The 72,089-nt window shown below is 44.0% G+C and overlaps 1 protein-coding gene across 2 annotated transcripts; it reads left to right on the top strand.

The window, feature by feature from the left end:
- Positions 1-50,401: 50,401 nt before the first annotated feature.
- LOC125531749 (protein FAR1-RELATED SEQUENCE 5-like) lies at positions 50,402-56,013 on the top strand. Of its 2 annotated transcripts, none has more exons than XM_048696032.2 (6): positions 50,402-50,752; positions 50,930-51,151; positions 52,405-52,724; positions 52,818-55,230; positions 55,307-55,363; positions 55,559-56,013. In XM_048696032.2, the coding sequence occupies exons 3-5, from the start codon at positions 52,506-52,508 to the stop codon at positions 55,357-55,359; spliced, it is 2,685 nt and encodes an 894-aa protein (XP_048551989.1). In that variant the 5' UTR covers positions 50,402-50,752; positions 50,930-51,151; positions 52,405-52,505; the 3' UTR covers positions 55,360-55,363; positions 55,559-56,013. The 2 variants fall into 2 exon arrangements, with proteins under 2 accessions (XP_048551989.1, XP_048551987.1); XM_048696030.2 differs by having other exon boundaries at positions 50,930-51,244.
- Positions 56,014-72,089: the final 16,076 nt, after the last annotated feature.

Here is a 72,089-nt window from a genome sequence, read left to right as displayed (position 1 = left end):
CGGTCTAAACTATGGGCGAACTCGTGCCTTGAAGGCAAAAGCTGTCTCCTCATCTGAAGAAGAATCTGACAGCAGTTCTGATGACCCTGAAGACATTGGAAGGGAACTTGCTATGCTTGTCAAGAAGTTCCAAAAATTCACCAAGAAGAAAGGCTTCAGAAAGTCTTCCCGATCAAGTTCAAGGAATGATGAAGCTCCTGCTCATGACTACAAGAAGAAAACATGTCACAAGTGCAAGAAACTTGGCCACTTCATCTCTGAGTGTCCACAGTGGGACAATGAGAACAAAAAGAAGAACAAGAGCAAGGAATATGACTCTGACGTCAAGAAGAAGAAGAAGAAGAAATACTCAAAGTCTTCTTCCAAGTCTTCCTCAAAGTCTTCATCACACAAGAAGAGCTCATCTGCAAGGCACGTGCGTTTGTTGGCAAGGAAATGGATTCAGAGGAGGAGTCTGCTTCTGAGGAGGCGGAGGTGGAGTCTGAGGAGGAATCCGACTCAGGCGTCGCAAGTCTGGCTACAGCATACGTTGCCAAGTACATCTTCAACACTGAAGACAATGACTTCATCACCGACACCGATGCAAATGACAAGGACTACTCCGCTTCTACCTACTGCTTCATGGAACGCGGTGCCAAGATAAACACACGCACTACTCACTATCAAACATCTAGTGACGATGACTCTGATTGTGGTTCAAAACCTAGCTACAAAACACTTGCTAAAATTGCAACTGAACAACAGAAAGCTATGGAACATATTCAAAAACTGTTAGACAGAAGCGATGATCTGTTAGGTGCTGAAATGACTCGATCTGAATCCTTAATTGAAGACATAAAAAATCTTCATGTTAAGTATCAGGAACTTGAAAGTCGTCATGAAACTCTCTCAACAACTCACGAAAAGCTTTCCTATGATTATCTTCAAAGGAAGCAAGATCTTGAGAAATTGAGAGCGGTTCATGAAGATCTTCAAACGGAAAACGAGTCACTTCGCGCCAAACAGATCAGTCCCACTCAGGAAGGATTTAAACCACCATGTCTTAAATGCATTGAGCGTGATAATGCTACTTCTGTTGCTGAATGTTCTACTGCTAATGCTGTTGCAATATCTTCAACTGTTGATGCGGTAACTAACCCCTCTGCTGAGGATACCACCGCTATTGCTGATGAGAATGCTAGGTTGAAGACATTGCTTGAAACAGGGATGTACAAAAGTCTTAAAGGGCATCAGACGCTATGTGATGTCCTGAAAAAGCAGATTCTGAACCGAAACCCTAGGAAAGAGGGTGTAGGGTTCGTAAGGAAAATGAATGCAGATGGCTCTTACTGGAAACCTGAGCAGTACCCCAAAACCATGTGGGTTGCTGCAAAGGAACCTTCAGCAAATCCATCCAATCTATCTGGCTTCACTTGTGCTAACCCCATTATCATTGATGAATCCTTTGATGCAAACTATATACTGTTTAAGAATCAGAATGGTGAAGTGTTTGCCAGGTACATTGGTACTAACTGCAGGAATGGACCGCCTATGAAGAAGATCTGGGTTCCGAACAGGTGTCTGGAGAGTCTTCCTGTGAATGTCATCATGACACCTCACGTGAAGAAGACAAACCTCAGACTAAAGGCTTCATACGGTCCAAAGGATTCATACAGACAGAGGACTCTCCTGAGTCGCACTAACGCAAATGTTTTGCAGGAAAATCATACTCAGGCATATGAATATGAGAGCGGTTCATCAAACCGCCATGTTCATAAGAATAAAAACTATTCTGCTTATTCTTATGAGTACTATCGTCCGCCTGCAAGACTGTTTGCTAAGGCTTCAAAGCCAAAATTCTCAGATGCTGCACTTAGACTTATTGCTTCTAAGCCACCCTTGAAGATGTGGGTGGTTAAGAAGGCTTAACTCTCTTTTGTAGGGAAAGGTCTCCAGCAGAAAACCAAAATCGTCTGACGCTATTGCTGGGGACCTTAAACATCTTGTAGGGCGCAAGATCAAATGCCCAAATGGTCTTACTATGTACTTCGTACCTGAATCGCTTGCTACTCTCCCTATTAGTCCTAACCTGGATCTAAGCTTTCATAACCCACTGGTTCGTCAAATGTTTTTGCTTCACAATGCTCTTGGTGAAGCCTATCCCCCTAACTGCACTGTAGGGTACGACACCAGCGTCTTCAGAATGGATTATTGACAGTGGGTGTACAAATCACATGACTGGCAAAAGAAGTCTTCTTATGGACTCAACCTTACGTCCATCCGACAAGAGCCACATCACATTTGCTGACACTGGTAAAAGTAAGGTATTGGGTCTAGGTAGAGTTGCAATCTCAAGGGATCAACACATGGATAAAGTCATGCTTGTTGAATCCCTTGGCTTCAACTTAATGTCTGTCTCAATGCTTTGCGATTTGAACATGATCGTAATGATTGGAAAATATCGTTGCCTTGTACTAATGGAATCTGACAAGTCTCTAGTGTTTGAAGGGTATCGAAAAGATGATTTGTACGTGGTAGATTTCTCAGCAGGGCCACAGCTTGCAGTATGTCTTCTAGCAAAGGCTTCAGAATGCTGGCTCTGGCATCGGAGGCTTGGACATGCTGGCATGAGGAACCTCCACACCCTTGCGAAGAAGAAGCATGTCATAGGCATCGAGGGCGTCAAGTTCAAGAAAGACCACTTATGCGGTGCCTGTGAAGCAGGGAAGATGACGAGGGCCAAACATCCCTCGAAGACAATCATGACTACTACTCAACCCTTCGAACTGCTTCACATGGATCTTTTCGGTCCCACTCATTACTCAACTCTAACTACTATTGCTTGCCTCTATGGCTTCGTTATTGTTGATGATTATTCTAGATATACTTGGGTGCACATAATCCTTTACAATACTGAAGTGCAGGATGTCTTCAGACGCTTCGCCAATCGAGCTATGAACAATTTTTGCGCCAAGATAAAGCACATTAGGAGTGACAATGGCACTGAATTCAAGAACACTGGCCTTGATACATATCTTGATACCTTGGGCATCACACATGAATTCTCAGCCCCGTACACGCCACAGCAGAATGGCGTCGTCGAACGCAAGAACAGAACACTAATTGAGATGGCCAGAACGATGCTAGATGAATACAAGACCCCAAGAAAATTCTGGCCCGAAGCCATTGATACTGCATGCCATACAATCAATCGTGTTTATCTTCACAAGCTACTGAACAAGACATCTTATGAGCTCCTTACTGGCAAAAAGCCAAATGTTAGTTACTTCAGAGTATTTTGCGCAAGGTGCTGGATCAAGGACCCACATCACACCTCAAAATTTGCACCAAAAGCACATGAAGGTTTTATGCTTGGATATGGAAAGGATTTGCACTCCTACAGATTCTTCAATCTCTTTCATTACAAAGTGGTTGAAACAGTGGATGTGCGGTTTGATGAGACCAACGGCTCACAAAGAGAGCAGCTGCCAAGTGTGCTAGATGAAGTTCCATCCAATGAATCAATCAAGCTAATGGGAACTGGAGAAATTATACCTTTTGAAGCTCATCCTAAAGAAGAACTTATCATTTCAGCACCTGATCAACATGAGGACAATGCTCAGCCTGAAGACATTCCTTCCAACAACGACAATGAACAGCAAGAGCAAAGTCTTCGTCCTGTACATCCTCGCGTTGCCAATGAAGTGCAGATTGAAAGAATACTTGATAGCATCAATGCACCTGGTCCACTCACTCGTTCAAGGGCAACTCAGCTAGCAAATTTCTGTGGGCACTTCGCATTCGTCTCAATATCAGAACCCAAGAAAGTTGAAGAAGCCTTCATGGAACCTGAATGGATTCAAGCTATTGAAGAAGAGCTTCAACAGTTTGAGCTGAATAATGTATGGGAACTGGTTAAGCGTCCTGATCCACGGAAGCACAATATAATAGGCACCAAATGGATATAACGCAACAAGCAAGATGAGCATGGTCAAGTTGTCAAAAACAAAGCTCGTCTCGTTGCTCAAGGATATACCCAAGTGGAAGGCATTGACTTCGATGAAACATTTGCTCCTGTGGCTAGACTTGAAGCCATACGCATACTGCTGGCCTATGCAAATCATCATAACATACTTCTATATCAAATGGATGTGAAGAGTGCCTTTCTCAATGGCAAGATTGAAGAAGAAGTGTATGTTGCACAACCGCCTGGCTTTGAAAATCCAAAACATCCTGACATGGTATACAAGCTCAACAAGGCACTGTATGGCCTCAAACAAGCCCCTAGGGCCTAGTATGACACACTCAAATACTTCCTGAAGAGCAAAGGCTTCATACCTGGTTCCCTAGATCCCACTCTTTTCACGAAGACATATGATGATGAACTGTTTGTGTGCCAAATATATGTGGATGACATTATCTTCGGCTGCACCAATCAGAAGTACAGTGAAGAGTTTGGATATATGATGCAAGAGCAATATCAGATGTCCATGATGGGGGAGATGAAGTTCTTCCTTGGTCTTCAAATACAACAACAACGCAATGGCATCTTCATATCTCAAGAGAAGTATCTCAAAGATTGCCTGAAGAAGTTCGGTATGCAAGACTGCAAAGGCTTCACAACACCAATGCCAGCCAAACAGCATCTGGGTCCTGACGACAATGGTAAAGAGTTCGATCAAAAGGTATACCGCTCCATGATTGGTTCTTTACTTTATCTATGTGCATCTAGGCCAGATATTATGCTTAGTGTTTGCATGTGTGCTCGATTTCAAGCGGCACCAAAGGAGTCGCATCACTTAGCTGTGAAGCGAATTCTTCGATATTTGGCTCACACCCCAACTCTAGGATTATGGTATCCAAAGGGCTCAGAGTTTGATCTGGTTGGATTCTCGGATGCTGATTATGCTGGTGACAAAGTTGATCGCAAGTCTACATCAGGCACATGTCACTTTCTGGGACGATCACTTGTATGTTGGTCTTCAAAGAAGCAGAACTGTGTATCTCTCTCCACTGCTGAATCTGAATACATTGCTGTTGGATCTTGCTACGCTCAGCTTCTGTGGATGAAGCAAACACTCAAGGACTATGGCATTCATCTGAAGCAAGTGCCACTTTACTGCGACAATGAAAGCGCCATCAAGATTGCCAACAACCCAGTTCAGCACTCGAAGACAAAGCACATTGAAATTCGTCATCACTTTCTCAGAGATCATGTTGTGAAGGAAGACATTGATATCATACACGTCAACACTGAAGAGCAATTGGCAAATATCTTCACCAAGCCCTTGGATGAGAAGAGGTTTTGCAAGTTACGGTGTGAGCTAAATATCCTGGAATCCTCAAATGTCCTGTGATCAGGCACACATCCTAACCCATATGCATATTGATGACTTAGATGTGCAACACACGAAGTGAAGTATATCTTCAATCAATGAAGACATACATTCTAAGTGTGAATACATTAATGTGGAATTTGACTTCGGAGCGCCACGATAATTGTGCGCCGTGTCTGGGTCTAATACTTCCTATACGGTGGGTAACGCCACCACCAAACGTTCTATTTTGAAGTGTTTCACTCATTGCATTACCTTTCAATGTCTTCACATTTGGTTTGGCTTCGAACTCAACATATTTTCATGATTATCTTCACTATGTTGATTATATATATATATGCTAGTGTTCTGTCCTCTACAGCATTCACTTATAGCTATGTCTTCGTGTTGAATCTTTTGAACTAAGTGAACGTGATCGGACCCCACTTCTCTATGCTTTCTATCTCAAACTCTATCTCTCCAAGTCATATGCATTCTATTGAAACTGTCGGATGTCTTCTCTGCGTCCTTGTCAGCAGAAGATACAGAGACAACCATTAAGTCCGTTTTCAATGCTCATTCATCCACATGAAATCCGGAGAAGTAGGAACGACCACCCGACAATCCAGGCGTGCGTGGGACGTGGAACAACCCCAAAATTCCGCATACTAGCCACGTGTTCCTCAGATGCGAATCGCCAGGGGCACCTGTGTAATAGCACAGTGCCGCCCCTGTGCCTATAAATACACACTCACAGCGGTCATTATCTCTTCTTCCACCCTCGCACGAACCCTAGCGCCACCGCTAGCTCTCAACGACGCCGGCGACGAAGCGCTTCGCTGCCGCAACCTCTCCGACGCCGTCTTCACGCTGACCGCGGACATCGTCCTCTCCGCCGTCGCCGTAGGTGTCCTCCGTCGCCAAGTTAGGGCACAGAAGAGTGAACTGCTCGGCCTCATCTCCCACTCCGTCTAGCAGTTCTCAGTGTGGTAAATAAAACTCCCTTTTTACAGCACCGTTGATCCTATTGATCTGTCACTTTCTACCACAAGCAGTTTCTGTTCACACAAGCTAGATCTCTCTCATACTGCATCTCATAACATTCCTAGTATATTCACTTGTGCTTCACAAAGTAGTTAGATTCCTCACTTGTACTGATCTGTGGATTCGTACAAATCTGGAACCAACTTCTTATCTATGAGTGAATGTCTTCGCACAATGAGGTCAATGTCTTCTAAACTGATTTATCTTCAAAATCTTCTGAGAATGCATATGACCTCTTCCCCTTCCCTCGCACCTTAATGCTGTCACAGGTACATGTCCGTGGGAGAATCCTTTGGTTCTCATAGTCTGCATTCATTTGCAGAATTCTTACAGCATCACATAAATTCTCCCGAAGCCAGTTCCTGTTGGTCCAGCAAACGAAAACCTTTGAAGCCTTTGAACGTCTTGAAGCCTTTCAAGTTAAAGTTTATGGCTTCAGAAAAGGCAGCAAGGAAGGATGGCAGAAAGCGTCGTGGTGAGACCTCCAGAGATCTACCAGATGAACTCTCAGAAATGTACAAGACAAATCCTGAAGAGGATTAAAGTCAGCGCAAGACCCGAATCCAATGTATTCGAAGATATTGGGCAGAACAATGGTTCAAATACAGATTTGTGACCCAGGAGTATGCTGAGAAAAACACCATCAAGAGATCGTGGGGAGACATCCTATTCAAGAATCTTCTACCCAGGTCCAGAGATGAAGCCATTGCTCAAGGCTTCTATCCATGCATGGTCCGTGGACCACAGCCTGCTGATGCACACTCGTCGTCACTTCTATGGTGTCGTGACGACAATCTGTTCAAGCGCAACTTCCAGTTTGCTCAAAACTCTGCGAAGCAGAACAAGAAGACTTTTGGGTTAGACTTCAACCCTGGTCCCTCATCTCCAAGGGCAGATGGGACATGACATGCAGAACCCAATGTCATCGGTCCTTTCGCCAACCTTGAAGGCCTCATCACCTACATCTTGGTTCAAGGGACTGCAGTGAATGAGCCTGCGGCTGACACTGAGTCTGATGACGCGCCTGTAGTGCCGAAGCCAAAGCAGTTGAAGAAGCCAAAAGCTTCAAAGCCAGCCCCTTCACCAAAAATCTCAAGGGCGAAGCCATTGGCAACTGCACCTCCTGAAGACAGTGTGCAGTCTGAAGATTTATCACGCGTCTCCAAGCCCTAGAAGGCCAAGATGCCTCTGTCTCACACTGGCAAAGAGCTAACAGCTGCTGCCATCTTGCGCAATGACGACATTGATCTGTCAAGTGATGAAGATCTTGCAGATGACGCTCTTGAGCAACCATCAGCTTTGAAGATCTGCAGCTACCTATTGGCCTTAGTGTCGCCTTCCAAGGCGCCATTGCTTCAGAACTTGCTATTGCCCAGCGCATTGTTGAACTGAAGCAGAAGATTGACTATGAAAAGGCTCAGTTCAAGAAGCATATGGCCAAGCTCAGCGTGCAAGAAGTGAAGAAATTCAAGACAATGATGCACGAGCTCAAGGAAGCCTTTGTGAAGAAGCATGCAGAAACTCAGGGTTCGCGTGAGCGCATGAAGACTCTGGCTGACAGATGTGTGCAAGCCTATAATGAGGCTAAGAAGCGCAAAGCACTTGGGCGTCCTGGCATCAACCCCAGGATGGCCGCAAAGAAGAAGAAGAAGCCTGCTACGGCTGAATCTGATGCACCAAAGCAAGAAGCAGTTCCGATTGTCTTCCCAACAAGAATGACTGGCTCGAAGCCAAAGAGCCGGTCAAAAGCTTCAGAGCTCAAGAAGACAAGAACTGCTGAGGCTGAAGCCAGGAAGAGGAAACACTCTGAAGCCTCTCCTACTGCCCCCACCAAGAAAAAGAGAAAGACCAAGAAAGCTCGGGCTGCTCCCACAGAGCCCTTGATAGTTGAACCCATTTCTATGGTTCATCCTGACGCAGAACGTCAACTGACAGTTCATGAGCCTGCTTCCACAGAGGCTCCTGAAGCTGAAGACATTCCAGTAGCTGATCCCATCGCTGCTGAAGACATTGGTCATCATGACAATGTAGAAGATGATGCAGTCCTTCCTCAGTTTGAAAACAGCGAACTCATCAGCATTGGTCGTCCACTGACGCCAATTGCACAGGATGCTTCATGGGCGGATCGCCCACAAGAGGAAGAAGACTATGAGGCCTAGCCCACTCCAACTCCACAAGCGTCGTCTGTGTTCTGCAGGCTTCGCAAAGGTCCAAGGCCTCAAGTCTCTGCTGAAGACATTCCGGCTGCATCAGCCACAGAAGAAGAAGTACCACAAGATCCCACTACCTTGTTCCACCAAGAAGCAGTTCTCCAGGAGAACGTGCCTGTGACCGACCCTCCAGCTAGTCAAGTGGAGGATGAAAATCTTGAGGCTGCCACAACCACCAATGAAGCTAATGTGGAGCCCTCCCCAGCAAAAGCTTCAGAAGACAGCGAAGCCACTGATCCCGCCACTTTTGTTCATGAGTCTGCTGCCGGTCCCCAATTCAACTATCATGTTGAGCATAGGCCTCAGGTCCAGAAGCCAATCCCAAGACTGCCAAGGTTTCCAGGTCCTGCATCAGCACCTGGCTCCTTCAACATCAATGGCTTCGGGGCAGACAACACGTTCTTCAATAGCTCCAGGAACCCCTACTCAAGGGAAAGGATATCATCTGATCGGTTCTGGAGCTATCCTCAGCGAAGCTATTACTCTTGCATTCTTTACAACCAAGGTCGCATCTTCCCACACAAGCGCCTTGATGTTGAAGCTATAGCTGGTCTGCCCTGTCTAGAAGAAGCGTTGGATTGCTTCAAGCAAGTGGGTCTGCTGCAGTTTGTTACTGATGAAGAGCATTGGAATGAAGAGCTACTGCTACAATTCTATGCCACACTTCACATCAAAGGGTATAGTAGAGTTTCGAAGACTTGGGTCCTGGAGTGGATAACTGACAACGTTCATCACGAAGCCAATGCATTTGACATCATTGAGCTCACTGGCTTGCCCACTCCTGGCGATCTCTTCGAGCAAGGCTGTCAGCTGCATGCTGAAGCTATTGAGAGCATCTTTCAGCGGCCAGAACCTGATATGAGTCAAATGCTCAGCATGATGAAGCCATTGCCCCAAGATGCTGCTTATCCCACAGAGTTCTTCGTTGAAGACCTTGAGTACCTGCCCAGAACCATCTATCACATCATCAGGCGAACTCTCTGGCCTATCAAAGGGCACTCTCCAAATGCCAAGCTTCAGGGTGTAATGAAGACTTTGGTCTTCTATATACTTCATGGCAAATGCTTCAATGCACAGGACTTCTTCATACGCCAACTTGCTACATCAGGCATTGATCTGTTTGGTTTGAAGTTCTACGCCCCTTGGGTAATGCGGCTGATCAAGCTACACTCTGCCATCTCGTATCAGCCCTCAGCCCGCAACCATCGGATCTTCTTGCCTGACGTGGACATGTCTACTGAAGCCATATATTCTGAGCCTGCCAAGTAACCTCTAAGTCTTCAGAATGCAGAACATCAGAGTTTTACTCAGAACGTTAAAGGTGTTGAAACAGTTTCTCGGGTGTATCGTTTGGCTGGAACTACACGTGCACCACACCCTGCTTCAACTGAAGCCACTGACAGTGCCACTGCTCCAAGACCCAAGAAGCGCACTCGTGTTCTCAACGACCGAGAGCTTCTTGTGGCTCTACATCAGAAACAGGATAGGCATCATGACTGGCTGAAGCGTCAGATGAAAAGCCTCTTGGTGGATGTTAATCGCACTCGAAATCTTGCCACCAAGAATGCTTTTGTTGCCCATGAAACCTGTCGCCGCACATGGAAAGGGCTCTCGATGATGTGTTCTGAAGCTGATCTTCAAGAGGATGGCTTCACTGAGAGATTCAAGTTTGACTTCACACCTCCTCGAAGGGCTGTGCTGCTAGGAACTCCATCCCTTGAAGACTCTGAGTTCTCTTCCTCTGCTGCCATAGTGACTGCTAGAATTATTGAGGAAGAAGACGATGCTACTTCATCACCACCTCCTTCAGCACCTCCAAGCTCTTCTGCACCGCCAAACAACACCAACAACCCTGCTACTTCACCTACTCCTCATGGGAACGAGTAGAGGCTCTATGTCTTCAAACCTTTTTGGTCATTACTGCCAAAAGGGGGAGAAGCATATGAGATTGATAGTCTTCAAGCGGGTCCATATGGGCGGGTGCTTTATATTTTGCTTCGTGCTTACAACTCTCGTTTTTGCTACATTTGGTTCTTATGAGTTGTAACACTTAAACTAGATGGTCGTCTGCTACTTATTTGCCACCTTGTTTTGCGAAGATAAATTCCGATGTGCGATGATAAATTCCGCACTTAGCTCATTCTGTAGACGTCCATTTTCCATTATGCATGTCATTATCTTCATATACTTTCACATGCATAGTGGATTGTCATCATAAGTTGAAGTGGATCTCCACAAGTACAACCTTCCATGTGCATTTGCATTCCAAAAGCAAATTAACTCATATGCACATCTTCAGGGGGAGCCCTTGCAACTTATGAAGACAATTCCTTATTCTTTACAATTTCACAGATTATATTCCCCGTTGAAAACTTCAACTAGTTTGTCATCAATCACCAAAAAGGGGGAGATTGTAAGTGCATCTAGTGCCACCCCTAGTTGGTTTTGGAGTATTGACGACAAACCTAGTTGAGGGACTAATGTGTTTGTGAGAATTGCAGGATAACACAGGTAGAAGTCCCTCATTGATTCGGTTTTACTACCAGAGATGACCCCTAAAACTTTATGAAGACATTGAAGTCAAAGGTGGTATATGAAGATATTCACATTGAAGACTATGACAAGAGAAGACACGATATGAAGCCTATGGAGCTCGAAGACTTAGATCTTTCGTAGTTCTTTTTATTTTGTGTTGAGTCATAGGAACCACCGTACTGTTAAGTGGGGTCCAAGAGAACCAGTCAGAATGACTGAAGTGATGCCTAAACCAAAAACCTATGTCTTCGAGTGAAGACTATGAGAGCGAATCTTGTCCAGAGTCGAACAAGTCAGCTTTGCTTGTAGCCCAAGTAAAGTTGCCGTGTGAGTTTGAAATCTGGCCGTTGGGACACGTGTCAGTTTCTTAGTGACCCATGGTCATTTCGGACAAATCAGGTCGGGTTGCCAAGTGGCTATAAATAGCCCACCCCCTACAACCATAAATGGTTGGCTGCTCAGATTGAAAGTACGACTTTTGTCGTTTGAGAGCAACCCACCTCGAAGCCTTTGAGAGAGAATTCCCTGCAAGGATAAAGCCCTAACCACCAGAGCCAGAGAGAATTGGGCATCACTTAAGTCTTCTTGTCTGTGTGATCTGAAGACTTATTACACTTGAGGACTGTGCATCCTCCAGCCGGTTAGGTGTCGCGTTCTGAGCATCCAAGAGACATTGTGGATTGCCGGTGAACGAAGTCTGTGAAGGTTTGGGAGTCTACCTTGAAGACTTACCAGAGTAATTGGGCGAGGTATATGTGACCTTTGCTCAAGGAGAATACGGTGAGGACTGGGTGTCCTGAGCTGCGTGTTCAGGACTGGGTGTCCGGGACTGTGTGTCCTAAGGTTTAAATACCTAGCCGCTCCAACCAGACGTACAGTTGTCACAGCAACTGGAACTGGTCCAACAAATCATTGTCTTCAACGAGTCACTGGTTTCATCTTCACTTCACTTTACTTACTGTTACTCCTTGTGAAGTCATTGTATGTTTGCTCTATCATTTGTCTTCACTGAGTGACTGCGTGTTCTGTTTGGCTTCACAATATCTTCCTACCTGATCCTTACTACCTAGCTGCTATTAGTCTTTGTGCTTTCACTTCATTGAATACTTGACTATGGTTTGCCTAGTGTAGCCTACCTTCCGCTGCATGGTAATAGGTTTAATTTTATCGTTTGTCTTCAAAACTCCCATGTTCTGAAGACTTTCATAAAAATCGCCTATTCACCCCCCTCTAGTCGATATAACGCACTTTCAATTGGTATCAGAGCAAGGTGCTCCCTTGTTCTGTGTGATTCGGTTTAACCACCTGGAGTTTTAGCTATGTCGACTGCAGGGATAATTAAAGTCTCCGCTGCGTGCCCCGTCTTTGATGGAACTGAATATCCCTACTGGAAGAATAAGATGCATATGCATCTTGAAGCCATTGACGTCGACCTATGGTATGTTGTCGAGAACGGCGTTCCCAAGGCTGGAGAAGGTGTCACTGCTGCTGATGTTAAGAAATTCGTTCAACTGGACTCTACTGCCAAGAATATCATCTGTGGTCATCTGACCAAAGGACAGTATGGCCGTGTGAGTGCTTTGAAGACATCCAAGCTGGTCTGGGACTGGCTCTCCAAGGTCAATGAAGGCATCTCAACCCAGAGAGATCAGAGAATCAGTGTCCTTCGCAACCTCTTCAACCGCTTCAAGCGAAATGACAATGAGAATGTCCAGCACACATTTAACCGACTCACTGACATAAAAAATGAGCTTCAAGCCCTCGGCGCCACTGAGATTACCAAACACGAAGTCGTCAAGACGCTGCTGAGATCACTTGATAGTTCGTTTGACATCCTGGCCCTGATGATTCAAGAACGTCCTGATTTCAAGACACTCGATCCGTCTGACATACTTGAGAGGCTCAACACACATGAGTTTCAGCTTTCGGAGAAAAGAGAGATCTACGGTCTAAACTATGGGCGAACTCGTGCCTTGAAGGCAAAAGCTGTCTCCTCATCTGAAGAAGAATCTGACAGCAGTTCTGATGACCCTGAAGACATTGGAAGGGAACTTGCTATGCTTGTCAAGAAGTTCCAAAAATTCACCAAGAAGAAAGGCTTCAGAAAGTCTTCCCGATCAAGTTCAAGGAATGATGAAGCTCCTGCTCATGACTACAAGAAGAAAACATGTCACAAGTGCAAGAAACTTGGCCACTTCATCTCTGAGTGTCCACAGTGGGACAATGAGAACAAAAAGAAGAACAAGAGCAAGGAATATGACTCTGACGTCAAGAAGAAGAAGAAGAAGAAATACTCAAAGTCTTCTTCCAAGTCTTCCTCAAAGTCTTCATCACACAAGAAGAGCTCATCTGGCAAGGCACGTGCGTTTGTTGGCAAGGAAATGGATTCAGAGGAGGAGTCTGCTTCTGAGGAGGCGGAGGTGGAGTCTGAGGAGGAATCCGACTCAGGCGTCGCAAGTCTGGCTACAGCATACGTTGCCAAGTACATCTTCAACACTGAAGACAATGACTTCATCACCGACACCGATGCAAATGACAAGGACTACTCCGCTTCTACCTACTGCTTCATGGAACGCGGTGCCAAGATAAACACACGCACTACTCACTATCAAACATCTAGTGACGATGACTCTGATTGTGGTTCAAAACCTAGCTACAAAACACTTGCTAAAATTGCAACTGAACAACAGAAAGCTATGGAACATATTCAAAAACTGTTAGACAGAAGCGATGATCTGTTAGGTGCTGAAATGACTCGATCTGAATCCTTAATTGAAGACATAAAAAATCTTCATGTTAAGTATCAGGAACTTGAAAGTCGTCATGAAACTCTCTCAACAACTCACGAAAAGCTTTCCTATGATTATCTTCAAAGGAAGCAAGATCTTGAGAAATTGAGAGCGGTTCATGAAGATCTTCAAACGGAAAACGAGTCACTTCGCGCCAAACAGATCAGTCCCACTCAGGAAGGATTTGAACCACCATGTCTTAAATGCATTGAGCGTGATAATGCTACTTCTGTTGCTGAATGTTCTACTGCTAATGCTGTTGCAATATCTTCAACTATTGATGCGGTAACTAACCCCTCTGCTGAGGATACCACCGCTATTGCTGATGAGAATGCTAGGTTGAAGACATTGCTTGAAACAGGGATGTACAAAAGTCTTAAAGGGCATCAGACGCTATGTGATGTCCTGAAAAAGCAGATTCTGAACCGAAACCCTAGGAAAGAGGGTGTAGGGTTCGTAAGGAAAATGAATGCAGATGGCTCTTACTGGAAACCTGAGCAGTACCCCAAAACCATGTGGGTTGCTGCAAAGGAACCTTCAGCAAATCCATCCAATCTATCTGGCTTCACTTGTGCTAACCCCATTATCATTGATGAATCCTTTGATGCAAACTATATACTGTTTAAGAATCAGAATGGTGAAGTGTTTGCCAGGTACATTGGTACTAACTGCAGGAATGGACCGCCTATGAAGAAGATCTGGGTTCCGAACAGGTGTCTGGAGAGTCTTCCTGTGAATGTCATCATGACACCTCACGTGAAGAAGACAAACCTCAGACTAAAGGCTTCATACGGTCCAAAGGATTCATACAGACAGAGGACTCTCCTGAGTCGCACTAACGCAAATGTTTTGCAGGAAAATCATACTCAGGCATATGAATATGAGAGCGGTTCATCAAACCGCCATGTTCATAAGACCAAGAACTATTCTGCTTATTCTTATGAGTACTATTGTCCGCCTGCAAGACTGTTTGCTAAGGCTTCAAAGCCAAAATTCTCAGATGCTGCACTTAGACTTATTGCTTCTAAGCCACCCTTGAAGATGTGGGTGGTTAAGAAGGCTTAACTCTCTTTTGCAGGGAAAGGTCTCCAGCAGAAAACCAAAATCGTCTGACGCTATTGCTGGGGACCTTAAACATCTTGTAGGGCGCAAGATCAAATGCCAAAATGGTCTTACTATGTACTTCGTACCTGAATCGCTTGCTACTCTCCCTATTAGTCCTAACCTGGATCTAAGCTTTCATAACCCACTGGTTCGTCAAATGTTTTTGCTTCACAATGCTCTTGGTGAAGCCTATCCCCCTAACTGCACTGTAGGGTACGACACCAGCGTCTTCAGAATGGATTATTGACAGTGGGTGTACAAATCACATGACTGGCAAAAGAAGTCTTCTTATGGACTCAACCTTACGTCCATCCGACAAGAGCCACATCACATTTGCTGACACTGGTAAAAGTAAGGTATTGGGTCTAGGTAGAGTTGCAATCTCAAGGGATCAACACATGGATAAAGTCATGCTTGTTGGATCCCTTGGCTTCAACTTAATGTCTGTCTCAATGCTTTGCGATTTGAACATGATCATAATGTTTGGAAAATATCGTTGCCTTGTACTAATGGAATCTGACAAGTCTCTAGTGTTTGAAGGGTATTGAAAAGATGATTTGTACGTGGTAGATTTCTCAGCAGGGCCACAGCTTGCAGTATGTCTTCTAGCAAAGGCTTCAGAATGCTGGCTCTGGCATCGGAGGCTTGGACATGCTGGCATGAGGAACCTCCACACCCTTGCGAAGAAGAAGCATGTCATAGGCATCGAGGGCGTCAAGTTCAAGAAAGACCACTTATGCGGTGCCTGTGAAGCAGGGAAGATGACGAGGGCCAAACATCCCTCGAAGACAATCATGACTACTACTCAACCCTTCGAACTGCTTCACATGGATCTTTTCGGTCCCACTCATTACTCAACTCTAACTACTATTGCTTGCCTCTATGGCTTCGTTATTGTTGATGATTATTCTAGATATACTTGGGTGCACATAATCCTTTACAAGACTGAAGTGCAGGATGTCTTCAGACGCTTCGCCAATCGAGCTATGAACAATTTTGGCGCCAAGATAAAGCACATCAGAAGTGACAATGGCACTGAATTCAAGAACACTGGCCTTGATACATATCTTGATACCTTGGGCATCACACATGAATTCTCAGCCCCGTACACACCACAGCAGAATGGCGTCGTCGAACGCAAGAACAGAACACTAATTGAGATGGCCAGAACGACGCTAGATGAGTACAAGACCCCAAGAAAATTCTGGCCCGAAGCCATTGATACTGCATGCCATACAATCAATCGTGTTTATCTTCACAAGCTACTGAACAAGACATCTTATGAGCTCCTTACTGGCAAAAAGCCAAATGTCAGTTACTTCAGAGTATTTGGCGCAAGGTGCTGGATCAAGGACCCACATCACACCTCAAAATTTGCACCAAAAGCACATGAAGGTTTTATGCTTGGATATGGAAAGGACTCGCACTCCTACAGAGTCTTTAATCTCTTTCATTACAAAGTGGTTGAAATAGTGGATGTGCGGTTCGATGAGACCAACGGCTCACAAAGAGAGCAGCTGCCAAGTGTGCTAGATGAAGTTCCATCCAGTGAATCAATCAAGCTAATGGGAACTGGAGAAATTATACCTTTTGAAGCTCATCCTAAAGAAGAACTTATCATTTCAGCACCTGATCAACATGAAGACAATGCTCAGCCTGAAGACATTCCTTCCAACAACGACAATGAACAGCAAGAGCAAAGTCTTCGCCCTGTACATCCTCGCGTTGCCAATGAAGTGCAGATTGAAAGAATACTTGATAGCATCAATGCACCTGGTCCACTCACTCATTCAAGGGCAACTCAGCTAGCAAATTTCTGTGGGCACTTCGCATTCGTCTCAATATCAGAACCCAAGAAAGTTGAAGAAGCCTTCATGGAACCTGAATGGATTCAAGCTATGCAAGAAGAGCTTCAACAGTTTGAGCTGAATAATGTATGGGAACTGGTTAAGCGTCCTGATCCACGGAAGCACAATATAATAGGCACCAAATGGATATACCGCAACAAGCAAGATGAGCATGGTCAAGTTGTCAGAAACAAAGCTCGTCTCGTTGCTCAAGGATATACTCAAGTGGAAGGCATTGACTTCGATGAAACATTTGCTCCTGTGGCTAGACTTGAAGCCATACGCATACTGCTGGCCTATGCAAATCATCATAACATACTTCTATATCAAATGGATGTGAAGAGTGTCTTTCTCAATGGCAAGATTGAAGAAGAAGTGTATGTTGCACAACCGCCTGGCTTTGAAAATCCAAAACATCCTGACATGGTATACAAGCTCAACAAGGCACTGTATGGCCTCAAACAAGCCCCTAGGGCCTAGTATGACACACTCAAATACTTCCTGAAGAGCAAAGGCTTCATACCTGGTTCCCTAGATCCCACTCTTTTCACGAAGACATATGATGATGAACTGTTTGTGTGCCAAATATATGTGGATGACATTATCTTCGGCTGCACCAATCAGAAGTACAGTGAAGAGTTTGGATATATGATGCAAGAGCAATATCAGATGTCCATGATGGGGGAGCTGAAGTTCTTCCTTGGTCTTCAAATACGACAACAACGCAATGGCATCTTCATATCTCAAGAGAAGTATCTCAAAGATTGCCTGAAGAAGTTTGGTATGCAAGACTGCAAAGGCTTCACAACACCAATGCCAGCCAAACATCATTTGGGTCCTGACGACAATGGTAAAGAGTTTGATCAAAAGGTATACCGCTCCATGATTGGTTCTTTACTTTATCTATGTGCATCTAGGCCAGATATTATGCTTAGTGTTTGCATGCGTGCTCGATTTCAAGCGGCACCAAAGGAGTCGCATCTCTTAGCTGTGAAGCGAATTCTTCGATATTTGGCTCACACCCCAACTCTAGGATTATGGTATCCAAAGGGCTCAGAGTTTGATCTGGTTGGATTCTCGGATGCTGATTATGCTGGTGACAAAGTTGATCGCAAGTCTACATCAGGCACATGTCACTTTCTGGGACGATCACTTGTATGTTGGTCTTCAAAGAAGCAGAACTATGTATCTCTCTCCACTGCTAAATCTGAATACATTGCTGCTGGATCTTGCTGCGCTCAGCTTCTGTGGATGAAGCAAACACTCAAGGACTATGGCATTCATCTGAAGCAAGTGCCACTTTATTGCGACAATGAAAGCGCCATCAAGATTGCCAACAACCCAGTTTAGCACTCGAAGACAAAGCACATTGAAATTCGTCATCACTTTCTCAGAGATCATGTTGTTAAGGAAGACATTGATATCATACACGTCAACACTGAAGAGCAATTGGCAGATATCTTCACCAAGCCCTTGGATGAGAAGAGGTTTTGCAAGTTACGGTGTGAGCTAAATATCCTGGAATCCTCAAATGTCCTGTGATCAGGCACACATCCTAACCCATATGCATATTGATGACTTAGATGTGCAACACACGAAGTGAAGTATATCTTCAATCAATGAAGACATACATTCTAAGTGTGAATACATTAATGTGGAATTTGACTTTGGAGCGCCACGATAATTGTGCGTCGTGTCTGGGTCTAATACTTCCTATACGGTGGGTAACGCCACCACCAAACGTTCTATTTTGAAGTGTTTCACTCATGGCATTACCTTGCAATGTCTTCACATTTGGTTTGGCTTCGAACTCAACATATTTTCATGATTATCTTCACTATGTTGATTATATATATATATATGCTAGTGTTCTGTCCTCTACAACATTCACTTATAGCTATGTCTTCGTGTTGAATCTTTTGAACTAAGTGAATGTGATCAGACCCCACTTCTCTATGCTTTCTATCTCAAACTCTATCTCTCCAAGTCATATGCATTCTATTGAAACTGTTGAATGTCTTCTCTGCGTCCTTGTCAGCAGAAGATACAGAGACAACCATTAAGTCCGTTTTCAATGCTCATTCCTCCACATGAAATCCGGAGAAGTAGGAACGACCACCCGACAATCCAGGCGTGCGTGGGACATGGAACAAACCCCAAAATTCCGCATACTGGCCACGTGTTCCTCAGATGCGAATCGCCAGGGGCACCTGTGTAATAGCACAGTGCCGCCCCTATGCCTATAAATACACACTCACAGCGGTCATTATCTCTTCTTCCACCCTCGCACGAACCCTAGCGCCACCGCTAGCTCTCAACGACGCCGGCAACGAAGCGCTTCGCTGCCGCAACCTCTCCGACGCCGTCTTCACGCTGACCGCGGACATCGTCCTCTCCGCCGTCGCCGTAGGTGTCCTCCGTCGCCAAGTTAGGGCACGGAAGAGTGAACTGCTCGGCCTCATCTCCCACTCCGTCTAGCAGTTCTCAGTGTGGTAAATAAAACTCCCTTTTTACAGCACCGTTGATCCTATTGATCTGTCACTTTCTACCACAAGCAGTTTCTGTTCACACAAGCTAGATCTCTCTCATACTGCATCTCATAACATTCCTAGTATATTCACTTGTGCTTCACAAAGTAGTTAGATTCCTCACTTGTACTGATCTATGGATTCGTACAAATCTGGAACCAACTTATTATCTATGAGTGAATGTCTTCGCACGATGAGGTCAATGTCTTTTAAACTGATTTATCTTCAAAATCTTCTGAGAATGCATATGACCTCTTCCCCTTCCCTCGCACCTTAATGCTGTCACAGCTACATGTCCGTGGGAGAATCCTTTGGTTCTCATAGTCTGCATTCATTTGCAGAATTCTTACAGCATCACATAAATTCTCCCGAAGCCAGTTCCTGTTGGTCCAGCAAACGAAAACCTTTGAAGCCTTTGAACGTCTTGAAGCCTTTCAAGTTAAAGTTTATGGCTTCAGAAAAGGCAGCAAGGAAGGGTGGCAGAAAGCGTCGTGGTGAGACCTCCAGAGATCTACCAGATGAACTCTCAGAAATGTACAAGACAGATCCTGAAGAGGATTACAGTCAGCGCAAGACCCGAATCCAATGGATTCAAAGATATTGGGCAGAACAATGGTTCAAATACAGATTTGTGACCCAGGAGTATGCTGAGAAAAACACCATCAAGAGACCGTGGGGAGACATCCTATTCAAGAATCTTCTACCCAGGTCCAAAGATGAAGCCATTGCTCAAGGCTTCTATCCATGCATGGTCCGTGGACCACAGCCTGCTGATGCACACTCGTCGTCACTTCTATGGTGTCGTGACGACAATCTGTTCAAGCGCAACTTCCAGTTTGCTCAAAACTCTGCGAAGCAGAACAAGAAGACTTTTGGGTTAGACTTCAACCCTGGTCCCTCATCTTCAAGGGCAGATGGCACACGACATGCAGAACCCAATGTCATCGGTCCTTTCGCCAACCTTGAAGGCCTCATCACCTACATCTTGGTTCAAGGGACTGCAGTGAATGAGCCTGCGGCTAACACTGAGTCTGATGACGCGCCTGTAGTGCCGAAGCCAAAGCAGTTGAAGAAGCCAAAAGCTTCAAAGCCAACCCCTTCACCAAAAATCTCAAGGGCGAAGCCATTGGCAACTGCACCTCCTGAAGACAGTGTGCAGTCTGAAGATTTATCACGCGTCTCCAAGCCCCAGAAGGCCAAGATGCCTCTGTCTCACACTGGCAAAGAGCTAACAGCTGCTGCCATCCTGCGCAATGACGACATTGATCTGTCAAGTGATGAAGATCTTGCAGATGACGCTCTTGAGCAACTCATCAAGAGCAAAGAAGAAGCAGAAATCTTCAATGATCTGCCTCTCTTTGATGTCACCATCATCCACAACTTCATTGACGAGTGGTTTGACACGCCAAACATCAGCTTTGAAGATCTGCAGCTACCTATTGGCCTTATTGTCGCCTTCCAAGGCGCCATTGCTTCAGAACTTGCTATTGCCCAGCGCATTGTTGAACTGAAGCAGAAGATTGACTATGAAAAGGCTCGGTTCAAGAAGCATATGGCCAAGCTCAGCGTGCAAGAAGTGAAGAACTTCAAGGCAATGATGCACGAGCTCAAGGAAGCCTTTGTGAAGAAGCGTGCAGAAGCTCAGGGTTCGCGTGAGCGCATGAAGACTCTGACTGACAGATGTGTGCAAGCCTATAATGAGGCTAAGAAGCGCAAAGCACTTGGGCGTCCTAGCATCGACCCCAGGATGGCCGCAAAGAAGAAGAAGAAGCCTGCTACGGCTGAATATTATGCACCAAGGCAAGAAGCAGTTCCGATAGTCTTCCCAACAAGAATGACTGGCTCGAAGCCAAAGAGCCGGTCAAAAGCTTCAGAGCTCAAGAAGACAAGAACTGCTGAGGCTGAAGCCAGGAAGAGAAAACACTCTGAAGCCTCTCCTACTGCCCCCACCAAGAAAAAGAGAAAGACCAAGAAAGCTCGGGCTGCTCCCACAGAGCCCTTGATAGTTGAACCCATTTCTATGGTTCATCCTGACGCAGAACGTCAACTGACAGTTCATGAGCCTGCTTCCACAGAGGCTCCTGAAGCTGAAGACATTCCAGTAGCTGATCCCATCGCTGCTGAAGACATTGGTCATCATGACAATGTAGAAGATGATGCAGTCCTTCCTCAGTTTGAAAACAGCGAACTCATCAGCATTGGTCGTCCACTGACGCCAATTGCACAGGATGCTTCATGGGCGGATCGCCCACAAGAGGAAGAAGACTATGAGGCCTAGCCCACTCCAACTCCACAAGCGTCGTCTGTATTCTGCAGGCTTCGCAAAGGTCCAAGGCCTCAAGTCACTGCCGAAGACATTCTGGCTGCATCAGCCACAGAAGAAGAAGTACCACAAGATCCCACTACCTTGTGCCACCAAGAAGCAGTTCTCCAGGAGAACGTGCCTGTGACCGACCCTCCAGCTAGTCAAGTGGAGGATGAAAATCTTGAGGCTGCCACAACCACCAATGAAGCTAATGTGGAGCCCTCCCCAGCAAAAGCTTCAGAAGACAGCGAAGCCACTGATCCCGCCACTTCTGTTCATGAGTCTGCTGCCGGTCCCCAATTCAACTATCATGTTGAGCATAGGCCTCAGATCCAGAAGCCAATCCCAAGACTGCCAAGGTTTCCAGGTCCTGCATCAGCACCTGGCTCCTTCAACATCAATGGCTTCAGGGCAAACAACACGTTCTTCAATAGCTCCAGGAACCCCTACTCAAGGGAAAGGATATCATCTGATCGGTTCTGGAGCTATCCTCAGCGAAGCTATTACTCTTGCATTCTTTACAACCAAGGTCGCATCTTCCCACACAAGCGCCTTGATGTTGAATCTATAGCTGGTCTGCCCTGTCTAGAAGAAGCGTTGGATTGCTTCAAGCAAGTGGGTCTGCTGCAGTTTGTTACTGATGAAGAGCATTGGAATGAAGAGCTGCTGCTACAATTCTTTGCCACACTTCACATCAAAGGGTATAGCAGAGATTCGAAGACTTGGGTCCTGGAGTGGATGACTGACAACGTTCATCACGAAGCCAATGCATTTGACATCATTGAGCTCACTGGCTTGCCCACTCCTGGCGATCTCTTCGAGCAAGGCTGTCAGCTGCATGCTGAAGCTATTGAGAGCATCTTTCAGCGGCCAGAACCTGATATGAGTCAAATGCTCAGCATGATGAAGCCATTGCCCCAAGATGCTGCTTATCCCACAGAGTTCTTCGTTGAAGACCTTGAGTACCTGCCCAGAACCATCTATCACATCATCAGGCGAACTCTCTGGCCTATCAAAGGGCACTCTCCAAATGCCAAGCTTCAGGGTGTAATGAAGACTTTGGTCTTCTATATACTTCATGGAAAATGCTTCAATGCACAGGACTTCTTCATACGCCAACTTGCTACATCAGGCATTGATCTGTTTGGTTTGAAGTTCTACGCCCCTTGGGTAATGCGGCTGATCAAGCTACACTCTGCCATCTCGTATCAGCCCTCAGCCCGCAACCATCGGATCTTCTTGCCTGACGTGGACATGTCTACTGAAGCCATATATTCTGAGCCTGCCAAGTAACCTCTAAGTCTTCAGAATGCAGAACATCAGAGTTTTACTCAGAACGTTGAAGGTGTTGAAACAGTTTCTCGGGTGTATCGTTTGGCTGGAACTACACGTGCACCACACCCTGCTTCAACTGAAGCCACTGACAGTGCCACTGCTCCAAGACCCAAGAAGCGCACTCGTGTTCTCAACGACCGAGAGCTTCTTGTGGCTCTACATCAGAAACAGGATAGGCATCATGACTGGCTGAAGCGTCAGATGAAAAGCCTCTTGGTGGATGTTAATCGCACTCGAAATCTTGCCACCAAGAATGCTTTCATTGCCCATGAAACCTGTCGCCGCACATGGAAAGGGCTCTCGATGATGTGTTCTGAAGCTGATCTTCAAGAGGATGGCTTCACTAAGAGATTCAAGTTTGACTCCACACCTCCTCGAAGGGCTATGCTGCTAGGAACTCCATCCCTTGAAGACTCTGAGTTCTCTTCCTCTGCTGCCATAGTGACTGCTAGAATTATTGAGGAAGAAGACGATGCTACTTCATCACCACCTCCTTCAGCACCTCCAAGCTCTTCTACACCGCCAAACAACACCAACAACCCTGCTACTTCACCTACTCCTCATGGGAACGAGTAGAGGCTCTATGTCTTCAAACCTTTTTGGTCATTACTGCCAAAAGGGGGAGAAGCATATGAGATTGATAGTCTTCAAGCGGGTCCATATGGGCGGGTGCTTTATATTTTGCTTCGTGCTTACAACTCTCGTTTTTGCTACATTTGGTTCTTATGAGTTGTAACACTTAAACTAGATGGTCGTCTGCTACTTATTTGCCACCTTGTTTTGCGAAGATAAATTCCGATGTGCGATGATAAATTCCGCACTTAGCTCATTCTGTAGACGTCCATTTTCCATTATGCATGTCATTATCTTCATATACTTTCACATGCATAGTGGATTGTCATCATAAGTTGAAGTGGATCTCCACAAGTACAACCTTCCATGTGCATTTGCATTCCAAAAGCAAATTAACTCATATGCACATCTTCAGGGGGAGCCCTTGCAACTTATGAAGACAATTCCTTATTCTTTACAATTTCACAGATTATATTCCCCGTTGAAAACTTCAACTAGTTTGTCATCAATCACCAAAAAGGGGGAGATTGTAAGTGCATCTAGTGCCACCCCTAGTTGGTTTTGGAGTATTGACGACAAACCTAGTTGAGGGACTAATGTGTTTGTGAGAATTGCAGGATAACACAGGTAGAAGTCCCTCATTGATTCGGTTTTACTACCAGAGATGACCCCTAAAACTTTATGAAGACATTGAAGTCAAAGGTGGTATATGAAGATATTCACATTGAAGACTATGACAAGAGAAGACACGATATGAAGCCTATGGAGCTCGAAGACTTAGATCTTTCGTAGTTCTTTTTCTTTTGTGTTGAGTCATAGGAACCACCGTACTGTTAAGTGGGGTCCAAGAGAACCAGTCAGAATGACTAAAGTGATGCCTAAACCAAAAACCTATGTCTTCGAGTGAAGACTATGAGAGCGAATCTTGTCCAGAGTCGGACAAGTCAGCTTTGCTTGTAGCCCAAGTAAAGTTGCTGTGTGAGTTTGAAATCTGACCATTGGGACACGTGTCAGTTTCTTAGTGACCCAGGGTCATTTCGGACAAATCAGACCGGGTTGCCAAGTGGCTATAAATAGCCCACCCTCTACAACCATAAACGGTTGGCTGCTTAGATTGAAAGTACGGCTTTTGTCGTTTGAGAGCAACCCACCTCGAAGCCTTTGAGAGAGAATTCCCTGCGAGGATAAAGCCCTAACCACCAGAGCCAGAGAGAATTGGGCATCACTTAAGTCTTCTTGTCTGTGTGATCTGAAGACTTATTACACTTGAGGACTGTGCATCCTCCAGCCGGTTAGGCGTAGCGTTCTGAGCATCCAAGAGACATTGTGGATTGCCGGTGAACGAAGTCTGTGAAGGTTTGGGAGTCTACCTTGAAGACTTACCAGAGTGATTGGGCGAGGTCTATGTGACCTTTGCTCAAGGAGAATACGGTGAGGACTGGGTGTCCTGAGCTGCGTGTTCAGGACTGGGTGTCCGGGACTGTGTGTCCTAAGGTTTAAATACCTAGCCGCTCCAACCAGACGTACAGTTGTCACAGCAACTGGAACTGGTCCAACAAATCATTGTCTTCAACGAGTCACTGGTTTCATCTTCACTTCACTTTACTTACTGTTACTCCTTGTGAAGTCATTGTATGTTTGCTCTATCATTTGTCTTCACTGAGTGACTGCGTGTTCTGTTTGGCTTCACAATATCTTCCTACCTGATCCTTACTACCTAGCTGCTATTAGTCTTTGTGCTTTCACTTCATTGAATACTTGACTATGGTTTGCCTAGTGTAGCCTACCTTCCGCTGCATGGTAATAGGTTTAATTTTATCGTTTGTCTTCAAAACTCCCATGTTCTGAAGACTTTCATAAAAATCGCCTTTTCACCCCCCCTCTAGTCGATATAACGCACTTTCAGATGCACTAACCACATGACTGGTGATCGAAGTCATCTTATGGATTCAACCCTATGTCCATCTGACAAGAGTCACATCACATTTTCTGACACTGGTAAAAGCAAGGTATTGGGCCTAGGTAGAGTTGCAATCTCAAGGGATCAACACATGGACAAATTCATGCTTGTTGAATACCTTGGTTTCAACTTAATGTCTGTCTCAATGCTTTGTGACCTAAACATGATTGTGATATTTGGAAAATATCGTTGCCTTGTGCTTATGGAATCTGACAAATCTCTAGTCTTAGAAGGATATTGAAAGGATGATCTGTATATGGTAGATTTCTCCATAGGACCACAGCTGGCCGTGTGTCTTCTAGCAAAAGCTTCAGAGTGCTGGCTCTGGCATCAGAGGTTAGGGCATGCTGGCATGAGGAACTTGCACACTCTCGCGAAGAAGAAGCATGTCATAGGCATCAAGGGTGTCAAGTTCAAGAAGGATCATCTATGTGGTGCCTGTGAAGCTGGAAAGATGACTAGGGCGAAGCATCCCTTGAAGACAATCATGACGACTGTCGTGGGTTTGTCACGACAGATGTCCTTGTGAAAGGACTTAGTCGTGGAGCCATCGCAACGGGTTAGCTTAAAGGGGTTAAACCGGACAAGGGGACACGTGGAGTTTATACTAGTTCGGCCCCTTCGATGATGGTAAAAGCCTGCGTCTAGTTATGATTGGTATTGCTAGGGTTTCGAAGGCCAGGGAGCAAATCCGCTTTGTCTGGCTTTCGAGTTGTTGTCTGTCGTCCCTAAACCGCTGTCAGGTTGTCCCTTTATATACATAGGTTGACGCCCACCGGCTTACAGAGTCCCGAAGCCGGATCATAAACGTGTCCGGTTCGGTCTCTATCCTTCCTATCTTACAATGCAAGTTACATAACAAGGTCGGTTTACATCTATAGGCTTTAACTCGCCTCTGGGCCTTGGGCCTTCATAAAGCGCTATCATTCTTACATCTTCACGGGCTTCTAATCTTCATAAGGTTAATCCGGCTACCCCTGGCCGGTTTACGTCCAGTAGTAATATCCCCAACATTAGGCCCCAGATTGGTTTGAACTTGTTCATGTCAATCTTCAATACTTAGAAAAATTCCTCCCTTGCATCTTCACCTTGATCTTGTAAACTGTCGTGATGTCATACTTCAGGATCATGATAAACCGCCCTGACGTCATCTATCCGTTGAAGTTGAAGATTACCTTCATTAATGCATATCCAGTCATCGAGGCGACACCATTATTAACTATCCATTTTTGAGCTCCTCGATTCCCGTACTTGTCGCTTTATCGCTTCGCCTTATAAATAGGGCCACGAGCCCTTATTATTTTTCTCCTTCGTCTCCTTCGCTTCTTCCTCCTCGCGACCCCTCTGCCCCTGAGCGCCGCCGCCGTCACCGAGCTTCTCCTCTGCTTCGACAAAGGCCGCTGCATCAACCTGACCATTACCAGACAACTGCGGCATTCCTCCGTTGCTTCAACAATCATTGTAAGTCTTTTTCTTTCCCCCCTTGTAGATCTGTCTAGGGTTTCCTTGTTCTTCGCAGTTCTATGGAGTTCATCAGTGCTTCGGTGATGTTCTTCCCTGTTCCTCCTTAGTCTATAGATGGACACTTCACGCTTGACGTATCCCTTGCCGTGGCTAATCTTCTGTTACCACCACAAACCCTTATGCGCAAAAACTGATCTAGTCCTTCATAAACAGTTTCGGGTCCTACCCTTTTTAGGTCAAAATATTTTTGCCTTTCTGTCTTCGGTAGATCCAAAATTCCCATGTGATCCTGTGAAACTTGTTTTACCTTACCTAGTCGTTTTTTCCTTAGATATGTACCCTCTTATCACTTCGGCGATTTACCTTTGTATAAGCAATCTATACCATTAGCCCTCTGGTAAACCGGAGGAGCCTTTTACCTCCATTGTTATACCCCGGTTTAATAGTATCTGTATACCCTTGTTCCGATATTGCCTTGTTATCCATTATTGCATTAGTCTCCGGTTTATGCAATTTCACCTATCGGTATATCTTTTATTCCACTGCATCTTGCATGTCATCATGAATGATTTGTAAACCAGCATTTCTTTTCCAGCTTTTTGTTTCACAATGGCCAAGCAATTTGCCGCTTGCAATTGGGCTCGTTCCCGGGTCACCGAGGAATAGTTGAACGGAATGGTCAGCATCGGCACCTTGCCTAAGAAAACTGAAATTAAATGGCGAGTTCCAGGAGCAGAAAATCCTCCGACCTCGAGGCAGGGTGAGGTTGTGGTCTGTGTCGACCACATAGGCCGTGGTTTCAAACCGCCAGGGTCAAAGTTTTATGGAGATGTGCTTGCCAGTTTCCAACTTCATCCTCAAGACATCGGACCCAACTTGGTATCCAATCTATGCAACTTCCAGGTCTTCTGTGAAGTGTACTTACAAGAAGAACCGACTGCTGAGCTGTTCCGGGACTTCTTTCATCTGAACCGGCGTACAGAATTTGTAAATGGCCCCAATACTGAACTTGGTGGTGTCTCAATCCAGAAGCGGAAGGAAGTTGAATTTCCTCATGCCAAACTGCACAGCCACCCTAAGGAATGGAACCAGACTTGGTTTTACTGCAGAGATACTTCTCCTGAAGATGAAAATCCCCTCCCAGGCTATCATGATCACCGGCTTTCCAACACCCATCCAATTCTGCAACGCTTAAGTTCTACAGAACGGGCCAAATATGCCCCTCAACTCGCCAAGCTCCGGGCTTTTATGGCCAACGGTTTAACAGGCGTTGATTTCGTGCGTTGTTGGATATCTTGGAGCGTCTTGCCGCTAAGCCGCCGCTCCGGTTTAATGTGTGAGTACACCGGTGATGTTGAAGACCCTCAACGCCATTGCAACATTCAGGTGACCGATGAAGAGGTCACTGAAAGCGTAAAGAAAATTTTGAATGAATCGGAATCAGTCTGTAGTCAAACCGGCTTGAACCCCTTCTATACTAAGAACAAAACGCCTGCTGTAAGCACTATACTTCCTTTTCATCTTTGATATCTTTAATTTGTTCAACTTGTAATCATTCTTCTGTGTATGTATGTATAGGGTGATGATCCCTTCTGGAAACGGAAATCCGTAGATAAAGCGGTAAAGCCAACCGGGGATAAAGCGGTCAAACCATCTCGTCCCAAAACCAAAGCCGTCAAGCGAACCTCAAAGCAGAAAATGGCTGACTGGATCAACATGGAACTTGATGAAGATGTTGATGATCTAGAAGTTGAGGTAGAACTTGACTCACTTGGCTCCCTTTTCATGCACCTCATTAACAATGATCTTTATCAGGAGGACGTACAAGGCAGCCAAGTTGATGATGTGGAGGCAATTACCCTTTCCTCCGGTTCAGACTCTATGCCAACACAAAAAACCCGTCAAGCAGTCCGGAAAGTAAGCTTTTCTCATCCTCTTGCTTACTTGGACCCAACATTTATTTTGTAGACGCAGCAGCATGAAGCTCGCCGGACAACCCGGCACAGTGGCCAACAGGTCACTTCGGCCGGTTTACCTGATACCCCGGTTCGGAAGCACCGGTCTGAGGTCTCTTCCACTTCTGACCATTCTTATCCCAAGGCAGGTTATTTCAGACAACCTCTTAATCCATCCGATTCAAATTATCAGGTGACACCTCCCTCATCCTCCGGCGAGCCGACAGCAACCCAACTCCCTCCTTTAAAAACTGTGGCTGGGTAAGCTTTCAAACCCTTTCTTCCAATGTGTTGCAATTCTTGAATAAGATGCTAAACCTCTTTTACTTTTGTTTGCAGAGCCAAAGCCAGACCCAGCAAGAAATCTCGGGTCAATAATCCGTCAGAAGATCAGGCTGTTGTTGAAGAAGAGAAAATAGGTGAACCGGACCAAACTCGTGAACCGGAAGGCCCTCCTCCCGAAGCCACCTCTGATGAACCGCCCCTTCTCGACCGGAATACTGATGAACCAGCAGAAGCTGATCCTGCCATTCCTGATATTGAACCGGCAGCTCCAAACCGGGCTAGTCTGGTGAGAGGTACTGAGACTCCATCAGCACCAAAAAAAACCACTGAAGACCACAGCTCTCCTGGTCATCCCGTAATCTTGGCCCAACATAGTGCCAAAGAAGAGTGTGCTTCTAGGGAGAAGGGCAAATGGAGTACTGACTTATCAAGTTATGCCCATCTTAACACTGAAGAGCTTCACTCCGGTTTCTTAAACCGTATGCACTCAAACCGCGACTATGAAGCCGGTTTGGTGAATTTGATGAAAGAACGCTATGAGGTGTTTTCATCTCCCTTTACTTCTTGATTCCAAAGTTGAAATGTCATCCCAAGTAGCCCCCAAGGGTTGTTTTATGATGTTAATAATGAACCGGATCTTTGTAATACTTTAAGTCTCTCCCACTGATCCTCAAAATGTTAAGTCCTTAGTGAAAACTAAGGCCGATACTTTACCAATGTAATGATATAGCTTTCCTCAGCGTAGCCCCGAAATGCCGGTTTAGCTTTGCAAGGTAATCCGGGTTTTAATTCATGCGTCCATTTTGAATAGATGTACATTAGCCCCCAAGTGTCAAGGATAATGCTTGCATTGTTCTGGAGACTTTATAAAAGATGTAGTGAATCAGAGCAAATAGGCATTAGCCCCCAAGTATGAAGTGCATAACTTGTTTATACGCTTTGTACTTTAGAAAATATATCCTGTTGTTTGACATTTCTTCATTGTTGTAGGCCGAACTAAGCAATAGAGATGCCCGGACTGCTGATTTGCAAGAGAATGTGAAGTCCCAACAAGCAGAAGCTGCGAAAGCTAAAGAGGAGCTGACCAAGGCCCTGGCAGCGATGGAAAAGCTGAAAGAGTCTTTTAACAAAGATCGTGCTGACTGAGAAACCGAGAAATCCGGTTTAACCAAAAGAGCCGAAGATGCTAAAGCGGCCCTGAAACCAGTTGTGGATGAACTAACTGGGTTGAAACGGCAAATAAATGCCATGACTTCCGCAATCTTTGGTAAGTATCTCTTTATGCAGTTTGTCCAATTCATGAAAGCTTATCATTGACCAGAACGCTGATTTTAAACCGTAACAGGCACTCGTATTGCTTATCTGGGCACAGTTATGTGGATGAAGCTTAAAGCAGCTTATACCCTTATTGAACAGTTGTACTCTGGGTCCCAGCATGCGATTTGTACTGCGGCTTACAATAAACCGGCGCCATCACTGATAAAGGAAACTCTTGAGAAGCTGGCCATGTTACCAGCCCGGATTACTGAACTGAAGAAGGCAGCTGCAAGAGCAGGCGCATTAACCGCACTAATCAGAGCCAAGGCATGGATCCCTGATCTTGAAGCAGAGGACATTATTAAAGGATACCCAGGTGTAAAGGAGGACGGTTCAAACTTCGACAATGATGACCTCTGAAGGCTGACCAAAGAAATGCGGCCAATAGCCAGCAAACTGGCAGAGGACACAGACTTGTCTCATTTCCAACCGGCTTATGACGCTGAAGGAAAAAGACTGCCTGCCGAAATCCATGAAGTCGAAGAACTTGTGCCTCCAATCCGTAAGCATACCTTTGCCCCTGATATTAACCCCTCCAGCCTTATCCATGAAGAAGCCGTGTTTCAAGCTTTAACTGGAATCGATTGGTCAACGGTTGATTCCAGCGTCTGGGGAGGGATGAAGAAGAAGTGATCGCACCAACTGACCCTCAACCGTCAAACCGTCCAGATGAAGCATCTTAAACCGGATATTGTGTGCCAATGTTTAAAAACAACTATTCAACTGAAGCCGTTTGGAAGCTTCATGTAATAGGATAGCAAAAACTCCTTTATCTGTCATGCCATCGAGCATGTTTTGTGACGCTTTGATAATGTGAAAACTTGCTCTACCTTTTGGGATCGATTTATGCTTAACCTAGAAGGAGCTGTGTTCCTGGATACAAGAACTTGGAAAGTGTCCTAGCGGTTTACCGCTGGACGGGTTATGATGCTCAACAAATATACAATACTTAGATGAATGATCAAAGTTTTTGTATTAAAAGTAATATGTGCAACATACCTCGTTGGTTGACCAACTGCTTGTATGGTAAAGGTGTTAACACCAATCCAGAGTGTTGATAACTCCGTCCTTATTTTGCCGGATTATGATAATAAACCGTACCGGGATACAGGAATCACCGGGTTTTCTTTATAGCACTGGTGATTTAGTCGAACCAGACCGGGGCAAAGAACACCAGCTTGTAACTGATCATTTACTGACAACATGTAGTTGAAAGTCAAGCCGGGCCAAAGACACCGGTTTACCAGAACATATTATGAACCTCAATAAAGGCAGAAAACTTAGCAACTAAGACTCCAACAAAAGAAACATGCAAGGCTTTTTACGAGCTGCCAGGCTCCAAATCGAGGCTTTTCATGGGCTGCCAGGCCTCTGAGTTAAACCATTTAACAAAGCCTTTTAAGATGGGCCTCCAATTAACCAATCGTCGTTTTAACTTTGACAAGTTCAGGGTCTGTAAAAGATTGACTTGTCAAACGTTCGGCGGGTCATACCAGGATTACCTGGACAGGAGTGGCTTACTTGATGAAGGCAGGTTAACCCGGGGTTTTAGGTGAATACACCAGGCTTCCAAGCCGTGGCTTGATAGCCAATTACAAGGGTCCTTTCAAACTCTTTGTTGCTTTGCACAAAGAGCCCCCAAGTAACTTTGTGAGCTGTGCTCAGTGGGTGCCCATGTTTGAGTTTGTGCTTTGTGCAACACTCTCTTTGGCCCCACATAATTTCCTTTGTGGCTAAATGCCTATCAAGAGGTGTAGCCATGGTGTGATAACAACCAAGCCCCCTAGTGATATCCAATTGTGGTTTCAAACCGATCAAGAGGTGAAGCTATGGTTCAGATATGACCAAGCCCCCTAGTGATTTTCTTTATATTCGTGCGGCTGCAGAGACCGGTTTAACAAAAAGCCCCGCTTTGTCAATAGAAACTCTTGTAAGCACACACATGATGTAAAAAGAACAGAGACCCCACTTTAATGGAGGCTCCAGTTTATTATATAAATATACATCGTCATAAATATGTACATATGAAGAGCCTATGGCTCAAGTATAGTAAGGCCGAAGAAGAGCTATGTTCCATGGCCACTTGGTCTCCTCCTCCGATTTACATGAGTCTTGGTGCTCTCGAACATCACTGAGGTAGTATGACCCGTTGTGCAGATTCTTGCTGACCACAAAAGGTCCTTCCCAAGGTGGGGATAATTTGTGCATATCAGTTTGATCCTGGATGAGCCAGAGCACCAAATCACCCTCTTGAAAGGTTCTGGTCTTAACCCGGCGGCTGTGATAACGTTGGAGATCTTGTTGATAAATCGCCGAACGTGCTGCTACAAGATCACGCTCCTCATCTAACAGGTCCAGAGAATCCTGACGAGCTGTTTCGTTATCCGCTTCAACGTAAGCTGCCACATGGGGCGAGTCGTGACGGATGTCACTAGGGAGAACCGCCTCCGCTCCATAAACCATGAAGAAAGGTGTGTAACCCGTCGATCTGTTAGGCCTGGTGTTGATACTCCATAACACAGAAGGTAATTCCTCCACCCAACAACCCGGTGTCCGCTTCAAAGGAACCATAAGCCGGGGTTTAATACCTCTCCAAATTTCTTGATTCGCCCTCTCTGCTTAACCATTAGATTAAGGGTGAGCCACCGATGCTATATCAAGCCGGATGTGCTCACGTTGGCAGAACTCCTCCATCTCTCCCTTTGACAGATTAGTACCATTATCAGTTATAATACTGTGTGGAAAGCCAAACCGGAATATCACCTTTTTGATGAATTGAACCGCCATGGCTGCATCACACTTACTGACTGGCTCTGCTTCCACCCATTTGGTGAATTTATCCACTGCCACTAACAAGTGGGTCTTTTTATCCTTGGATCGCTTGAAGGATCCAACCATATCAAGCCCCCAAGTTGCAAACGGCCAAGTTATTGGAATCATCCTCAACTCCTGAGCCGGAATGTGAGCACGGCGTGCGAATTTTTGACAACCGTCACATCTCTTGACTAAATCCTCCGCATCAGCATGCGCTGTTAACCAGTAAAAGCCGTGGCGAAAAGCTTTAGCCACCAAGGACTTTGAACCGGCGTGGTGACCACAATCCCCTTCATGGATTTCTCGAAAAATCGCACAACCATCCTGAGGAGAAACACAACGCTGAATTGCCCCTGAAACGTTGTAACAATGCAATTCTTCGTTGAGTATAGTCATCGATTTGGAACGCTGGATTATCTGCCGAGCCGAGGTTTCATCCTCTGGTAACTCGCCCCGGTTCATGTAAGCCAGGTATGGGATTGTCCAATCCGGTATAACATGCAAAGCTGCCACCAATTGAGCCTCCGGGTCAGGAATAGCTAACTCCTCCTCTGTTGGTACTTTAATCGACGGATTATGCAGCATGTCAAGAAAGACATTTGGTGGGACCGGTTTACGCTGAGAACCAAGGCGGCTTAAAGCGTCCGCCGCTTCATTCTTTCGCCGGTCTATATGGTCCACCTGATAACCCTTGAAGTGACCAGCCACTGTGTCCACCTCTCGTCGATATGCAACCATGAGTGGGTCTTTAGAATCCCAAGTGCCAGACACCTGTTGGGCCACCAGATCTGAATCCCCAAAGCACTTAACCCGACTTAAGTTCATCTCCTTAGCCATCCGAAGACCGTGGAGCAAGGCCTCATATTCAGCTGCATTGTTAGTACAAGGGAACATTAAACGGAGGACATAACAAAACTTGTCACCTCGTGGGGAAGTTAGTATGACTCCAGCCCCCGAGCCCTCCAACTGTTTGGATCCATCAAAGTGAATAGTCCAATACGTGTTATCTGGCTTCTTCTCTGGTGCCTGTAACTCCGTCCAATCATTGATGAAGTCCACAAGTGCTTGGGACTTAATTGCTGTACGAGGTATGTATTTGAGCCCGTGAGGTCCAAGCTCAATAGCCCATTTGGCAATCCGGCCCGTTGCTTCTATGTTTTGAATGATATCTCCCAGAGGGGCCAAACTGACCACTGTGATAGGATGGCCCTGAAAATAGTGTTTAAGCTTCCGGCTTGCCATAAACACTCCATACACCAGCTTCTGCCAATGCGGATACCTCTGCTTTGACTCAATGAGCACCTCACTGATATAATAAACCGGCCGTTGAACCGGATATTCCTTGCGAGCTTCCTTGCGCTCCACCACAATAGCCATGCTAACAGCTTGGGCATTAGCAGCCACATATAGCAATAACGGTTCCTTATCGATCGGTGCTGCAAGCACAGGCGGTTCAGCTAACTGCCTCTTCAGATCCTCAAACGCTTTATCAGCTGCCTCGCTTACAGAGGGAAGAATGGATTTGCAGAGGTGTCAGAGCTCATTGCTTAAAATAGAGATGAATACATTTTGAGTGGTGTGCTTTTCCTGCCAATGTCACAACTAAGGTATTCAATATCTTCCATGCTAAACACATTATTGGCGGTTCCCATGCGGTAATGAAAAGTTTACTCCCCCTCAACCATACAATCATAAGCCATGGCTAGCCGAATCCACACGTGCCCTCCAAAAAATCAACTTTCTAGGGGGTATTTTATTATATTTTTGATTGCTGGGATTGGGCGTCCCTTATACCAGCCTCTCTCGTGCAAGGACAAGTAAATAAACACCCATCATGAGAATAACCCGCTTAGCATGGAAGATACTGGCCACCCCATTGCTCCATGAGTGGTACGGGCACACAAAACAGATGTTTATTTGAAGGTTTTAGAGGTGGCACATGCAAATTTACTTGGAACGACAGGGTAATACCGTATCTAGGTAGATATGGTGTACACTCATGGCAAAAACTTGGATCAAGGATTTTGGATGCACAAGTAGTATTCCTGCTTAGTACAGAAATTTTGGCTAGCAAAAGATTCTAAACAGGCACCACATGTTGGAGGATTCATAACAATATAACTTCTATACAAATATACATAAGCATAACTCATTACGTTGTCTTCCTTGTCCAACTTCAACTAATTTTCTCAAGTTTGAAAATAATTAATGGGTATTCACAATCATAAAAAATGTCCAAGATAATATATTTGTATGTGAAATTTCTCTTCCATATACTAATCATTCATGAATTGCTTGTATGACCAATATTGTGATTATCAAACTTCAATAAATTTTACTTTCTAAACCAAATGTGAAACTACTACTAAGCATGATACAAGTATATGAAGCACATATAATTTCAACTTTATGATATTCCATGCATTCAACAAATTACTCTTAGGATATAAGTGAAGCACAAGAGTAAATGAAAAACTACTCAAAAAAGATATAATTGAAGATCAAGTTAGTAGCTAAATAATTAAGTAGCTATGTTAGGACTCTCTCTCTCTCATTAAAAACTTTCAGATTTAAGTATTTTATTCAAACAACAAACAACTATAAAAGGGCACTCCAAGAATAGCACATATCATGTGAACAAATAAAAACTTAGGCTCAATGATATGTCTCCGTTGTATCTATAATTTTTTATTGTTCCATGCCAATATTATACAAATTTCACATACTTTTGGCAACAATTTATATGATTTATTGGACTAACATATTGATCCACTGCCCAGTGCCAGTTCATGTTTGTTGCATGTTTTTTGCTTCACAGAATATCCATATCAAATGAAGTCCAAACCTGATAAAATATTATGGAAATTTATTTTGGTATATATGTGAATTTATGGAAGAAGAATCAACGCAAGACGGTGCTCGAGGGGCCCACTACCTATCAGCGTGCGCCTAGGGGGCAGGCGCGCCCAGGCGGGTAGTGGGCACCTCGTAAGGCGGTTGCTGCCCTTATTTCGCCACAAGAAAGATAATTTATGGATAAAAATCCCCTCAAAATATCAGCCCAATCGGATTTACAGATCTTCAGGAATTTAAGAAACGGTTTTCGGCCAGAAAACAGAAATGCGAAACAAAAGAGAACAGAGGTAGAGAGATCCAATCTAGGAGGGGCTCCTGCCCCTCCGCCGCCATGGTGGCCATGGACCTGAGGGGAAACTTCCCTCCCATCTAGGGGGAGGCCAAGGAAGAATAAGATGGAGGGGAACTCTATTCCCCTCTCTTCCGGTGGAGTCGGAACGCCACCGGGGCAATCATCATGGCGACGATCTACACCAACAACTTTGCCGTCGTCATCATCAACTCTCTCCCCCTCTAAGCATCGGCGTCCCCACTGTAATCTTTACTTAAATATGGTGCTTAATGCTATATGTTATTATCCAATGATGTATGTCCATCCTATGATGTTTGAGTAGATATATTTTGTCCTATGGGTTGATTGATGATCGTGATTGGTGCGAGTTGTATGTTTTTTTGGTGTTGTCTTATGGTGCCCAAAGCGTGAGGGATTCCCACTGTAGGGTGTTGCAATACGTTCATGATTCACTTATGGTGGGTGACGAGAGTGACAGAAGCTTATACCCGAGTAAAGGGGTTGTTGCGTATGGGATAAAGAGGACTTGATACTTAATGCTATGGTTGGGTTTTACCTTAATGATCTTTGATAGTTGCGGATGCTTGCTAGAGTTCCAATCATAACTGCATATGATACAAGTATGGAAAGTATGTTAGCGCATGCCTCTCCCTCATATAAAATTGCAATAATGATTACCGGTCTAGTTATTGATTGCCTATGGACAAAATACTTCTCTTGTGCTATAAAAATCTTTCTACTAAACAACTAACTATTATTATCTCGCAAAGTACTCCTAATTTTATTCTTGCAAGGTAGTTCTAGCACCACACCTACAAAATAGTTTCATATTTGTTCTAGGTAAAGAGAATGTTAAGTGTGCATAGAGTTGTATCAGTGGTCGATAAAACTTGAAGGGAATATAAATCCTACCTTTAGCTCCTCGTTGGGTTCGACACTCTTATTTATTGAAAAAGCTACAATTGATCCCCTATACTTGTGGGTTATCAAGACCTTTTTCTGGTGCCGTTGCCAGGGAGCAATAGTATGGGGTGAATATTCTTGTGTGTTGCTTGTTTGCTTTATCACTAAGTAGATTTTATTTTATATTCTAAATTGTTCACTATCTTAGTTATGGATATGGAACATGAAATACCAAAAAAATTGTTGTACTTGCTACTCATGGAGATGGGGAACCTCCTAAAACCCTCGATGCTCGTTATGTGAAAAATATTAAACACTACTTTGACAATTCTGAAAAAACCCCATTCAACTTGATAAATGGGAGACACGTTGGATCAACGTGAATACTTTAGGGATTATCGCTTGACTCAAAAAGGAAAACACTTATGGGATAAAATTGATTATTTGCAATGGTATGCTTGGGATTTATGCTTGAGATGTGATTACACTTATTGCTCTAGGATGAAGGCTCCATATCTTCCCTTGTTATGTGAATTTAATGATAATGAAACCTTGGCTTCTTATGCTAATGGTAGATATGATTACTATGATGTGGAACCAATAGAAGAATTTGTTGCTTTTAAGGGTGCTTATGAAATTGGATCTCTGTTTGAAAAGTATGAAGATTATGATGATGTTGTTTAGACCTAAAATTTTTGCTATACTTAAATATTGCTATGAGAATTATATATACAATGCCAATATTGATGAATTTATTGAGAAAGTATCCGCTGTCGAAGAAGAGATAATATTTTATAGGAATCTATGGAAGAGGAAATTGATAAAACTGTGAGATCATTGGATGAAAAAGATGACGAGGAGAGCGAAGAACAAAAGGAGGAAGAGTGGATTAGCTACCCATGCCCACCTTCTAATGAGAGTAACTCTTCAACTCATACATTGTTTATTCTCTTCGTGCTTACCGAAGAATGAATGCTACGATCCCTTGGATTCTTTTGAAATATCCCATTTTGATGAAACTAGAGGATACCCCGCGCGTTGCGGCGGAAAATTCAGCAATGATTTAAAGAGATATGAAAAAATGGAAATTGGTAATGTGTGATATTTGTCCGCGTGCCTCTTACATCAAAGCCTTGACCCGAGGCTCCTCCTCCTCCAAGAAAAAAGCTAGGGTTTCTGCCTCTCGCTGGCGCCGCCGCAGGTCCGCCTCGTCTCCGGTGGCCCTAGGGCCATGGGGGCGCGATGGATCCTGCCAAGGGCCGGCGGGAGGGCTCCGTTTTCAGTCATTTTTCCTGTCTTGTTAGGGTTTGTGTCATGCTCAGGAAGGCGAGACGGCGGCGGCTCCCTGAAGATGGGATAAAGGTCTCCCCGCCTAGCCCCCGTTCCGGCGGTGCATCTAGCATCGTTGGTGGGCGTGTGGAGGTGTGTCTCGGGCGGATCTATCTTTGGTGGATTTGCTCGGATCCCGTCGTTGTTTGTCTACGTTCGTGTGTCTTCGGGTTGAATCCTTCCAACCTACGTTATTCTTCATCGGTAACGGTTGTTGTTCTGGTGCGCTGGTCCTATGGGGCCTTAGCATGACGACTTCCCGACTGTCTACTACAACAAGTTGTGCCCGACTCCGACGATGGAGGGGTGATGACGGTGGCGCGCCTTCGACTCGCTTCAGTGCTTGTAGTCGTCGCTAGGTGGTCTACGGATCTGGATATAATTTTTATTTCTGGTGTTCGTTGTACTGCCATGATTGAAGATGAATAGATTGGAAGTTTTTTGAAAAAAGGTAATGTATGATATTTATTACATATTTCAGTGCAGAAAAGTAAACAATCATCCCTTCTCAATTCCAAGATCATCAATAGTGAAACTATAGGGTACAACCATAGCTTATTCAGATGCTTTGACCTATATGTCATCATGGCTTACCGTGAGGAGGGTAATAAGTAGAACAACATGTTGGGGAATGTAGTAATTTCAAAAAATTTCCTACGCACACGCAAGATCATGGTGATGCATAGAAACGAGAGGCGAGAGTGTTGTCGACGTACCCTCGTAGACCGGCAACGGAAGCGTTGACACAACATAGAGGAAGTAGTCGTACGTCTTCCCGATCCAAGTACCAAACGTACGGCACCTCCGAGATCTGCGCACGTTCAACTCGGTGACGTCCCTCGAGCTCCGATCCAGCCGAGTGTTGAGGGAGAGTTTCGTCAGCACGCCGGCGTGATGACAGTGATGATGTTCTACCGACGCAGGGCTTCGCCTAAGCACCGCTACGATATGAACGAGGTGGAATATGGTGGAAGGGGGCACCGCACACGGCTAAGGAACGATCACGAAGATCAACTTGTGTGTCATGGGGTGCCCCCTTGCCCCCATATATAAAGGAGGGAGGGGGAGGTGCGGCCGGCCCCTAGGGGTGCGCCTGGAGGAGTCCTACTCCCACCGGGAGTAGGACTCCCCCCTCTTGCCTTGTTGGAGAAGGAAAGGGGAAGGGGAAAAGAGGAAAGCCCCCCCCCCCCTTCCTTGTCCTATTCGGACTAGGGGGGAGGGGGCACGCGGACTGCCCTGGCTGGCCCTCCTCTTCTCCCTTTAGGGCCCATGTAGGCCCATTAACCCCCGGGGGGTTCCGGTAACCCCGCGGTACTCCGGTAAAATCCCGATTTCACCCGGAACGATTCCGATATCCAAATATAGGCTTCCAATATATCAATCTTTATGTATCGACCATTTCGAGACTCCTCGTCATGTCCGTGATCACATCCGGGACTCCGAACAACCTTCGGTACATCAAAACACAAAAACCCTAATTACGATCGTCACCGAACTTTAAGCGTGCGGACCCTACGGGTTCTAGAATTATGTAGACATGACCGAGACACGTCTCCGGTCAATAACCAATAGCGGAGCCTGGATGCTCATATTGGCTCCTACATATTCTACGAAGATCTTTATCGGCCAGACCGCATAACAACATACGTTGTTCCCTTTGTCATCGGTATGTTACTTGCCCGAGATTCGATCGTCGGTATTCCAATACCTAGTTCAATCTCGTTACCGGCAAGTCGCTTTACTCGTTCCGTAATACATCATCCGGCAACTAACTTATTAGTTGCAATGCTTGCAAGGCTTGAGTGATGTGCATTACCGAGAGGGCCCAGAGATACCTCGCCGACAATCGGAGTGACAAATCCTAATCTCGAAATACGCCAACCCAACAAGTACCTTTGGAGACACCTGTAGAGCACCTTTATAATCACCCAGTTACGTTGTGACGTTTGGTAGCACACAAAGTGTTCCTCCGGTAAACGGGAGTTGCATAATCTCATAGTCATAGGAGCATGTATAAGTTATGAAGAAAGCAATAGCAACAAACTAAACGATCAAGTGCTAAGCTAACGGAATGGGTCAAGTCAATCACATCATTCTCCTAATGATGTGATCCCGTTAATCAAATGACAACTCATGTCTATGGTTAGGAAACATAACCATCTTCGATCAACGAGCTAGTCAAGTAGAGGCATACTAGTGACACTCTGTTTGTCTATGTATTCACACATGTATTATGTTTCGGGTTAATACAATTCTAGCATGAATAATAAACATTTATCATGATATAAGGAAATAAATAATAACTTTATTATTGCCTCTAGGGCATATTTCCTTCAGTCTCCCACTTGCACTAGAGTCAATAATCTAGATTACATAGTAATGATCCTAACACCCATGGAGCCTTGGTGCTGATCATGTTTTGCTCGTGGAAGAGGCTTAGTCAGTGGGTTTGCAACATTCAGATCCGTATGTATCTTGAAAGTTTCTATGTCTCCCACTTGGACTAAATCCCGAATGGAATTGAAGCGTCTCTTGATGTGCTTGGTTCTCTTGTGAAATCTGGATTCCTTCGCCAAGGCAATTGCACCAGTATTGTCACAAAAGATTTTCATTGGACCCGATGCACTAGGTATGACACCTAGATCGGATATGAACTCCTTCATCCAGACTCCTTCATTTGCTGCTTCCGAAGCAGCTATGTACTCCGCTTCACATGTAGATCCCGCCACGATGCTTTGTTTAGAACTGCACCAACTAACAGCTCCACCGTTCAGTATAAACACGTATCCGGTTTGCGATTTAGAATCGTCTGGATCAGTGTCAAAGCTTGCATCAACGTAACCATTTACGATGAGATCTTTGTCACCTCCATATACGAGAAACATATCCTTAGTCCTTTTTAGGTATTTCAGGATGTTCTTGACCGTTGTCCAGTGATCCACTCCTGGATTACTTTGGTACCTCCCTGCTAGCAAGGCACACATCAGGTCTGGTACACAGCATTGCATACATGATAGAGCCTATGGCTGAAGCATAGGGAACATCTTTCATTTTCTCTCTATCTTCTGCGGTGGTCGGACATTGAGTCTTACTCAACTTCACACCTTGTAGCACAGGAAAGAACCCTTTCTTTGCTTGATCCATTTTGAACTTCTTCAAAACTTCGTCAAGGTATGTGCTTTGTGAAAGTCCAATTAAGCGTCTGATCTATCTCTATAGATCTTAATGCCCAATATGTAAGCAGCTTCACCGAGGTCTTTCATTGAAAAACTCTTATTGAAGTATCCCTTTATGCTATCCAGAAATTCTATATCATTTCCAATCAGTAATATGTCATCCACATATAATATCAGAAATGCTACAGAGCTCCCATTCACTTTCTTGTAAATACAGGCTTCTCCAAAAGTCTGTACAAAACCAAATGCTTTGATCACACTATCAAAGCGTTTATTCCAACTCCGAGAGGCTTGCACCAGTCCATAAATGGATCGCTGGAGCTTGCACACTTTGTTAGCTCCCTTTGGATCGACAAAACTTCTGGTTGCATCATATACAACTCTTTCAGGAATGCAGTTTTGACATCCATCTGCCAAATTTCATAATCATAAAATGCGGCAATCGCTAACATGATTCGGACTGACTTAAGCATCGCTACGGGTGAGAAGGTCTCATCATAGTCAATCCCTTGAACTTGTCGAAAACCTTGCGCAACAAGTCGAGCTTTGTAGACAGTAACATTACCGTCAACGTTAGTCTTCTTCTTGAAGATCCATTTATTCTCAATTGCTTGCCGATCAACGGGCAAGTCAACCAAAGTCCAGACTTTGTTCTCATACATGGATCCCATATCAGATTTCATGGCTTCTAGCCATTTTGTGGAATCTGGGCTCACCGTCGCTTCTTCATAGTTCGTAGGTTCATCATGATCTAGTAGCATGACTTCCAGAACAGGATTACCGTACCACTCTGGTGCGGATCTTACTCTTGTTGATCTACGAGGTTCGGTAGTAACTTGATCTGAAGTTTCATGATCATTATCATTAGCTTCCTCACTAATTGGTATAGGTGTCACAGAAACCGGTTTCTGTGATGTACTATTTTACAATAAGGGAGCAGGTACAGTTACCTCATCAAGTTCTACTTTCCTCCCACTCACTTCTTTCGAGAGAAATTCCTTCTCTAGAAAGGATCCATTCTTAGCAACGAATGTCTTGCCTTCGGATCTGTGATAGAAGGTGTACCCAACAATCTCCTTTGGGTATCCTATGAAGACACATTTCTCCGATTTGGGTTCGAGCTTATCAGGTTGAAACTTTTTCACATAAGCGTTGCAACCCCAAACTTTTAGAAACGACAACTTTGGTTTCTTTCCAAACCACAGTTCATAAGGCGTCGTTTCAACGGATTTCGATGGTGCCCTATTTAACGTGAATGCAGCCGTCTCTAAAGCATAACCCCAAAATGATAGCGGTAAATCAGTAAGAGACATCATAGATCGCACCATATCTAATAAAGTGCGATTACGACGTTCGGACACACCATTACGTTGTGGTGTTCCGGGTGGCGTGAGTTGCGAAACTATTCCGCATTGTTTCAAATGTAGACCAAACTCGTAACTCAAATATTCTCCTCCACGATCAGATCGTAGAAACTTTATTTTCTTGTTACGATGATTTTCAACTTCACTCTGAAATTCTTTGAACTTTTCAAATGTTTCAGACTTATGCTTCATTAAGTAGATATACCCATATCTGCTTAAATTATCTGTGAAGGTGAGAAAATAACGATATCCGCCATGAGCCTCAACATTCATCGGACCACATACATCTGTATGTATGATTTCCAGCAAATCTGTTGCTCTCTCCATAGTACCGGAGAATGGCGTTTTAGTCATCTTGCCCATGAGGCACGGGTCGCAAGTACCAAGTGATTCATAATCAAGTGATTCCAAAAGTCCATCAGTATGGAGTTTCTTCATGCGCTTTACACCGATATGACCTAAACGGCAGTGCCACAAATAAGTTGCACTATCATTATCAACTCTGCATCTTTTGGCTTCAACATTATGAATATGTGTATCACTACTATCGAGATTCATCAAAAATAGACCACTCTTCAAGGGTGCATGACCATAAAAGATATTACTCATATAAATAGAACAACCATTATTCTCTGATTTAAATGAATAACCGTCTCGCATCAAACAAGATCCAGATATAATGTTCATGCTCAACGCTGGCACCAAATAACAATTATTTAGGTCTAATACTAATCCCGAAGGTAGATGTAGAGGTAGCGTGCCGACTGCGATCACATCGACTTTGGAACCATTTCCACGCGCATCGTCACCTCGTCCTTCGCCAGTGTTCGCTTAATCCGTAGTCCCTGTTTCAAGTTGCAAATATTAGCAACAGAACCAATATCAAATACCCAGGTGCTACTGCGAGCTCTAGTAAGGTACACATCAATAATATGTATATCACATATACCTTTATTCACCTTGCCATCCTTCTTATCCGCCAAATACTTGGGGCAGTTCCGCTTCCAGTGTCCAGTCTGCTTGCAGTAGAAGCACTCAGTTTCAGGCTTAGGTCCAGATTTGGGTTTCTTCTCCTGAGCAGCAACTTGCTTGCTGTTTTTCTTGAAGCTCCCCTTCTTCTTCCCTTTGCCCTTTTTCTTGAAACTGGCGGTCTTGTTGACCATCAACACTTGATGCTCCTTTTTGATTTCTACCTCTGCAGCCTTTAGCATTGCGAAGAGCTCGGGAATCGTCTTATCCATCCCTTGCATGTTATAGTTCATCACGAAGCTCTTGTAGCTTGGTGGCAGTGATTGAAGAACTCTGTCAATGACACTGTCAACAGGAAGATTAACTCCCAGTTGAGTCAAGTGATTATGATACCCAGACATTTTGAGTATATGTTCATTGACAGAACTATTCTCCTCCATCTTGCAGCTATAGAACTTATTGGAGACTTCATATCTCTCAATCCGGGCATTTGCTTGAAATATTAACTTCAACTCCTGGAACATCTCATATGCTCCATGACGTTCAAAATGTCGTTGAAGTCCTGATTCTAAGCCGTAAAGCATGGCACACTGAACTATCGAGTAGTCATCAGCTTTGCTCTGCCAGACGTTCATAACATCTGGTGTTGCTCCAGCAGCAGGCCTGGCAGCCAGCGGTGCTTCCAGGACGTAATTCTTTTGTGCAGCAATGAGGATAATCCTCAAGTTACGGACCCAGTCCGTGTAATTGCTACCATCATCTTTCAACTTTGCTTTCTCAAGGAACGCATTAAAATTCAACGGAACAACAACACGGGCCATCTATCTACAATCAAACATAGACAAGCAAGATACTATCAGGTACTAAGTTCATGATAAATTTAAGTTCAATTAATCATATTACTTAAGAACTCCCACTTAGAAAGACATCCCTCTAATCTTCTAAGTGATCACGTGATCCAAATCAACTAAACCATAACCGATCATCACGTGAAATGGAGTAGCTTTCAATGGTGAACATCAATATGTTGATCATATCTACTATATGATTCATGCTCGACCTTTCGGTCTTAGTGTTCCGAGGCCATATATGCATATGCTAGGCTCGTCAAGTTTAACCTGAGTATTATGCGTGTGCAAAACTGGCTTGCACCCATTGTAGATGGACTTAGAGCTTATCACACCCGATCATCACGTGGTATCTGGGCACGACGAACTTTGGCAACAGTGCATACTCAGGGAGAACACTTTTATCTTGAAATTTAGTGAGAGATCATCTTATAATGCTACCGTCAATCAAAGCAAGATAAGATGCATAAAATATAAACATCACATGCAATCAATATAAGTGATATGATATGGCCATCATCATCTTGTACTTGTGATCTCCATCTCCGAAGTACCGTCATGATCACCATCGTCATCGGCGCGACACCTTGATCTCCATCGTAGCATCGTTGTCGTCTCGCCAATCTTATGCTTCCACGACTATCGCTACCGCTTAGTGATAAAGTAAAGCATTACAGCGTGATCGCATTGCATACAATAAAGCAACAACCATATGGCTCCTGCCAGTTGCCGATAACTCGGTTACAAAACATGATCATCTCATACAATAAAATATAGCATCATGTCTTGACCATATCACATCACAACATGCCCTGCAAAAACAAGTTAGACGTCCTCTACTTTGTTGTTGCAAGTTTTACGTGGCTGCTACGGGCTTAGCAAGAACCGTTCTTACCTACGCATCAAAACCACAATGATAGTTTGTCAAGTTGGTGCTGTTTTAACCTTCGCAAGGACCGGGTGTAGCCACACTCGGTTCAACTAAAGTTGGAGAAACTGACACCCGCTAGTCACCTGTGTGCATAGCACGACAGTAAAACCAGTCTCGCGTAAGCGTACGCGTAATGTCGGTCCGGGCCGCTTCATCCAACAATACCGCCGAACCAAAGTGTGACAAGCTGGTAAGCAGTATGACTTATATCGCCCACAACTCACTTGTGTTCTACTCGTGCATATTACATCAATGCATAAAACCTAGCTCGGATGCCACTGTTGGGGAACATAGTAATTTCAAAAAAATTCCTACGCACACGCAAGATCATGGTGATGCATAGCAACGAGAGGGGAGAGTGTTGTCTGCGTACCCTCGTAGACCGGCAACGGAAGCGTTGACACAACGTAGAGGAAGTAGTCGTACGTCTTCCCGATCCGACCGATCCAAGTACCGAATGTACGGCACCTCCGAGTTCTGCACACGTTCAACTCGGTGACGTACCTCAAGCTCTGATCCAACTGAGTGTTGAGAGAGAGTTTCGTCATCACGACGGCGTGATGACGGTGATGATGTTCTACCGACGCAGGGCTTTGCCTAAGCACCGCTACGATATGACCGAGGTGGAATATGGTGGAAGGGGGCACTGCACACGGCTAAGGAACGATCACAAAGATCAACTTGTCTGTCATGGGGTGCCCCCTTGCCCCCGTATATAAAGGCGGGAGGGGGGAGGTGTGGCCGGCCCTAGGGGTGCGCCTGGAGGAGTCCTAAGTCCCCCCTCTTGCCTTGTTGGAGAAGGAAAGGGGAAGGGGAAAAGAGGAAAGGGGGGCGCCGCCCCCCCCCCTTCCTTGTCCTATTCGGACTAGGGGGGAGGGGGCGCGCGGCCTGCCCTGGCCGGCCCTCCTCTTCTCCCTTAGGGCCCATGTAGGCCCATTAACCCCCCGGGGGGTTCCGGTAACCCCTCGGTACTCCGATAAAATCCCGATTTCACCCGGAACGATTCCGATATCCAAATATAGGCTTCCAATATATCAATCTTTATGTCTCGACCATTTCGAGACTCCTCGTCATGTCCGTGATCCGGGACTCTGAACAACCTTCGGTACATCAAAACACAAAAACCCTAATTACGATCGTCACCGAACTTTAAGCGTGCGGACCCTACGGGTTCGAGAACTATGTAGACATGACCGAGACACGTCTCTGGTCAATAACCAATAGCGGAGCCTGGATGCTCATATTGGCTCCTACATATTCTACGAAGATCTTTATCGGTCAGACCGCATAACAACATACGTTGTTCCCTTTGTCATCAGTATGTTACTTGCCCGAGATTCAATCGTCGGTATTCCAATACCTAGTTCAATCTTGTTACCGGCAAGTCTCTTTACTCGTTCCGTAATACATCATCCCGCAACTAACTTATTAGTTGCAATTCTTGCAAGGCTTGAGTGATGTGCATTACCAAGAGGGCCCAGAGATACCTCCCCGACAATCGGAGTGACAAATCCTAATCTCGAAATATGCCAACCCAACAAGTACCTTTGGAGACACCTGTAGAGCACCTTTATAATCACTCAGTTACGTTGTGACGTTTGGTAGCACACAAAGTGTTCCTCCGGTAAACGGGAGTTGCATAATCTCATAGTCATAGGAGCATGTATAAGTTATGAAGAAAGCAATAGCAACAAACTAAACGATCAAGTGCTAAGCTAACGGAATGGGTCAAGTCAATCACATCATTCTCCTAATGATGTGATCCCGTTAATCAAATGACAACTCATGTCTATGGTTAGGAAACATAACCATCTTCGATCAACGAGCTAGTCAATTAGAGGCATACTAGTGACACTCTGTTTGTCTATGTATTCACACATGTATTATGTTTCCGGTTAATATAATTCTAGCATGAATAATAAACATTTATCATGATATAAGGAAATAAATAATAACTTTATTATTGCCTCTAGGGCATATTTCCTTCACAACACATATCAACGACTTACCATAAAGATAATAAGGAACGGAGCAATGCCGTTTTTAAAGTATAATGAAGCAAAACGAACGATGACTACCCAGACCAAACTCTTACCTAATGACTGATCTATAGATTCAAAAGGTATCATAGGGGATTCATAGAAAAGGAACAAACAATTGATAAAGAAAAGGGTGATCTACATGAAAACCCGATACATGAAATAGGTTAAGCAGAGAAGAAATAGGTCAAGAATAAAGGAAAAGAAATCCGGATACATGTTGGGTACGTCTTAACACTCAGTGGATATGTCCTAGCTCAATCCTTTCTCCCGATTCTTTTGCTCCTTTTTCTGAAAAATCAAAACAGAAAAAACATCAGATGACGTATCCAACGTGTATCAGCTGGAGTGCTCCCATCCCTCAGTTAGGACTTAGTAGTATCCTCCCTTCCTCGCAGGCATTGGCCGGAGCACTGGCGCTCGGCCTCGCCCATCGACGCGTAGGCATACCCAGAGCCGACGTCCGCGCCGTGGAGGCCGCAGCGCTCGCTGCAGAAAAGCATTGACGACCATGCACTGGTCCATGAGCACCACCATGAGAGGACGCCTTTCTTTGAGAGCGTGCCGGCCGTGAACTGGAAGATCTCGACCAGCATCAGCGGCTTGCCAAGGAATTAGTGCTTGTTGGAGGGTCGGAAGGGCGTGAGTCATCACGTTCGAGGTGGCGGCGCCGCTGCATTCGACTGCACATCTGAACAGATTGGTGACACAAACAATTAGTATGGTAGTAGTGCGCCGGTCTCCGACAACGATGACCCTTGAAGGCTTGGCCGGCGGCAGCTCAGTATGGAGAGAGATATAGAGATATAGACAGAAGATGAGAAACTCGGTGGGGACTTGAATCGGCCGAGATTTGTTTGTTGATGAGGGAGATGAAGGATCGTCCATTCCTATTCATGATCCTATATTTATGGCTATTTATGGGACTACGGCATGCGCGTATTTGTTGCCGTTCCTTATTATTGGGCATGGCTAGCGGACAGGACATTTGCATACTATTGATAGCCTTTTTTTCGCCAATTATTTGTTGCACACAGGAGGCTGCATGTATCACCGCTGGGTGGAGAAATTATTATTAGGTATGGCTAGCGGACAGAACATTTGCATGCTACCGATAGTCTTTTTTTTTTTGCTAATTATTTGTTGCACATAGGAGGCTTCATGTATCACCGCTGGGTGGAGAAATTATTATTAGGCATGGCTAGCGGATAGAACATTTGCATGCTACCGATAGCTTTTTTTGCTAATTATTTGTTGCACACAGGAGGCTGCATGTATCACCACTGGGTGGGGAAAAAGTATGACGTGGCAGGCTGATGATGTGGATAGCCTGCATGTTGAGAGAAATCAAGTATCGGGGGTCTCCTATTTAGATATAGTAAATTGATGCTACTATGCTTGTGGCTATGATGCCAATACGAATTATGCTTATGGAGATAAACTTGTTATAATTCCTTATGTTAAGTATGAAATTGTTGCTATTACACCCATACATGATAGCTCTATTATCTTTTTAAATTCTCCCAACTACATTATATCGAAGAAGTTTGTGCTTATTAAGGACTATATTGATGGGTTGCGTTTTATCGGCACACATGATAATTTTGATGGATATAATATGTATGTGCTTGCTGCTCTTAATTTTTTTGTGAGGATAACTTTCAATCTATTCATCAACTGTCAAGATAGTACAAAGAACACCAGAAGTAAAAAATACATTAGGTCCGTAGACCATCTAGCGACGATTACTAGCACGGAGCGAGCCAAAGACGCATCGCCGTCTTTGCCCCTCCCTCAACCGAGCCAGACAAAATTGTAGACAGTCGGAAAATCGTCGTGCTAAGACCCCATAGGACGAGCACACCAAAACAGTAATCATCGCCGGTGAAGAAAGCGTAGATCAGAATAATCCAATCTCCACACACCCTCCGACGATGCTAGAAACATCACGAGACGGCGATAAGGCGGAGAGAATTTTATTCCATCTTCAGAGAGTCGCAGCCGCCTCACCTCTCTGAGTAAGACACAAACCCTAACAAAACTCAAAAGAGTATGAAAAAACAAAACCCTCCCGCCGATATGGGCCGGGATCCGTCACACCTCCATGGCCCTAAGACAATAGGAGACGAGATAGACTGGTGGCGGCACCAGCGAGAGGCATGAGAAACCCTAGCCTAAAGGACCCTCTTTCTTTCTATGAAAGAAAAAAATGATCTTACTGCTCCTACTTGCAATTATTATGAGAGAAAAACTACACCTTGGAAAAAAAACACAGCCTGAGCCTGGCGAATGGCCATGGAGCATTGGAGCCTACGCCTGTGCGCTATGCCGAGTATCTGGCGCATTGAGCGTCAGATAGGATTTACCCGAAGCGGTAGCTAGCGCATCGGGCAGACCGACAGACGAACCCTAGCGTTAGCGAGCACCACGGCGGCGCGCTCACCACTGGGGGCTCAACGGCTCAGCCTCGCTGCTTCGCTAGTTCACCACGCCTCCGGTGCCGCTTCGCCGTCCGGCGCTCAACCTCGCTGCATCGCCACGCCTCCGGCGCCGTTCCGCCGTCAGGCGAGCGGCCTGCTCAGCTACTCGCCCGTCCGACGCCGTACCCACCGGCCCTCGCAGGTCGCTGCTTCCTGCTTCCCGGCGTTCTCCGTCCCCGCGCAAGCACAACCTAGTAAAGCTTCAGGTAATTCCTGTGCCTTAATTAGTTAATTACTATGGTGGCAAAGTTGCAATGAGCCAATGAGTAGGATCTTTTTTTTTTGGCTGCGAATAGGTTTCTGAACAATGGCAATTCCATCGATATCATGTCTTATACTAAGGTTTAATAAATTGATGTTGCCTATTTCGCTTGACTTTTCAGATTTGAAGGAACTTTTTTTAGGGGGAGATTTGAAGGAACTTACAATGCTGCTGAGTACTGTAAAGGTGCTTGGGCTGTGCTAGTTAGTACTAAGCTGCGATCTTGTGAAGTTGGCAACTGGTATTGTGGCAATGCTTGTGCCCCATGGCCATGGGAGGTCGTGACGTACTGATGCTGTTTTCTTCTATTCTGTCTGCGATTCCTGTTATCTGAACACTCATGGTGAGACATATTATGTTATGTTCTGTATTCTTATATGGAATGCTATACTGCTAGTGCTACGGTCCAAAGATGACTTGTCCTTGACATCATAAGGTTTGCTCCCAGCATCTAATTAGTTTCTGATGTTTATCCATCCATGCCTTCGCTAACCTCTAATTTTCTAGTGCTAATTAATTAGCAAGTATGTCATATTTTCATGGCTAGTCTAATGCAAGTCCTATTGTGAAAAATGTATGGAATGGAAGTTCAGAACCTTCAAAGATACATAGGACAGGAAGAAAGCGTCGTTCTCTCTTTCTTAAATTTGCGTCAACTTTGGTTTAATCAAAGCCATACATGGTATATACCAAAGCCAAATTGCATTTTAGTTTTATAGTACCATATTGACCGAAGTATGGATAGTGTACATACCACAAAAGGGTATTTACCAAACTGAATAAACCGAATGCATAGAGTTAGTGGTGTGGTCTTGGGTGTCCCATTTGTCATGCTTGGAAGTTCTCAGTCGGTATAAGTAGGTATATTAGTTGACTGGGCGATTGGGTTTTTTAGGGATTGATCCGCAGTGGTGGCCATTGTATTCATAATTGAGCTGCGTGGTGGGTTTGAATGTTTTGAAAAATACTCTGAATTGCAAATACGAGGATTGAGGTATGGTAGGGAAGGTAATGGGTGGTTTGATCTGCTTAAATCGGGATTTTTCACAGTTTATGTCACAAATAACTTATTTTTACAGATGTATACACATGTACTGACATTCTTGTCCATTAGTGAGGTCGGTGAAAATGTTAGCCCTCTCACTAAAGGCTTAAGTCTGCCTTACCTTACATTTAGTCATGTGCCCACCACTGCCTGGCTGCATGGTAGTGGCGGCCACCATTGTGTAGGGAATCACAATTCCCTCTCCCTCCTCAGTCCTTCCGTCCTACCTGAGGACTTTTAAGGTAATCTTGTGTGCAGTGAAATCCAGCCGGCTGCGCAGCATAGCTTGACTTGGATCGAGTTCTGCTTGTGGACAGTTCTAGCAGTAGGTTATCCAATTTGGCCATCAGGTTCAGCTCTACTGTGGAAGAATTTGTTGTGATTTCTCGGTTGATTTTGTTTTCACCTATGCTAATTTCTTGGCCAATCAACATTTCCTCTTCCATCCTCTTTTTATTGCCTCATTCAGGATGTATTAGACTAAATGGTCCAAAGGTTGATTGGTAAACTGCTGCTTCATTTATTAACCACATTTCTTTCTTTTCTTGAAGTTGTGTTGCCTAGCGGTGGAGTGCAATTACAAGAAGCTTCGTTCTGTCAATCAAGTGGATTTTGAGTGCTCGTGCTGGCGTATACATGTATGTAGAACAAAATGTCCAGCAACAGCGGCGGTGGTGCAAAGGAGAAGGGTCCCCGAATTGCTATGCCGCCTGTGCCACCTCCCTTAGTCCAAAATTCTATGCCTACTGCTTCAGATGCCCCCACCACTGATCTGAGATTAGCACAACAGTCCTGGCCTGGACATGTAGTCCTGCGTCCATGCACATCTTGGCCTCCTCATGTGAATCCTGCGTATCCACAACAAAATGGGGTATGTTCTCTACTATTGTCTATTTTCCACTAGGTCTTAAGGAAGAACAAAGCCTTGTTACCTTATCATGGTGCTGCCATTCTTCATGGGTAGGAAGCAGTAGCGGATGTGGTGGCAGCCGATGTTCTTCCTGTGATTAATAGCTGCAATGAGAAGATGTTGCCGGAAGTAAATATGCTATTTGATGACGAGAATGATGCTTATGAGTTCTACAATATTTATGCGGAGAAGGTGGGCTTCTTTGTTCGGAGATCAACACTCTGGACAACATCGAAGAACATCATCACTAGGAGGACATTTGTTTGCTCAAGAGAAGGTTTTCGGGAGAAGAAGAAGGGTGCCAAGGAATCAAAGTGCCCACGGCCTGAAACAAGAATTGGTTGCCCAGCAAGCATGACCATTAGGCTTACTCCCAATGGCAAGTACCGTTTGACAGAATTTGTACCAAACCATAACCATCAGTTGGCAACAGCTTCTACGATTCATATGTTGAAAGCAAAGAAAATTAGGCGTAAAGCACGGGCTGTGAGAGAAAATCTGGTGGATGATACTGTGGTAACGCCAGAGTTTGAAAATGAAGATGAGGCATATGAATTTTACAGCATGTATGCAGGGAAAATTGGATTTAACGTGAGAAGGGCAAGCATGACAATAAATGCTGAAAATGTTATCACTAGAAGGATGTTTGTTTGTTCAAAAGAAGGGTTCCGTGAGAAGAAAAGAGGAGCAAATAGAGTAAAGAAGCCTCGTCCAGAGACACGAACTGGTTGCCCAGCGTGTATGGTCATCAGACTTGCATCTAACGGCAAGTATAATGTCACTGAGTTTGTCACCTTCCACAATCACGGTCTTGGCGCCGCAGCAGCTTCTGATCTTGTGATGACATCACTAGCGGCTGGAAGTTATCAAGATTGTGGAGTAGATTTGTATGATGAATCACTAGACGATTGTTACGGCAAGCAAAATCTTATCAAAGAGGATGCCACTTCAAACTGTCTAGAAGGTAGAAGTTGGAAAAGGTACAAGTGTAAAGTTTCTCACTATGGTGATGTAGGTGCCACTCTGGAGTACCTACAAAAGATGCAACATGACAACCCTTCATTCTTCTATGCAGTAAAATCTGATGAAGATGGGAACTTGACAAATTTTCTTTGGGCAGATTCCAAGTCCATCATGGATTTTACCCACTTTGGTGATGTAGTATGCCTTGATTCAGGGTATGCAGTGCAAGGCTATGGTAGGCCGATTGCTTTGTTTACAGGTCTGAATCATCATAGGCAAACTGTCATCTTTGGTACTGCATTACTTTATGATGAGAGCTTTGAAGCTTTCAGATGGCTATTTGATACTTTTAAGATGGCAATGAATAGTACCCATCCCAAGACATTGTTAACTGATAGATCGGCTGTGATAAGTGAAGCTGTTGCAGTAAGTTGGCCTGAGACAGCACATCGTTTTTGTGTTTGGCAAATTTACCAAAATGCTCTTCAACAGTTAAGTCAAGCATTCCATGGGTCAAGAACTTTAGAATACAACTTCAAGAGATGCCTATTTGATTGTGAAGATGAGGCTGAGTTTTTGATGGCATGGAGAGAAATGTTGGAAAATCATGACCTAAAAGATAATCAATGGCTAGCAGATCTTCTTGCTGTTAAGGAGAAATGGGCATTACCATATGGTCGTGAGGCATTTTACGCTGATATGAAAAGCGTCCAACAGAAGGACAACTTGAGTAGTGAGCTTAAAATATATTTATCCCTAGAATTCGACCTTTTGAGTTTCTTTGTGCAGTTTGAAAAATTATTATGTGATCGTCGGTCTGCAGAACTGCAACTTGATGTGAGTGCCAGTCAGAGCACAAAGAAGCCACCTTCGATGCGAATATTAAGGCAAGCTGCAAATGTGTATACACCTGCTGCCTATAGAATGTTTGAAAGAGAGTTTGAATTGTACATGGATTGCATGCTATATAACTGTGGTGAGATGGGCACAATCTGTGAGTATAGGATAACTGTCGAGGACAATCCAAAAGATCATTTTGTTAAGTATGATTCACTCAATTCCATGTCACATTGTAGTTGCAAGAGGTTTGAGTTTGTAGGCATTCCATGTCGCCATATGCTGAAGGTACTTGACACTAGGAATATCAAGGACATTCCTCCTCAGTACATCTTGAAAAGGTGGAGGAAAGATGCCAGATCAGGATCTTCAAATGGTGGTTACGCGTACTCTTTTGATGGTGATCCTCAGACAAAGCGTCACACTTTATTGTGTCGAATATTCAGCATAGCAGCGGCTAGAGCTGCAACCTCTGCCGAATCATTTGCGTACATGGAAAGCCAATCGAGCATACTTATGGGTCAAGTGGAACAATTTCTTGAAAACAGCCCCCCTGACATAGCTGCTATTATTGGTGCTAATTGTGACCGTACTCAAATTCCAGTTGAAAGTATGATCACAGATGGTCTGCACAATCATGCTAACTTTATCAATGGCTCTGCTGATGGTACTTGTTCAATCAAGATGATTCCCCCCTTTTTGTTTGTTGCAACATGTATTTAACAGTGCTAATTGTAATGCAGATTCTCTAACCTTTCCCTTCACAATGGGTGCTGGTACGTTGGATTACCGCTAGACAGGTAACCACTTTCTTGCTACAAGTACGAAACGTAGTAAGAGAACTATTCTGTTATACTATGCCAATGTCTTTATGGTTCTTACCCTATCAATTTACCCAAGATGTATCATTTGTTCAGTGACCTGTTTGGGAAAATGTCTGTTTATCACCTGCCAGCAAATATTTAGTTTCGTTCACACTTTTTTCTTTCAAACAGGTGCTGGATGATGGTATATCTGGCTGCCATAGCAATTTGGTGGTGTGTAGAAATAACTAATGAGCTGGGAATAATGACGACGGGCTTATCCGCTGTGAAGATCATTTTTTAATAGATTTCTTAAGACTGCTGGAACTTTTCCAGTCCATTTCATAGCTTACGACTTGTCCAGTTCCACCTACCGCTTGCCCCATGGCGCCTCAGACCGATTAAATATCAAGGTCGCCTGTTCGACCACCAAGCGGCAATGACTTCCCAGTAGATGATGAAAAGGGTGATGCGTTTTGTGTGTGTGTGTTGTGCCTGTGTTGATGGTGCATGCCGCGCTTGTAGATGTACTAGTATGGAGGAATGAATGTTCATGTCTCTCTACACCTATGTGATATATTCTGTTTACACTTGTCAAGTTCACTGGCTGTCAAGATAAATACAAACAAGGCGATCGCAAATTTTCAGGCCTTGTTTGGACCAGCGGTACTTTTTTCTTTCAGTTTTGCTAAAGCATGTCTAGATATGCCCTAAGTATTGCACATCTAAGTCCTATTTCATTGATTTTATCCGGAGATTCGTGCCGGTATTTTCTTTCTTTTTTCTTTTCCTAGGGTAGATGTGCCCTAGATAGATCTTTTTTCTTTCCTCAGTTGGAAATGAACAACAGGAAAAGTGACCTGGGATTTGGTACCAAAAGTTAAAATTCGTATAGCAATGTAGTATTTGCATTGCCTAGAGGAGAGACAAATCTAATACAAATAATGTAGTATTTGCATTGCCTAGAGGAGAGGCAAATCTAAGACAAATAATTCAGAACGTCTGGAGTTTTTTTTTTACCATAGGCATGTCTGTTTTCAGGGCCGGCCCTGAGGGGGGGCGAACGGGGCGGCCGCCCCGGGCCCCGAAACGCCAGGGGGCCCCCTCCAGGTACGTGTATGTAGGGTACACAAGTATATACTACGACCAAAAAAAATTGAAGCCAAACTCAGCAACGCCCCAGCCTCTGCTCCTCTCGTGTGACTCACGTGCTAGGCCTAGGAAAGAAAGGGAGAGATGATGGGCTTGGCCCATGTTTGCACGTACAGGCAGATGACGTGAAAGAAATCGCTCGATTCACGCACGATTTCCTTTTCCTTCGGATCCTCGATCGTCTCGTTCCCTGCCCTTTTGCATGTTCCGCCGACCGCTATTCGTCTTCAAGACTTCAACTCCGCCTCCTGACGAATGGCGCGACGACTACGGCAGGTATGTCTCCTCGTGCACGCCTTCTGCCCTTGCCTGTTCTTCTTCCTGTTTCTTTCTTTTTCTAATCCTGATTTCCGAATTCTCGAACAGGTCAATAGGGAATTGTTGCCAGGGTGATCAAACGCGCGCACATAGCCAGATTAGACTACGGAGAGAAGGTACTATACTATGCCCTAGCAGATTTTGTCATGATATTAGGTGAAGATCTTCTGTAATTAATCCAATATTTTAATTTTTTGCACTAATTTTATTGTTCCTTTCAATTTCAGCACTGCCATATTGGGTTCGGGTGTAAAGTATCCATCTGGATGTGATAAAAGAAAAAGGAAGGAGGTAGATGACATGAAAGGATCCCTTCTTAATAAATCATAAGAGCCATCCGAGCACTTCAAAAAATCTAGACGAGTTGGTGATAGTTCTTATGGATGACCAAACTAGTGCCAATCAGAAAAATAATGGTCATTCTCCTACAGAAGATGATGTTGACATCAACATTGATGATACCAATGTGAGCGATCCTGCGTCCATATTTAATTCATCTGCGACATAATTTGCTAGTGTTGATGACGAACCGGTTATTACTGTGGATATTTATGATCTAAGCAATTTGGGTAATCTTGAAAATAAATTGAGGGTATATTAGTGGAAAAGGGGCCTAAAAGGAAAGAAGAAAACACTAAATATTCTTTGGATGAAAATTCAAGACATTTTTCATATACGCATTACTCAAGAAATATGTGCAATTGAGAAGTGCGTGATAGGAAATGGTCAGTTATTTCAAAAGGCGCAAATAAAGTGTTTTCATTGTGATGTAAGCTTTTCAATTCTGACAAATGCAAAAGTGCATTGAGGCATGAGGGGTTTTGTGATTGGAAGCATATTAATGCGAGACCGAAACATGCAGCTAGTGTTGACCATATTACCAACATAAACTCTTGGAATGAACTGAGCACTGGACTGAGAAAGCATGAAACAAATTGACAAAGGGTTACAACAGCTTGGCAACATTATGCATTGAGAAAAACATGCTTGATGAAATTGATATTGATAATATCATTAGCGATTTTCCATCTCAGAATATGAGGAGATTTTTTGAAGGAATATGTAATACATTATGATATGCACTTAATTTTTTCTTTGATACAAATTATATCTACATATAATGATTTATAAATAGACATCTATACTAAGGGCCATCAAGGGCCCCCAATTATAATTTCGCCCAGGGCCCCTGAAATCTCAGGACCGGCCCTGTCTGTTTTTTCCCGTTTCTCTCCCCTCTCCCGTGAACCTTCTGTCTTCCTAGATTGCCTTGGCAAAGAGACAATGTTCAGCTCCAAGGATGCCACGTTCAATATTTACACTAGATACTATATAATTTAGTCTTAAAACCATCATAATCTCAACAAATAGCCGGAACATAGCATCAACTTGTTAAATAATTAGTGTAAAGTAATAAAGTATATAGTAAAATTTATTTTACAACTTTGAAGGTGTTGCTATAGCATCCCCACTAGATTTGCCGTTGACTAGCATTGACCGCCAATGCCTGCTGCCTGGAGAGGGGTAGCTATTGTTGCTCCGAAACCATTGGCCAATAGCTGCATGAGAAGATAGTCTTTTGCGTCATATCATTTATTTATGGTTCCTTTAAATAAATTGGTGAGGCTATTGTATTAGCATGACATAAAATTTTATAATAGCTTATTCATGCAAAAAAAAACTTACTCATGCGATTTTTCCATCTCATTTTAATGTGGACACCACATGGCTAAAAATCACAGCTCACTTGAACCGGGACCGATCAATGCTAGTCGGTGAAACAAATTGCACCTAGCCAGGGCGAGAAGAGAGAGGGAGAGAGAGAGAGAGAGTCCCTCCCCTCCCTCGAGGGAGGGGGGCATGTGCAACCCCACCCGAAGCAAGAATGAGGAATTATGTCATGAGGTATGCAGGTGATCAACTTGAATGCGCATGACATGTTCTCACAAGGTGTAGATCACTTCATCTCAATCATTCTTATTAATCTAGCACCACTTACATATAAAAACAAAATCTAGCATTAGTTAGATGTAAAAGATGTGTCTCGTATCTTTATGATTCTTCATTTCTTCTCATGCTTCAGTAATGTCCAATGAACTAGAAAAACAACATCAAAGGTAAGACAAAATCATGCAACTGGATTAAAGCGGACTAGTTGCTTTAAACAAGAGATGTGTCCCGAAAGCCCAGAAATTCCATTAATCTTAAATTGCTGGCACACAACAGTCTACAATAGGACCCATCAAAGAAAATTAATTATAGATTGATCCCAACTTTTTTGCAAGGAGGACCCCAACATAAAACAAGAAACACAATCAGATCTAAACTAGACACTACCACTGTAATTGCTTCTCCTGTCGCATACCACGCCTGAAGAAGAAGCCAAAGACCCTGATCCTGCGCTGAATTGTATCCCATCTTGGCACCAAGTCAGGGGGAAAGAAGCGGACGCCCTTCGGCCAGCAAAATCAATGGCGAGACAATGATGACCAGTTTCCACCGCCATTATAAACGTCGTTGTCTCACCTTAGACGCCACTAAGGACGAGCACCTACCCAAACCACTAAGTCCAGTTCATCACTTCTCCTCCCCTCCAAACCAACTCCGGGATGGATTCAAAATAAGAGGGCAAGTAATCGTGCCTCCACCAAAACTATGAACACAACGAGCTTAACGAAGAAGGTCCACGGGCAAGACAAGGAGCTGCACCCACCTCTCGCCCCTCCCTTCCAACCTGAGGATGAAAAATATACTTTCTTCCCTTTCTCAGATTGCAGTTTTTTTAGGTACTTTGCCTAATGTTAGAGCATCTCCAACCGCGCCCCCAAGAGGCCCCCAAGGCCATTTTTTACACCGACGCCGAAAAATCGGCCCAGTTGCGCCCCCAGGATCTCGATTATCGCCGGTTTGGGCCGAAATAACAGCCGACGTACCCGAGCCGAACCCAAGCCCCCAGGGGGCGCCTGGACGTCGGCCGAAGCGAAAAGGCACGTGGGTCCACTTTGTCGACGAGACAAAGACCTTTTCCCACCGATCACCCCGCTTTCCCCCCTCTGCTTCCCTCCATCTCCCCCTTCTCCTGCCTTCTCCCGCCATTCTTCTCCCTCTCCCCCCCATCCAGCCGCCATGCCGCCGAAGAAGTACGCCGCCCCTCGCACCGCCCGGAGAGCGGCGCTAGCATCGAGGGTCAGGTAAGCCGCCGGTCTCTCGCTCGTTTTCGCCGCGTGTGTGCGTCGTCGACACTTGTTCCTCAGTGCAGATGGTCCGGATGTTCGCCATGTTTCGGCAGGACAGCAACACCAACAAGGATTTCAAGTACCTCCACGTGTTCTCCCGGATCAAGAAGTGCGAGAAGTGGGCAGAAGTCCGGCGCACCCTCGCCAAGGCCAAAGAGACCTACAAGCCGGACATGCCGACGCCGGGTGCCCCGACGGCAACAAACAGGCCAAGGCAGCGAATGAAGGAAATATGCCCTAGAGGCAATAATAATGTTATTATTTATTTCCTTATATCATGATAAATGTTTATTATTCATGCTAGAATTGTATTAACCAGAAACTTAGTACATGTGTGAATACATAGACAAACAGAGTGTCCCTAGTATGCCTCTACTTAACTAGCTCGTTAATCAAAGATGGTTAAGTTTCCTAGCCATGGACATGTGTTGTCATTTGATGAACGGGATCACATCATTAGAGAATGATGTGATGGACTAGACCCATCCGTTAGCTTAGCACTATGATCGTTTAGTTTATTGCTATTGCTTTCTTCATGACTTATACATGTTCCTATGACTATGAGATTATGTAACTCCCGAATACCGGAGGAACACTTAGTGTGCTATCAAACATCACAATGTAACTTGGTGATTATAAAGATGCTCTACAGGTGTCTCCGATGGTGTTTGTTGAGTTGGCATAGATCGAGATTAGGATTTGTCACTCCGATTGTCGGAGAGGTATCTCTGGGCCTTCTCGGTAATGCACATCACTATAAGCCTTGCAAGCAATGTGACTAATGAGTTAGTTGCGAAATGATGCATTACAGAATGAGTAAAGAGACTTGCCGGTAACGAGATTGAACTAGGTATGAGGATACCGACGATCGAATCTCGGGCAAGTAACATACCGATAACAAAGGGAACAACGTATGTTGTTATGCGGTTTGACCGATAAAGATCTTCGTAGAATATGTAGCCAATATGAGCATCCAGGTTCCGCTATTGGTTATTGACCGGAGATGTGTCTCGGTCATGTCTACATAGTTCTCGAACCCGTAGGGTCCGCACGCTTAACGTTCCATGACGATTTGTATTATGAGTTATGTGATTTGATGTACCGAAGGTTGTTCAGAGTCCCGGATGAGATCACGGACATGATGAGGAGTCTCAAAATGGTCGAGACGTAACGATCAATATATTGGAAGGCTATATTCGGACATCGGAAAGGTTCCGGGTGATTCGGGTATTTTTTGGAGTACCGGAGAGTTACGGGAATTCGTCGGAGGAAGTAGTGGGACTTAATGGGCCATACGGAAAGGATAGAAGGGCCTCAAGGGGTGGCCGCGCGCCCCCCATGGGCTGGTCCAAATTGGACTAGGGAGGTGCGGCGCCCCCCTCTTTCCTTCTCCCTCTCCTTTCCTTCCTTCTTGTCCTACATGGACTAGGAAAGGGGGAAACCTACTCCTACTAGGAGTAGGAATCCCCCCTTTGGGCGCGCCCATTGAGGCCAGCCCTCCTCCTCCTCCCCTCCTTTATATATGGGGGAAGGGGGCACCCCATAGACACACAAGTTGATTTCTTAGCCATGTGCGGTGCCCCCTCCACAGTTTTCCACCTCGGTCATATTGTCGTAGTGCTTAGGCGAAGCCCTGCACCGGTGAACTTCATCATCACCGTCACCACGCCGTCGTGCTGATGAAACTCTCCCTCGGCCTCAACTGGATCAAGAGTTCGAGGGACGTCACCGAGCTGAACGTGTGCGGATCGCGGAGGTGCCGAGCGTTCGGTACTTGGATCGATTGGATCACGAAGACGCTCGACTATATTAACCGCGTTACTAAACGCTTTCGCTTTCGGTCTACGAGGATACGTGGACACACTCTCCCCGCTCGTTGCTATGCTTCTCCTAGATAGATCTTGCATGATCGTAGGAATTTTTTTGAAATACTATGTTCCCCAACAGTGGCATCTGTGCCAGGTATATGCGTAGATGTTATATGCACGAGTAGAACACAAAGTGTTTTGGGCGATAATAGTCATACTGCTTACCAGCATGTCATACTTTGATTCGGTGGTGTTGTTGGATGAAGCGGCTCAGACCGACATTACGCGTATGCTTACGCGAGACTGGTTCTACCGACGTGCTTCGCACATAGGTGGCTAGTGGGTGTCTGTTTCTCCAACTTTAGTTGAATCGAGTGTGACTACGCCTGGTCCTTGTTGAAGGTTAAAACAACAAACTTGATGAAAAATCGTTGTGGTTTTGATGCGTAGGTAAGAACGGTTCTTGCTAAGCCCGTAGCAGCCACGTAAAACTTGCAACAACAAAGTAGAGGACGTCTAACTTGTTTTTGCATGGCATGTTGTGATGTGATATGGTCAAGACGTGATGAGATATAAATTGTTGTATGAGATGATCATGTTTTGTTAAAGTTATCGGCAACTGGCAAGAGCCTTATGGTTGTCTCTTTATTGCATAAGATGCAAGCGCCATATAATTGCTTTACTTTATCGCTATACGATAGCAATAGTTGCAAAAGCAATAGTTGGTGAGATGACCATGTGACGACACATTGATAAAGATCAAGATGATGGAGATCATGGTGTCATGCCGGTGATGATAGAGATCATGACGGTACTTTGGAGATGGAGATCAAAGGCGCAAGATGATGATGGCCATATCATGTCACATATTTTGATTGCATGTGATGTTTATCTTTTATGCACCTTATTTTGCTTAGTACGACGGTAGCATTATAAGATGATCTCTCACTAAATTTCAAGGTACAAGTGTTCTCCCTGAGTATGCACCATTGCGACAGTTCGTCGTGCCGAGACACCATGTGATGATCGGGTGTGATAAGCTCTACGTTCACATATAATGGGTGCAAGCCAGTTTTGCATACGCAGAATACTCGGGTTAAACTTGACGAGCCTAGCATATGCAGATATGGCCTCGGAACACTGAGACCGAAAGGTCGAGCATGAATCATATAGTAGATATGATCAACATAGTGATGTTCACCATTGAAAACTACTCCATCTCACGTGATGATCGGACATGGTTTAGTTGATATGGATCACATGATCACTTAGATGATTAGAGGGATGTCTATCTAAGTGGGAGTTCTTAATTAATATGATTAATTGAACTTTAATTTATCATGAACTTAGTCCTGGTAGTATTTGCATATCTATGTTGTAGATCGATTGCTCGCATATAGCTTCCCCGTTTTATTTATGATATGTTCCTAGAGATAAACTATGTTGAAAGATGTTACTAGCAATGATACGGACTAGCTCCATGATCTGAGGATTATCCTCATTGCTGCACAGAAGAATTATGTCCTTGATGCACCGCTAGGTGACGAACCTATTGCAGGAGCAGAGGCAGACGTTATGAACGTTTGGCAAGCTCGGTATGATGACTACTTGATAGTTTAGTGCGCCATGATTTACGGCTTAGAACAGGGACTTCAAAAACGTTTTGAATGCCACGGAGCATATAATATGTTCCAAGAGTTGAAATTAGTATTTCAGACTCATGTCCGTGTCGAGAGGTATGAGACCTCTGACAGTACTTTGCCTACAAGATGGAGGAGAATAGCTCAACCAGTGAGCATGTGCTCAGATTGTCTAGGTACTACAATTGCTTAAATCAAGTGGGAGTTAATCTTCCAGATAAGATAGTGATTGACAGAGTTCTCTAGTCACTATCACCAAGTTACTGGAACTTAGTGATGAACTATAATATGCAAGGGATGGCGTAAAACGATTCCCGAGCTCTTCGTGATGCTGAAATCAACGAAGGTAGAAATCAAGAAAAGCATCAAATGTTGATGGTTGACAAGACCACTAGTTTCAAGTAAAAGGGCAAGGGAAAGAAAGGGAACTTCAAGAAGAATGGCAAGCAACTTGTCACTCCCATGAAGAAGCCCAAAGCTAGAACCAAGCCTGAAACTGAGTGCTTCTACTGCAAAGGAAATGGTCACTGGAAGCAGAAATGCCCCAAATACTTGGCGGATAAGAAGGATGGCAAAGTGAACAAAAGTATATATGATATACATATTATTGATGTCTACTTAACTAGTGTTCATAGTAGCCCCTGGTTATTTGATACCGGTTCAGTTGCTATGATTAGTAACTCAAAACAGGAGTTACAAAATGAATAGAGACTAGTTGAGGGCCAGGTGACGATGTGTGTTGGAAGTGATTCCAAGGTCGATAAGATCACCATCGCACACTCCTTTTACCTTCGGGATTAGTGTTGAACCTAAAATAAATGTTATTTGGTGTTTGCTTGAGCATAATATGATTGGATCATGTTTATTGCAATACAGTTATTCATTTAAGTCAAAGAATAATTGTTATTCTATTTTACATGAATAAAACCTTCTATGGTCATACACCCAAGGTGAATGGTTTATTGAATCTCGATCGTAGTGATACACCTATTCATAATATTGATGCCAAAAGATACAAAGTTGATAATGATAGTGCAACATATTTGTGGCACTGCCATTTAGGTCATATTGATGTAAAACGCATGAAGAAACTCCATGCTGATGGGGATTTGGAATCACTTGATGCTTGCGAACCATGCCTCATGGGCAATCTGACTAAGACTCCGTTCTCCGGAACAATGGAGCGAGCAACTGACTTATTGGAAATAATACATACTGATGTATGCGATCCGATGAGTGTTGAGGCTCACGGCGGGTATCGTTATTTTATGACCTTCACATATGATTTGAGCAGACATGGGTATATCTAGTTGATGAAACATAAGTCTGAAACATTTGAAAAGTTCAAAGAATTTTAGAGTGAAGTGAAAAATCATCGTAACAAGAAAATAAATTTTCTATGATCTGATCGCGGAGACAAATATTTGAGTTACAAGTTTGGTCTTCATTCGAAACGATGTGGAATAGTTTCGCAACTCATGCCACCTGGAACACCATAGTGTAATGGTGTGTCCGAACTCATAACTGTACTTTATTAGATATGTGATACGTCTCCAACGTATTTATAATTTTTTATTGTTCCATGCTATCATATTACCCGTTTTGGATATTTATGGGCTTTATTATGCACTTTTATATTATTTTTGGGACTAACCTATTAACCCAGAGCCGAGTGCCAGTTTCTGTTTTTTCCCTTGTTTCAGTGTTTCGCAGAAAAGGAATATCAAACGAAGTCCAAACGGAATGAAACCTTGGGGAGCGTGATTTTTGGAACGAACGTGATCCAGGAGACTTGGAGTTGGGAAGCTCCGAGGTGGCCACGAGGCAGGGAGGCGCGCCCCCACCCTCGTGGGCCCCTCGTGGCTCCCCTGACCGACTTCTTTCGCCTATATATATCCATATACCCTAAAAACATTAGAGAGCAGAATAGATCGGGAGTTCCGTCGCCAGAAGCCTCCGTAGCCACCGAAAACCAATCTAGACCCATTTTGGCACCCTGCCGGAGGGGGGGGATCCCTCTCCGATGGCCATCTTCATCATCCCGGCGCTCTCCATGACGAGGAGGGAGTAGTTCCCCCTCGGGGCTGAGGGTATGTACCAGTAGCTATGTGTTTGACCTCTCTCTCTCTCTCTCGTGTTCTTGAGGTGGTACAATCTTGATGTATCGCGAGCTTTGCTATTATATTTGGATCTTATGGTGTTTCTCCCCCTCTATTCTCTTGTAATGGATTGAGTTTTCCCTTTGAAGTTATCTTATCGGATTGAGTCTTTAAGGATTTGAGAACACTTGATGTATGTCTTGCACGTGCTTATCTGTGGTGACAATGGGATATCACGTGATCCACTTGATGTATGTTTTGGTGATCAACTTGCGAGTTCCGTGACCTCGTGAACTTATGCATAGGGGTTGGCACACGTTTTCGTCTTGACTCTCCGGTAGAACCTTTGGGGCACTTTTTGAAGTACTTTGTGTTGGTTGAATAGATGAATCTGAGATTGTGTGATGCATATCGTATAATCATACCCACGGATACTTGACGTGACATTGGAGTATCTAGGTGACATTAGGGTTTTGGTTGATTTGTGTCTTAAGGTGTTATTCTAGTACGAACTCTATGATAGATCGAACGGAAAGAATAGCTTTGTGTTATTTTACTACAGACTCTTGAATAGATCGATCAGAAAGAATAACTTTGAGGTGGTTTCGTACCCTACCATAATCTCTTCGTTTGTTCTCCGCTATTAGTGACTTTGGAGTGACTCTTTGTTGCATGTTTAGGGATAGTTATATGATCCAATTATGTTATTATTGTTGAGAGAACTTGCACTAGTGAAAGTATGACCCTAGGCCTTGTTTCCTAGCATTGCAATACCATTTGTTCTCACTTTTACCACTTGCTACCTTGCTGTTTTTATATTTTCAGATTACAAAAACCATTATCTACTATCCATATTGCACTTGTATCACCATCTCTTCGCTGAACTAGTGCACCTATACAATTTACCATTGTATTGGGTGTGTTGGGGACACAAGAGACTCTTTGCTATTTGGTTGCAGGGTTGTTTGAGAGAGACTATCTTCATCCTACGCCTCCCACGAATTGATAAACCTTAGGTCATCCACTTGAGGGAAATTTGCTCCTGTCCTACAAACCTCTGCACTTGGAGTCCCAACAACGTCTACAAGAAGAAGGTTGTGTAGTAGAAATCAAGCTCTTTTCTGGCGCCGTTGCCGGGGAGGTTAGCGCTTGAAGGTATATCTTTAGATCTTGCAATTGAATCTTTTAGTTTCTTGTTTTATCACTAGTTTAGTCTATAAAAGAAAACTACAAAAATAATGGAATTAAGGTTACCTCATATGCTTCATCTTTTTAATATCTATCATGAAAATAAGGATTCCGATAATTGTGCCAAAGTGTTAGAAGAAGAATGCATTAGAATGTTTGGCACTAAATCTTTGTATGATGAGCATGATTGCAATGTTGTTAGTATGAATTCTTTGAATACCCATAATGCTAATGATATGCAAAGCCACAAGCTTGGGGATGCTATGTTTGATGAAGATGATATTTTCTTTCCCTCAAGCTTTGATGTGCAATTTTATTATGATGAAAGCATGCCTCCTATCTATGATGATTACTGTGATGACACGTATGCTATAAAGAATAATGATAACCATGAAACTTGTCATCTTGATTTCAATTTTCAATCCCATGATAGTTATTTTGTTGAATTTGCTCCCACTATTCCGAATGAGAAGAATTTTGCTTATGTGGAGAGTAGTAAAATTTCTATGCTTGTGCATCATGAAAATAATGCTTTATGTGATGGTTATATTGTTGAATTCATTCATGATCCTACATGTAATTATTATGCGGGAGGAACATATGCTTGTAGGAATTGCAATAATATCAAGTTTCCTCTCTATGTGTTGAAAATCTTGAAGATTTGCTTGTTTTACCTTCCTATGCAAGTTGATTATTGTTCCCACAAGTTGTTTGCTCAAAAAATCCCTATGCATAGGAAGTGGGTTAGTCTTAAATGTTCTAGTCATATTCTTCATTATGCTCTCTTTATGTTTCAATTCTTATCTTTTATATGAGCATCATTGAAATCATCATGCCTAGCTAGGGGCGTTAAACGATAGCGCTTGTTGGGAGGCAACCCAATTTTATTTTTGTTCCTTGCTTTTTGCTCCTGTTTAGTAATAAATAAATCATCTAGCCTATGTTTAGATGTGGTTTTATGTTTTAATTAGTGTTTGTGCCAAGTAAAGCCTTTAGGACCTTCTTGGGTGATTGTTATTTGATCTTGCTGTAAAAAACAGAAAGTATGCGCTCACGAGAATAATTTTCATTTTTTACCAGAGAGCGATAAAATACCAATTAAACTTTCAGTATATTAATAAACAAATTGCCTAGGACTTCCTAATTTCTCAGAATTTTTGGAGTTACAGAAGTATTCGAAATCTACAGATTACTACAGATTGTTCTGTTTTTGACAGATTCTGTTTTCTATGTGTTGTTTGCTTATTTTGATGAATCTATGAGTAGTATCGGAGGGTATGAACCATAGAGAAGTTGGAATACAGTATATATTACACCAATACAAATAAAGAATGAGTTCACAACAGTACCTAAGTGGTGATTTATTTTCTTATACTAACGGAGCTTACGAGTTTTCTGTTAAGTTTTGTGTTGTGAAGTTTTCAAGTTTTGGGTAAAGATTCGATGGACTATGGAATAAGGAGTGGAAAGATCCTAATCTTGGGGATGCCCAAGGCACCCCAAGGAAATATTCAAGGATAACCAAGAGCCTAAGCTTGGGGATGCCCCGGAAGGCATCCCCTCTTTCGTCTTCATTCATCGGTAACTTTACTTGGACCTATATTTTTATTCACCACATGATATGTATTTTGCTTGGAGCGTCATTTTATTTTATTTTGTTTTGATTGCTGTTTGAATAAAATACCAAGATCTGAAATTATTAAATGTTAGAGAGTCTTCACATAGTTGCTTAATTATTTGACTACTCATTGATCTTCACTTATATCTTTCGGAGTAGTTTGTCATTTGCTCTAGTGCTTCACTTATATCTTTTAGAGCACGGCGGTGGTTTTATTTTATAGAAATAATTGATATCTCATACTTCACTTATATTATTTTGAGATTCCTTTAGAACAACATGGTATAATAAAAACTTTCATATAGAGTGCATTGACTACTATGAGAAGTTTGATACTTGATGATTGTTTTGAGATATGAAGATGGTGATATTAGAGTCATGCTAGTTGAGTAGTTGTGAATTTGAGAGATACTTGTGTTAAAGTTTGTGGTTCCGGTAGCATGCACGTATGGTGAACCGTTATGTGATGAAGTTGGAGCATGATTTATTTATTGATTGTCTTCCTTATGAGTGGCGGTCGGGGACGAGTGATGGTCTTTTCCTACCAATCTATCCCCCTAGGAGCATGCGTGTAGTACTTTGTTTCGATAACTAATATATTTTTGCAATAATTATGTGAGTTCTTTATGACTAATGTTGAGTCCATGGATTATACGCACTCTCACCCTTCCACCATTGCTAGCCTCTCTTGTGCAGCGCAACTTTCGCCGGTACCATACACCCACCATTACCTTCCTCAAAACAACCACCATACCTACCTATTATGACATTTCCATAGCCATCCCGAGATATATTGCCATGCAACTTTCCACCGTTCCGTTTACTATGACACGCTCCATCATTATCATATTGCTTTGCATGATCATGTAGTTGACATCGTATTTGTGGCAAGGCCACCATTCATAATTCTTTCATACATGTCACTCTTGATTCATTGCACATCCCGGTACACCGCCGGAGGCATTCACATAGAGTCATATTTTGTTCTAAGTATTGAGTTGTAAGTAAATAAAGTGTGATGATCATCATTATTAGAGCATTGTCCCAAGTGAGGAAAGGATGATGGAGACTATGATTCCCCCACAAGTCGGGATGAGACTCCGGACGAAAAAATAAAAAAATAAAAAATGAAGGCCATAAAAAGGGAGAAGGCCCAAAAAAATGAGAGAAAAAGAGAGAATGGACAATGCTACTATCCTTTTTCCACACTTGTGCTTCAAAGTATCATCATGATCTTCATGATAGACAGTCTCCTATGTTGTCACTTTTATATACTAGTGGGAATCTTTCATTATAGAACTTGGCTTGTATATTCCAATGATGAGCTTCCTCAAAATGCCCTAGGTCTTCGTGAGCAAGCGAGTTGGATGCACACCCACTTAGTTTCTTTTTGAGCTTTCATACACTTATAGCTCTAGTGCATCCGTTGCATGGCAATCCCTACTCACTCACATTGATATCTATTGATGGGCATCTCCATAGCCCGTCGATACGCCTAGTTGATGTGAGACTATCTTCTCCTTTTTGTCTTCTCCACAACCACCATTCTATTCCACCTATAGTGCTATGTCCATGGCTCACGCTCATGTATTGCGTGAAGATTGAAAAAGTTTGAGAACATCAAAAGTATGAAACAATTGCTTGGCTTGTCATCGGGGTTGTGCATGATTTAAATATTTTATGTGATGAAGATAGAGCATAGCCAGACTATATGATTTTGTAGGGATAGCTTTCTTTGGCCATGTTATTTTGAGAAGACATGATTACTTTGTTAGTATGCTTGAAGTATTATTATTTTTATGACAATATTAAACTTTTGTCTTGAATCTTTCAGATCTGAATATTCTTGCCACAATAAAGAGAATTACATGGATAAATATGTTAGGTAGCATTCCACATCAAAAAATTTGTTTTTATCATTTACCTACTCGAGGACGAGCAGGAATTAAGCTTGGGGATGCTTGATACGTCTCCAACGTATCTATAATTTTTGATTGTTTCGTGCTACTATATTACCCGTTTTGGATGTTTATGGGCTTTATTATGCACTTTTATATTATTTTTGGGACTAACCTATTAACCCAGAGCCCAGTGCCAGTTTCTGTTTTCCCTTGTTTCAGTGTTTCGCAGAAAAGAAATATCAAATGTAGTCCAAACGGAATGAAACCTTCAGGGGCGTGATTTTTGGAACGAACATGATCCAGGAGACTTGGAGTTGAAGTCAAGGAAGCTTCAAGGTGGCCACGAGGCAGGGAGGTGCACCTGCCCCCCTGGGCGCCCCTCACCCTCGTGGGCCCCTCGTGGCTCCCCTGACTGACTTATTTCGCCTATATATCCATATACCCTAAAAACATCAGAGCATAATAGATCGGGAGTTCAGCCGCCAGAAGCCTCCGTAGCCACCGAAAACCAATCTAGACCCGTTTTGGCACGCTGCCGGAGGGGGAATCCCTCTCCGGTGGTCATCTTCATCATCCTGGCGCTCTCCATGACGAGGAGGGAGTAGTTCCCCCTCAGGGCTGAGGGTATGTACCGGTAGCTATGTGTTTGACCTCTCTCTCTTGTGTTCTTGAGGTGGTACGATCTTGATGTATCGCGAGCTTTGCTATTATATTTGGATCTTATGATGTTTCTCCCCCTCTACTCTCCTGTAATGGATTGAGTTTTCCCTTTGAAGTTATCTTATCGGATTGAGTCTTTAAGGATTTGATAACACTTGATGTATGTCTTGCACGTGCTTATCTGTGGTGACAATGGGATATCACATGATCCACTTGATGTATGTTTTGGTGATCAACTTGCGAGTTCCGTGACCTCGTGAACTTATGCATAGGGGTTGGCACACGTTTTCGTCTTGACTCTCCGGTAGAACCTTTGGGGCACTTTTTGAAGTACTTTGTGTTGGTTGAATAGATGAATCTGAGATTGTGTGATGCATATCGTATAATCATACCCACGGATACTTGACGTGACATTGGAGTATCTAGGTGACATTAGGGTTTTGGTTGATTTGTGTCTTAAGGTGTTATTCTAGTACGAACTCTATGATAGATCGAACGGAAAGAATAGCTTTGTGTTATTTTACTACAGACTCTTGAATAGATCGATCAGAAAGAATAACTTTGAGGTGGTTTCGTACCCTACCATAATCTCTTCGTTTGTTCTCCGCTATTAGTGACTTTGGAGTGACTCTTTGTTGCATGTTTAGGGATAGTTATATGATCCAATTATGTTATTATTGTTGAGAGAACTTGCACTAGTGAAAGTATGACCCTAGGCCTTGTTTCCTAGCATTGCAATACCATTTGTTCTCACTTTTACCACTTGCTACCTTGCTGTTTTTATATTTTCAGATTACAAAAACCATTATCTACTATCCATATTGCACTTGTATCACCATCTCTTCGCTGAACTAGTGCACCTATACAATTTACCATTGTATTGGGTGTGTTGGGGACACAAGAGACTCTTTGCTATTTGGTTGCAGGGTTGTTTGAGAGAGACTATCTTCATCCTACGCCTCCCACGAATTGATAAACCTTAGGTCATCCACTTGAGGGAAATTTGCTCCTGTCCTACAAACCTCTGCACTTGGAGTCCCAACAACGTCTACAAGAAGAAGGTTGTGTAGTAGAAATCAAGCTCTTTTCTGGCGCCGTTGCCG

The sequence above is a fragment of the Triticum urartu genome, chromosome 2A (assembly GCF_056163025.1).
Source record: "Triticum urartu cultivar PI428250 chromosome 2A, HENAU_Tu73, whole genome shotgun sequence".
In the NCBI taxonomy this organism is placed as follows: Eukaryota; Viridiplantae; Streptophyta; class Magnoliopsida; order Poales; family Poaceae; genus Triticum; species Triticum urartu.
Note: the sequence above shows the minus strand (reverse complement) of the source record. Positions and strands in the feature narration are given on the sequence as shown.

Coding starts and splice junctions, on each gene's coding strand:
- LOC125531749 (XM_048696032.2), top strand. CDS start 52,506: ATGTCCAGCAACAGCGGCGGTGGTGCAAAGGAGAAGGGTCCCCGAATT. Junction 52,725..52,817: donor CGTATCCACAACAAAATGGG/GTATGTTCTCTA, acceptor CTTCATGGGTAG/GAAGCAGTAGCGGATGTGGT. Junction 55,231..55,306: donor TATCAATGGCTCTGCTGATG/GTACTTGTTCAA, acceptor ATTGTAATGCAG/ATTCTCTAACCTTTCCCTTC.